The sequence below is a fragment of the Phoenix dactylifera genome, unplaced genomic scaffold (genome assembly GCF_009389715.1).
Source record: "Phoenix dactylifera cultivar Barhee BC4 unplaced genomic scaffold, palm_55x_up_171113_PBpolish2nd_filt_p 000515F, whole genome shotgun sequence".
NCBI classification, from domain to species: Eukaryota; Viridiplantae; Streptophyta; class Magnoliopsida; order Arecales; family Arecaceae; genus Phoenix; species Phoenix dactylifera.
In genome coordinates this window covers 190,937-263,025 of record NW_024067928.1, presented here as the reverse complement: position 1 = coordinate 263,025, position 72,089 = coordinate 190,937, and the positions used below count along the sequence as shown (strand labels likewise).

The window sequence follows — 72,089 nt, the reverse complement described above, 5'->3', positions numbered from 1 at the left end:
CTTTTTTTTTTTTCCTCACCTAGGGTTTTTCTAATTCCTGTGAACCTTTTTTGCACCAGAGACTTCCCTCGTTATGGCCTCTGAGGAGAACTGCAAGGGCCCCACCTCTAATGTGCCAATGGCTGTGGGTTCTTTGGGAGCTCGACGACACTCAATCTATGCCCCATGTGCTTCAAAGACTTCTGTCTCGATGAGCAGCAAACTGTTGCTCCCATTGCTTCCATGAACGCCATGGTTGATAAGGCCGGCGATGGCACCACCCGTTCTCCCACAGCCGGTGCGGTGCCTCTGTCCTCTAGCGGCGGAGATCAAAAACACTATAAGAAACTTGAACATTAGCGACGCTTTTTTTTAGTTATTAGCGACGCTTTAAGCGTTGGTAGTAACCATCCCGACGCTTTCCAAAGCGTCGGCTCTAGCGGCGGAGATCAAAAACACTATAAGAAACTTGAACATTAGCGACGCTTTTTTTAGTTATTAGCGACGCTTTTAAGTGTTGGTAGTAACCATCCGACGCTTTCCAAAGCGTCGGTAAAGCGTCGCCTATGCTACAGTGGAAAAAATAATTTTCCGACGCTTCAAAAGCGTCGCTAATTCCAATTTTCCGACGCTTTTAAAGCGTCGCTCTTTTCCCGATGCTTTAAAGCGTCGCGAATTACCATTTGTGGTCTGCATCTTCTCCTCCATTCAGAAATACAAACAACCTCCTCAATCAGTACCTTCATTCCATCCGTGCGGAGTGGTTGGGTTGGCTATATAAAATAGTTATTTTTTTCAGATCCGCTGATGTGGGACTAAAATGAGGTAGTTTTTTGGCTTCCGACGACACTTTTAAGCGTCGTTATTTAAAAAGCGTCGTTATTTATCGACGCTTAAAAGCGTCGTTATTTATCGACGCTTAAAAGCGTCGTTAAAAGTGTCATCAATTACATATTAACTTCGACGACGCTTTTAAGCGTCGTCATTTACCGACGCTTTTAAAAAACGTCGGCAAATGTTGGACGGAGAAAAATTTTTGCCGACGCTTGGAATAAGCGTCGGCAAATAAGAGTCGGTAATTTCTTTTTTTGTGTAGTGAGGTCGGCAAAGCGGAGGTGCAACCGGTGCGACAAGAGAGTGCGGCTGGCCGGCAGATTCAAGTGCCACGGCAGAGGGACGTATCCTAGAAGTGATGCCCAAGAGATCATGCGAAGTCTATCTTTTATTCATACACAAATATGTCATTTCAAACCCAGGCAGTGATAGAAATAAATAATCTAATGAATTTATTCAATCATCCATAATTACTAATAATAAAAATACATCAAATTATTTAAAGAAATACTAATTAAATATTCTCTAAACTCTAAGCTTCTCTGCTCAGTCCCAAGCCCTGTCTACTCGACTGCATCTATAAAACAAAACAATAGAAGAAGATAATGAGTTTCAGAGCTTAGTAAGTTATCAAAATCATTAGTAAGATCAAGTACATTATGCAAGAAAAAGAAATTTGCATGATTTTCCATAAATAACAATATGCCAAAGAATACATGAAACATATCAAAATCTATCAATATAGATTTCAAAAATTAAATAATACATTTGGCCAAAATAACTTTTCAAATCAACCATAGATGGACCATCCTTTCTTACTCTTCTAGTTTTTACGACTATGGCCACGATCAGTCCATAGCAAACCCCTAAGAGACTAGATCCTGATTACTATATGCTGTCCGCCGATCATGCGCCAGTGATCGCCCACTAAAGGCCCAAAAAGAAACTAGCTCTGAAATCACATGAAGAACATGTTTACATCAGCATGTACTAGCGATCAACCCCGACTGGCTAGGCTAAAGGGAAACTAGCTCCTAACTACAATATGTCATCAGTCGGCATGCACCAGTGGATCACCACTAGAGGCTCGAAAGGAGACTAGACCTAAGCTCATGTGATCATAGTCAGATCAGAGAGTGGCAAAATTAGGATACAATATTATCAACATATTTATTGAATGCAATAAAAATATGATTACATGCCCAGTAATTTATATCATACTTGTTTCCAATATTTTACAAATCAATTTTATGCAGCGTGTATATGATACTTAATTTCAGCCAAATATAATAGCAATAGATTAATTTTCAAATAATGCAAATTTGGATCATGATTATGTTAGATATATGCTCTTAGAAGCCAATATGGCTGACACATTTTTAATTCTGGGACATAATTTTGTACTTGACTACTGAATAAATAAAACGCATCTTTTTCATTCAGATTGTTTATGTATCTATGAATCGTCCAAGGAATTAATAAGATAATGATACATATCTTAAGAGTTAAGAATTTGAGCCATGTATCATTGTGGTTAATTTCTGAATGCTCCTGATCTGATGGATCATCGTGAGGACGGTGATCGATCCCATGAGATCAGTGCACACATTCACTTTTTCTCTTATTGGATGGATTGAGACTCGAGTTCCACATGTGGTAGGAAACGGGCTGAAGTGAATAGTGCAGGTGCTTGTTAGAGAACAAGGGTAACTGAGCGTTGACCAACACAAGAAGTCACTTGGATGTCTATCCACTCGTCAGTGACTTGCTTGATGTTGCAGTGGTGTGACTGGTCCTTTGACCTGCGATGCTTCGGCTACTCACAGTGAGGTTATTGTAGTTTGACTGCACACATATATGGTATCTAGCCATATAGATCCATGCAGTGTAGATTGGCTGCAGTAGGTTCACTGTAGGAGTAGGGTGTGCACCTACAAGGAATCTATCGATCTTGATAGATAAGAAGAGATCCTATGTGATTTATAAGACTGAGTTCGTAAGACCTCGGCCGGGGCAGATTGCACAGTGGAGAAAGAGTTCTCCACTCTCGAATTTAAGTCGAATAAATCTTGACATATGACAGATGAAGGGGTTTGACGAGTTATCCATGACCTCCATCCTGTAGGGATCCACAATAGAGGGACTGTATCACATGATAACTGCACCTAGAGGTTCATCATTCTATTCTGCTGGGTCGCCACTACATGCTGCTAGGTGTCACTGGTGGTTGGTGGGACTCATAGGGATTATCTAGATGATCGATTAACCCTAATGAGTAGAGTTGGAATCATTCCGACCCCATTGAAAGGAGTTTTCAATGATATTGTGATAAAGATCACAATATATCTCACTACCAGTCAGAATAGACCTATGGAGTCACACACACTAGAGGCATTGACCGATCCGATGGTTGAATCGTGATTAGGAATCACAAGTAATCAATTCGATTGATAATAAGCTGAAGAAGGAAGAAAGGAATTAATTAATTGGATTTAAAATAAGAGTCCTACCTGGAGTATGGATTCCTAGAGTCCTAATTGGGATTTAGGACTGGAATTCCTACTTGGACTGGAAATCCTATTTGGAGTAGGACTAGGATTCCTACTTGGAATAGGATTCCTACAAGCCTAATTAGATTAGGAATTTTGAATTAAATTTTGGATTCCTACTTGGAGTAGAATTCTCAGAGTCCTAATCGGATTAGGACTTTGAATTCAAATCAGAGTCCTAATTGGATTAGGACTAGAATTAAATAAGTCCTATTTGGATTAGGATTTCTTAAGTTCTAATTATTATTAATCTAATAAATCAATATGACTCCTAATTGGTTAGGATTGAAGAGTTCAATTGAGTCATGGTTCATTCAAGTTCTAATTGAATTAGGACTAGCATAGATTGAACGCAATTGATTCATGATTTGGTTAAACCCTAATTGGATTAGGACTAAACCAAATAGGGGCTACCTAATCCTCCTTAGAGGAGGATTAGGGCAACATAAGAGGGAGGGGCTCACGCCCCTCCTCCTTGAGTTCTTTGGTGCGGCAAGAAAGAGGGCCGGCACCCCTCCTTGGAATGCAACCTAGGAGCTCCTAAAAGTTAGGCGCTCCACATGTTATTTAAGGGGACAAGGGGCAACACCTAGGGTAATAGGAAACCCTCTCCTCTCCAGCTGTGGCCTCCTCTTTTCCCCTTGTTTCAGCCACCATCAATCAAGGGAAGAAAAGCTTCTTGGCGGCCTCCTCCTTCCTCCACTATTTGGGTTCCAATGCAAGGCAAAGGAAGAAGGCTGCATGGGCTTATTCCTCTTCTTTTCTTCATCCTTCTTCTTCCTCCTCCCAAGCACAATCAAGAATTGATCAAAAAGGAGGACATCAGCTATTAAAGTTGTCTCCTGCAAGGAGCTAGCACCCCGAGGAGACAAAGAAGCTTGTATCGGTTTCTGCTTCGTGTGGATACCCGTAAGGCTGGGCACTTGAACGGCTTCAAGCGAACATTCATCCAAAAACCACGATCATCAGTTTGCGGTGATCATCTACCCGCACAAGGTGAAGATCTGTTCTTCTAATATTTTTTTAAAAAAAAGTTTTTAATCTTTATCTATCTAACGAACGGTTTTTGAACAACGTTCATGCGATGAACGGTTTGATCCTGCGCATGCCTCTTCCGCTGCATCTGAAAAAAATTGAATTTTCTGCGGCATGGGCGGGTTCCTAACAGTGGTATCAGAGCCTAGGCATCGTAGATTAAGATAAGAATTAATTATTAATAGGCTTATTAGATCTAAAATTTAAATGGTTATGCATGCTGAAAATTTTCTACATGCAGATTTTTCTAGGGTGCTGATTTTTGCATGCTGATTTTTTATGCATAAAATGATGATTCTAATTGCATTGTTAATGAGATTACAAAGTTTAGAATCATGATTAATATGATCAAACCCATGTCATGAGATTATCAGTTAGATTTCAGATCTGAAAATTATAATGCTGCATGTGGTGATGATCATAGGATTCAAATCCTTTTGGTATCAAATGTAATGACTGCGTTGTGATCTGTAATATCATGTAATTTTTCAGATGCTTGCATGCATCTTATTTGATGTTTTGAGAGGCCTGCATGCCTCCTAAAAGGGAATGTAATTTATTATTATTTTTATTTTATATCTGGTTGTATTTCTGTGATGTGATGTACATCAACGATCAAGTTGAAGACAATGCATGAGATGAACGGCAATTTGAGCGGTTGTGGCGATTGGATCAAGAGTTGATCAAGGATCGAATCAAAGAGGCTTGGAACCAATTCAAGAGTTGAAGACCAATTGATCGATTTGACGTGCATTTGCTTGTAATATGACCTAATTAGAATCCATGATCATCACCTATTTAAAGTTTAGCTTTATTTGATGCTGCGATTATAACTGCCTGTGATGTGCCGTTTGCATATGATGTGAATGAGAGCGGGGTAGATAGGTTTACATGTGATGTAACAAACCCAAAGTGACCTAAATTAAAACCTCCTCAATCAAGTCGAGAGTGAACCAACATGAGCAAGTCATATTAGATTAATTAATTGATCTAATTGGTGTCTAGGAAAGCATGAAAGGTGGTTACTTAATTAGGACCTTACTCTCTGAGTAAGGTGTTGACCCCCTAATGGATTTTGATGAATACAAAACACTAGAGTATAATTTTCGTTATATTAACAATTACTTGAGCATTTCAGGTGTTTAACTAAGAATATTGTTAAGGATTGTCAAGGCATGTTCCCATATTTTTCGGTGGATTTATTGAAGATTTTTTGAGATGAAGAAAACGGATCAGGGGCAGCCGAGACGTCTCCCGGTTTGTTCCAGAGACGTCTCTGGCACGCAGAGAAGAAGTTGGGATGTCTGGAGACGTCCCCAGCACCTGCCCGAGGCATCTCGCCAGGGTCGGAGTCGACTCCCGGCTTTCCAGAGTCGACTCTCTCAGAGACCGGCAGAAAGGCCGATTTCAAGGGATGCGCCGCGAGTTGTCTCCGAAGGACGCGGAGCCGACTCTCTCAGGGATTCCAGAGAACCTACTTTTTTGTTGAGAAACGTCGGAGCCGTCTCCGACGTCGCGGAGTCGTCCCCATGCATAAAGCGCAAAAATCCCGAGACGTCCCCCGAGGCATGCGAGCCGACTCTCTCAGAAAAACAGAAAAATAAGAAATCGAGCTGTTCTTCGTCGGAGTCGTCCCCAGAAAGCGCCGAGTCGACTCCAACATTGTCAAAAGATTTTTTATATAGCCGAGACGTCTCTCGTTCAAGGCGGGAGACGTCTCCGGAATGCTTGGGACGCGACTGACATATTTTTGCAGGTTTGTTTGAAATTCTAACGGCTATATTTTTGTGTCTAACGGATCTATTGCCTGTAGAAGTATAAAAGGAGCTTTTTAAGTGCATAACATATACTTCTCACCAACAAAACACAAGAGCATTCAAGAGAGAAGAAAGAGAAAGAGTCTCAAGGGAGTTGGTGCTTTCAAGAGGAGAAATCAAGTGCATTCAAGTCTTCTTCATCTGATTTCGTGCTCATCTACTCACTCCCACTCGGCAATCAAAGCTCTCATTCAATCGACGTAATCCACATCGGAAGAACCACCATCATCTACGCTTTCAACGGCAAAGAGGGTTTCTTCCGATTTTGTTGTTCTTCATCGTTTTATTTGCTTTCATAGAAGCTTTTAAATTCTTGTAAAACACTTGAACACTGTGCTTGTTCCAGTCAAGGGACTTGGAACAAGGGTTAGGCGTCCCAAGCCTAGTTTAAATTAGGGGATTGTAGGATTCGTTGTTAGCTCGGGGTAAAACAACGAGTTGGGTAGTTCACTCGAAAAACTACCGGACTGTAATCGCCGATTATAGTGAAAAATTCCCAAAGGTGTTTGGGGAGTGGATGTAGGAGCAGTGGAGGCTCCGAACCACTATAAACCTCTGTGTTTGCGATTGATTGTGCTTACCGCTTTATTTTCATTCTTGCACCTACACTTGTGTGTATAGTTTAATTAGACAAAAATTTTAAAACACCCAATTCACCCCCCTCTTGGGTGACCATCTCTGGGCAACAAGTGGTATCAGAGCAGGTGCTCTGTGTATTCTTGAAGGACCTAACCGTCTTTGCCAAAGATCAAGATGGCAACACCCTTCAACAATGTTCCTGCTGAGGGGCAGGCTACCAATAGACCTCCACTTTTCAATGGGACAAATTATTCCTATTGAAAAACTAGAATGAGAATTTTTGTTCAAGCACAAGATTATGCCTTGTGGAGGGTTATAATCAAAGGACCACACGAACCATCTCACATAGTTAATGGCATTCAGGTTCCCAAAACCTGAAGAGGATTGGGATGAGAATGATAGCAAGATGGTTCAACTCAATGCTAGAGCCATGAATACATTGTTTTGTGCTCTAGATGTAAATGAGTTTAATAGAGTCTCCACCTGTAGTTCCGCCAAGAAAATATGGGATAGGCTTGAAGTTACCCACGAGGGTACTAATCAAGTCAAGGAGTCTAAAGTGAACATTCTAGTTCACAAATATGAATTATTTAAGATGGAACCCAATGAAACTATTTCATGCATGTTCACACGCTTCACTGATATAATTAATGGTCTAAAGAATTTGGGTAAATCTTACACTAATTCAGAACTTGTGAGGAAAATTCTCAGGTCCTTGCCAAAGACTTGGGAAGCGAAGGTCACGGCGATTGTAGAAGCCAAAGACCTCAACACCTTGGCACTTGAAGAACTATTGGGCTCATTGATGACGCATGAGCTCACAATGAAGCAACATGAAGAAGATGTGCCAAAGAAGAAGACAATCGCCCTCAAGGCCATTTCAAGTAATTGTGAAGAAGAAAGCAGTGGAAGTGAAGAGGGAAGTGAAGATGAAGACTTGGCCTTAATAGCAAGGAAGTTCAAAAAATTCATAAGAAGAAGGAAGGCCTTCCCAAGAAAGAAGTTTGGAGGAAGAAATGATTGGGAAAAGGAAAAAGAAAAAGAAAGAGACCCAATCATATGTTATGATTGCAAGAGACCGGGACACATCCGCTCCGAATGCCCTCAACAGAAGAAGCACTATGGAAAGAAGAAGAAGAAGGCGTTGAAAGCGACTTGGGATGATAGTGACACATCCTCCTCCGAGGAAGAAAGGGAAGAGACCGCCAACTTGTGCTTCATGGCATTCGACGACGATGAGGTATGTCAAAGCTCAATTACAGATTTTACTTTAGAAGAATTATATGAAGCTTTCCAAGAACTCATGAATGATTGTAGTATGTTAGGAGTAAAGAATAAAGAACTAAAGGCCTCCAATCAAAAACTGAAGGATGACATTAAAAACCTATTGATTGAAAAGGAAAATTATGAAAATGATAGCGTTATTGACCTAAAGGATAAAATTTCAGAACTTAGCATTGAGTATGAAACTGCAAATACACTCATTAGGGAATTAAATCTAAGAGTCAAATTTCTACTCAATAGTAATACTTCACTTGCACAAAATGTCAAATCCCTTAAAAATGATAAGGAAGTATTAGCTAAAGAAAATTTGAACCTTAAGGATGAGCTACACAAGTATAAACCAATTGTGCAGAAATTTACACATAGCTCGAAAAAATTAAATCTTATTCTATCAAATCAAAGAGCTGTTTTTAATAAAGCCGGATTAGGATACAAAACTAGCAAACAACAAAAATATCTAAAGAACTTTTTTGTAAAAGCAAAAGATGTCAAAACTGAAAAACCTACATGCTTTTGCTGTGGGAAAAGTGGACATAAAGCTTATTCTTGCGTTCAAAGAAAGATTCAAACTAATAAGAACACATTTGTAAAGGGTAAAAGCACAACCAAAATGTGGGTTCCTAAAGGAACCAACTACACTAACCAAGAAGGACCCAAGAAAACTTGGGTACCTAAGAGCTTCACATGATTATTTTGCAGGTATGCCTTACAACCCGGAGCAAAAAGAGAATGTGGTATCTTGATAGTGGTTGCTCAAGGCATATGACCGGTGACAAGAGCCTCTTCGTCACCTTGAAATCAAAAGAAGGAGGAGTAGTCACATTTGGAGACAATGCTAAAGGTCAAATCATTGGCATTGGTAAAATCTCCATATCATCCTCCTCATTTATTGACAATGTATTGTTAGTTAATAGATTAAAATATAATTTATTAAGTATAAGTCAATTTTGTGACAAGGGCTTCAAAGTGTCATTTGAATCTTCTCTATGCATAATTAGTAGTCCAATTGACAATGAGATTATACTTATGGGACATAGGCTTGGAAATGTTTACATGGTAGATCTTGATTGATCTCACCATGAAAGATGGCCAATGTCTTGTAGCCATGGATGCCAAGGTCAATGAGACTAGCTGGTTATGGCATCGTAGGTTAGGACATGCTAGCATGGATTTAATTTCTAAATTGATTACAAAAGATCTAGTTAAAGGACTACCAAAAATAGACTTTGAAAAGAACAAAATTTGTGCTGCATGTCAATTAGGAAAACAAACAAGAAGCTCTTTCAAACCTAAGAATATAGTCTCTACATCAAAACCCTTAGAACTAATTCACATGGATTTATTTGGACCCACTAGAACTGCTAGTCTAGGGGGTAAAAAGTTTGGTCTTGTAATTGTTGATAACTTTTCACGTTTTACATGGGTTTCATTTCTTGCCCACAAAGATGAGTCTTTTTCCGCCTTTATCAAGTTTCATAATAGGATTTCGAATGAACTTAACCTTAAACTGAAGGCAATTAGGAGTGATCATGGTACCGAGTTTGAAAATCAGCATTTTGAAAAGTTCTGTGAAGAAAACAGTATCAATCACAATTTTTCGGCCCCTAGGACACCCCAACAAAATGGGGTGGTAGAAAGGAAGAATCGCACACTAGCAGATATGGCTCGTACCATGTTATGCGAATCGGATCTACCAAAGTATTTTTGGGCTGAAGCAATCAATACTGCTTGCCATATTTTAAATCGTGCTTTAGTTAGATCTATTTTAAAGAAAACACCTTATGAGTTGTTGAAAAATAAGAAGCCCAATATAAGTTATTTTCATGTTTTCGGTTGTCGCTGCTTTATTTTAAACAATGGAAAGGACAATCTAAGTAAATTTAGTGCTAAATCAGATGAGGAAATCTTTTTAGGTTATTCCTCATCTAGTAGAGCATACAGAGTCTTCAACAAGAGAACTCTCGTTGATGAAGAATCCATTCATGTTATTTTTGATGAAGCTAATGGAGATTCTTCTAGAAAAGAAGAAGATGGTGATGCAGGTATACTTGAAGACAGAATGAAGTAGTTCTCCATACAAGACAAACAACATGAGGATGAAATCAAGGAAGATACAATTCAGCAAGATGAAGAAGATCAACCCCAAGCAAGAAATCAAGATCTTCCGAGGGAATGGAGGTATGCACATGGTCATCCAAGGGATCTAATCCTTGGTGATCCTTCACAAGGGGTAAGGACAAGATCCTCTTTAAGAAATACTAGTAATTATCTTGCATTCGTTTCACAGATAGAGCCTAAATCACTAGAGGAAGCCGAAAAAGATGAAAATTGGATAAATGCTATGCAAGAGGAATTAAACCAATTTGAAAGAAATCAAGTTTGGACTCTAATGAAAAGACCCCCTAATGTTTTAATTATAGGCACTAAGTGGGTATATAGAAATAAACTAGATGAAGATTGAGTAGTAATAAGAAACAAAGCTAGGTTGGTAGCCAAAGGCTACAATCAGGAAGAAGGCATAGACTTTGATGAAACCTTCGCTCCTGTTGCTAGGTTAGAGGCTATTAGACTACTTTTGGCATATGCATGCTTCATGGATTTCAAACTCTATCAAATGGATGTAAAAAGTGCATTTTTAAATGGTTATATAATGGAGGAAGTTTATGTAGAACAAATCCCAGGTTTTGAAAACCACTTACATCCAGATTATGTTTTCAAATTGCATAAAGCATTGTATGGACTTAAGCAAGCCCCTAGGGCTTGGTATGAAAGATTAAGTAATTTCCTAATTGAAAATGAGTTTAAAAGAGGAAATGTAGATAAAACACTTTTCATTAAAAGAAAAGGAAATGACTTATTGCTTGTGCAAATTTATGTGGATGATATAATTTTTGGTGCTACTAATGATAGTCTTTGTCAAGAGTTCGCTAAGCTTATGCAGGAAGAATTTGAAATGAGCATGATGGATGAGCTCAACTTCTTCCTTGGACTACAAATAAAACAATCAGAGGAAGGCATCTTCATCAGTCAGTCCAAGTACATCAAGAAAATGTTGGAGAAGTTCAAGATGAAGGATGCAAAGGAAATCAGCACACCCATGGGCTCAAGTTGCAAACTTGACAAAGATGAAAAAGGTAAATGTGTAGACTGCAAATTGTACAGAGGTATGATAGGGTCTTTACTTTACCTTACTGCTAGTAGACCAGACATATTATTCAGTGTTTGCATGTGTGCTAGATACCAAGCATGTCCTAAGGAATCACACTTACAAGCAGTTAAAAGAATATTCAAATACCTAGTAGGGACATCTAATGCAGGTTTATGGTATTCTAAACAATCTGATTTAAATTTAATTACTTATTTCGATGCTGATTTTGCCGGGTGCAAACTTGACAGAAAAAGCACAAATGGCACCTGTCAATTCTTGGGTGCCAATTTAGTTTTTTGGTTTAGCAAGAAACAGAATTCAATTGCCTTGTCCACAGCTGAGGCTGAGTACATTGCAGCCGGAAGCTGTTGTGCCCAAGTTCTTTGGATTAAGCAACAACTTGAAGATTTTGGTATCAAAATGGACAATATTCCAATTAGATGTGATAATACAAGTGCAATCAATTTAACAAAAAATCCTGTCCAACACTCTAAATCAAAACACATAGAGATTAGGCATCACTTTATAAGAGATCATGTGTTGAAAAATGATGTATTGATTGAGTATGTATGCACTGAAAATCAATTGGCCGATATCTTTACAAAGCCCCTTTGTAAAGATAGGTTCAATTTTTTAAGGAATGCCTTATGCTTGTATGATCCTAGCAAGTAGATTGAACTTATAATGCAAGCATGATTTGACTTCAATACTATAGCTTAAATGATTTAACTCCTCAAACATATGCAATGCTTTGTATGCTCTAGAGATACATATGAATGCTACTCAAACTATTAATACACTTCAAGGTCACATATAACAAACCTAGTGCCTAATGGGTGAAAATATGAATCTATCAAATTAGATGACGAATTGTTTGACTTTCCGGAGGATAGTTATCCCCCTTGGACTCTTCATAGAGATATTTTCAGAGCCTATTCCATAGGCATTCGAAATTTGGTCAAACATTCCTCATTTCAATATTGATAATTCAAAAATCATTGTCAAGCTTTTATAGGATGCATTATTAAAGGGAAGGATCACAAGCAAGGTCACTTTATATTCGCCAAAAGAAATTAAACTGATCATTGAGGTTGAATAAAACGAATTGGGAAAAGATTGGAAACGTTCTGAAATTTTTTAGTGCCGGAGACGTCTCTGGCAAATCGCAGAGACGTCCCCCCGGCGAGACGTCTCGCATTAGTCGCAGAGACGTCTCGGGGACAGAATGAATGTTTTCTTAAATAGGCTGAAACAGCTCGAGCCATCCCGAGCTGCTTTCCATCGTCCCCAACGAAACCCTAAACCCTAGCATCCATCTTCTCTCCACCACAAATCGAACCAAAATCACTACCCATTTTCCTAGATTTTCGATCAATGGCACCTAAGAAAGCTAGGCGTAGTGGTGGGAGGCGTCCTAGGGTGGCGAACGACGAGGAACGGAGGGAAGAGCGCTCCGCACCGTCTCCTCCGGTTGCTCCGCCAACCGTGACTCCCTCCTGTGCGAATCGCACAGTAACAAAGGTAGGCACATAGATTTTCAGTTCTTAGCGAGTGAGGGGTTCTCTATTGGAGAGAAACTCCGTGCCTAAGGTTGGGAACACCTATGTTCCCTAAACATCTCTACCTATCCTGGTCTAATGAGAGAAATTTTTAGTAATTTGGCTTTAGGGAGCTCGGGGTACACCGGGTATGTCCGAGGCACATTGGTAGAAGTCAATGAGGATATTTTATCTAGTCTATTGCAAATACTAAGTACGGTGAGGCTCCGACCTCACATCCCCAAAGGAAAATTGCCTTAAACCTAATTCTAGGTAGAGAGAACTGTGGTCCTCTTGACATAGTTAAGTCCCAAGACCTCAATGCTGAAATGAGATTGCTTTTGAGCATAATCAACAGGGTCTTGTTCCCAAAACCGGTCGCTTCGACTTTGTTTTGGAGCGAGATTTGGCCATTATGCACCACATTCTGTTAGGTATTCCCCTAAATCTTCCTAGGCTCATGTTGAACTACATCTCAATTTGTCATAGGTACTCCAGATTCAGCATACCTTATGGGATGGTCTTTACCCTACTTTTCAAACATTTTAAGGTTCCTATCCCTGAAAATGAGCCAGAAAAACCCTTGAGAAACACTGACTTCTATAACGAGAGCACACTACATAGGATGGAATTTCACAAGAAAGACGGGTCTTGGGTTAAGGTTTGTAAAAGAAAATCCCAAACTGTAGAGTCTGAGATCCATCATCAGGAGCCTGTCCACCTCTCTCCTCCACATAGCCCTATACCCTTTACTGATCATATGGAGAGCTTTCCTTTTCCTGATGTACCTTCCAGCTCTGCTGGACCATCCACTTCCATGCCTCCTCCTCCAATCTGTGGATCGACTCTCTTGTCAGATGAGCAGATGCACACCCTAGCATCCATGGTGTGCCAGCAAATAAGGGAAGAAATGAGATCAGTGGTTTCTGCTGAGATAGCTCCCATCCGCACTTCACATGAAGCACTCTTAGAAGAGTTGAAAGAGATCAGAACTCAAATGGAAGCTATAGGGTCAGAATTGGTTTGTGTGGCATCAAACCAAACCAGAAGATCATGTGAGATACAAGCTGAATTGAAGATCATATCGGATAGTCTTCAAGAGCTGACGAGCCCTGAAGGCAATTTGGGCAGTGTGGCTGCCCAGCTTAGAGGGAGGATTGATAGGGCAACCCATGAAATTGAAGCATTAGTGACAGCACTCAATCAGTCTCAGGGAGATAACTTTAGAAGTTTAATGGATGCAATAAATAGGTTTGTGGAGGCTGCTGCTGCGGCTATTGAGCGTGCTCGCCGGTGAGGCACATTTTGTGGACATCTAGGGTTCATCTTTTTGTAAAGCCCTAGGCTTATATGAAACTCTTTCTTTTGTGTTTGCAATCAATCCTTGTAAGGGCATCAAATGTTGTAATACTATATGAATGCCATATCCCTTCTTTTTGAATCTTGGAGTATGTTTCTAATATTGTAATGTGCCATGGAAATATCATAATATACCTTGAATGTTCAAACTTGACAATGTGCAACCATTTCACTATTTTGCCAACTTGACAATGCATATGAAACAGGGGGAGCACAACTTGTAATAATTAAGTTTAAATGGTCTGAAATGAATTTCAAAACAAAGGGGGAGTAAAATTCACCTTCCCAAATCATTGAATGTTTCATGTTAATATGAATGCTGAATTCTAATATGCAAATCTGAAAAAGGAAGTAGAACCATTCAAATAGGCATCGTGTTTTGGGGGAATAGGCCAAATTTGTCCCCTTCATTGTTGATGACAAAAAGGGGGAGTAGTATGAAATTGGAATGCAAAATGCAAAATGAAAAGATAAAATTAAAGAATATTGACTTAAAGACAATTGTCCTTCTGGAAAAGAAAGGGGGAGTCAAAAGTATTTGGCTTTTGATTGTCTTTACCATCAATATTTCATCGATTTACACTTTAACTTGATTCAAATCTAAAAGTGATAGATGATATGCCAAAATTGCTCAAGGAGCTACTAAGATCAATGCTTATGCATAAGGATAAAACTGACAGTTGACTATAGTGATTTATGCATACTGTATCTAGCTCTAACCAAAACACAATACTTGTACATCTGATCAAATACTGTGTATATGTTTAATTTTAAATTTTGCATATACTCAGTGTTTTGTCATCATCAAAAAGGGGGAGATTGTTGACCTCCTAATGAATTTTGATGAATACAAAACACTAGAGTATAATTTCCGTTATATTAACAATTTACTTGAGCATTTCAGGTGTTTAACTAAGAATATTGTTAAGGATTGTCAAGGCATGTTCCCATATTTTTCGATGGATTTATTGAAGATTTTTGAGATGAAGAAAACGGATCAGGGGCAGCCGAGACGTCTCCGGTTTGTTCCAGAGACGTCTCTGGCACGCAGAGAAGAAGCTGGGACGTCTGGAGACGTCCCCAGCACCTGCCGAGGCATCTCGCAGGGTCGGAGTCGACTCCCGGCTTTCCAGAGTCGACTCTCTCAGAGACGGCAGAAAGACCGATTTCAAGGGATGCGCGCGAGTCGTCTCCGAAGGACGCGGAGCCGACTCTCTCAGGGATTCCAGGGAACCTGCTTTTTTGTTGAGAAAACGTCGGAGCCGTCTCCGACGTCGCGGAGTCGTCCCCACGCATAAAGCGCAAAAATCCCGAGACATCCCCCGAGGCATGCGAGCCGACTCTCTCAGAAAAACAGAAAAACAAGAAATCGAGCTGTTCTTCATCGGAGTCGTCCCCAGAAAGCGCCGAGTCGACTCCAACATTGTCAAAAGATTTTTTATACAGCCGAGACGTCTCTCGTTCAAGCGGAGACGTCTCCAGAATGCTTGGGACGCGACTGACACATTTTTGCAGGTTTGTTTGAAATTCTAACGGCTATATTTTTGTGTCTAACGGATCTATTGCCTGTAGAAGTATAAAAAGGAGCTTTTAAGTGCATAACATATACTTCTCACCAACAAAACACAAGAGCATTCAAGAGAGAAGAAAGAGAAAGAGTCTCAAGGGAGTTGGTACTTTCAAGAGGAGAAATCAAGTGCATTCAAGTCTTCTTCATCTGATTTCGTGCTCATCTACTCACTCCCACTTGGCAATCAAAGCTCGCATTCAATCCATTCAATCTGACGTAATCCACATCGGAAGAACCACCATCATCTATGCTTTCAACAGCAAAGAGGGTTCTTCCGGTTTTGTTGTTCTTCATCGTTTTATTTGCTTTCATAGAAGCTTTTAAATTCTTGTAAAACACTTGAACACTGTGCTTGTTCCAGTCAAGGGACTTGGAACAAGGGTTAGGCGTCCCAAGCCTAGTTTAAATTGGGAGATTGTAGGGTTCGTTGTTAGCCCGGGGTAAAACAACGCGTTGGGTCGTTCACTCGAAAAACTACCGGACTGTAATCGCTGATTATAGTGGAAAATTTCCAAAGGTGTCTGGGGAGTGGATGTAGGAGCAGTGGAGGCTCCGAACCACTATAAACCTCTGTGTTTGCGATTGATTGTGCTTACCGCTTTATTTTCATTCTTGCACCTACACTTGTGTGTATAGTTTAATTAGACAAAAATTTTAAAACACCCAATTCACCCCCCTCTTGGGTGACCATCTCTAGGCAACATACCATAATAGTTTGTTTCCAACTTATGCTTCTAGTTTGAAAACTTTCTCTCTATTTTCTGCATAATCTAGTCTTTCCTATGTTGAGTTTCTACAAACTCAAATTTATCTTGAAAAATTTGAGAAAACAAAAAAATAAATCATAATAATTTATCTAAGAACACAAATAATATAGAGCAATTGGAATGTCAATATTATGTAATATTTATTTACATTACCAATGCATGCTTATGCATTTTTTTTTCTTTTCTCTTGTGGAATTTCCTCCCACCATTTGCAAATAATTAGCGCATCTTCATAATTTCTAACAAACTTTCCAAGATGGCTGGTGAAAGTATTTGCATTTATACCCACCACACATCCAAGATCATTAAATTCTAAAGGCAATATTTTATTAGGTCTCAATGCTATTTGGTGTGCCTTGGAACTACCACAGTCTATATAAAGGGCCGGCCAACCAAGGGCCGTCATGAAGCCTCTAAATCGACAACCAGGGTCTGCCACATGGCAAGCCTACAAGCATATGGATGACTCTTCAAATTTCAAAACATTCTGTAGCTAGTGGCACCTCGGTTGTGATCTCGGCAGTTTTCGAAATTGTGCCAGCAAGACAGGCAAGGCATGATATGCGTGTGAAATGCCCACACCTGATTCTCGGAGCATGCGGAGGTCTGCCAAACACAACCAAACTATGTGCCCAAATTTCTGAGCGATATGCACTTGCCTTCGTCTATATAATCCACTCTCCGAAGGACCTTCTAGGTAAGTGTTCTAATGCTCTAACAGATTATTATGCTATCAGCCACTGAGAACCTCCTCTATTCTCTAAGTATGGTCCTAACTTAGGCATCGGTGGGTCGCCTGCCAAACACACTTCAGCAAAAGAACTTTTTCGCCTTTATTGTCTTAGGTTAAAGCTTGGTTGCAGACTTAGATCTTGGATACACTCCAAATGGCGGCCTCATACGACCCAAGTAGCTCATCGCGAGCCCTCCAACATCTCTCCCACTTGATGCCTGAGTCAAGTGGTCCTCAGCGGCAATACTATTAACTTGAGATTATGAGTCTTCCCTTGAGTTCTTTTTTTCCCCACTAGATGAACCTATTAAGAATCAAAGCTATTTATAGGAAAAAGAAGTAAATAAAATATATTCAATACAAGGGTACAACTGAACTAAACTCAACCATTATAACATCTACAGTAATTCATACATCATTCAAAAGCTATATAAGAAGAAATAATGTTGGCATTAGACAGCTATAACGATACAAAGTGCCGAACACAACCTCCATTTTTGAAAAGTTAATGATTTTGAATCTTAGCTAAGTTGAGTAGATAATGAATATGATTGTGAGGGTTGAGACCAATAGGCTATGCAGAAGTAATTTGTTTGTTGCTTGAACTTATGGCTATTGCTAAATAATATCCTACAATAATGATTTTTTGCAGGTCAATGACAATTTATAACCAAAAAAAAAAAATGGAATCGTACATATTATAATAATGAAGGAATCAAATGCTCACCTTAAAAAATAATGACTAATTACAAAACATGTAGCATATAAATAAAAGAAGCTAAGTGTATTATGATAAAAATAAAATATATTAGGGAATCAACCTTTAAATACATGTTCATTGATTAAAAATTACATGTGATCCATCAAGTGAAACAATAACATCATCATCATCATCATTTTATCTTCCTTTTTTTTTCTTACTTTATGTGATACTTCATTTGCATCCACATGTTGTCCTTGAATTTCAATTCTATGTCAACTCAATACATTTCATCCAAGACTCTCCAATATGTGCTAAACACTGAAACCCACGTGTCCTATTTTGTTGATACACGTCATCATTGGGCACTTTCTCTTCGTCATCATTAAGCCCTTCCTCTTCTGCCGGCATATTATAAAAGTCATGAGGCTGCAATATTTGAATAATATACCAATCAGACTCCATTGTATCTTTTACATAAAAAAACTTGTTCCACTTGATACCCAAGTATAAGGGGATCATTAGTACGTAAAGATAGAGCAAAATTTAAACAAGTAAATTCATAAAGATCAGCCTTGATTCCCCTTCCTTGGTTATAGATACCTCTCCAATCATATTTGAACAAGACAACCAGATTTCCACCAAGGTAATATAACTCAATAACATCTGTTAGAATACCATAATAGTCCACATTGCTAACAATTGAATTATTATTTCTTGCACTTGCATAACTATATGTCTGTCCTATTATAGAAAACTCCACTACTTTGTGTCTTCATTTCCCTCTCACAATCCTCGGTATGAAACCTAAAATCATTAATTACACATCCCTTAACATCCCTTATAACATATCACTTACTGGATAGGACTGCGAGCAAGTGATAATAAGTGCTTATTCACTTTTCCACTATTAGAATTGTACAATTGTGTCATCAATTCAATCAGAAAAAAAAAGAAACGAGTCAATGCTCAGTTAATTAACAGAAACAAGAGATATATATACACATACATATACGTATGGATATATATATATACATAAATACAAACACTCATATATAACACCTATTGACTTCCGAACGGATTTAGAAAATCTCTACAATAAACATTTTCCACCTCCTTTGCATGTGCATTAGCCAACCATGGGTAACCAACTATTTATACTCTCTGGTTGAAAGAATGGATTTATTATAATAAGTTTTAAGTCAACCAAGAGGACGAGAAAGAAAACCAATCACTAATATTATTTAAACTACAAATTGAATTAATTCAAGGCTTTTACTTAATCACAATTCATTTGGTACTTGCTCCTAGCCGCCGGCTAAATTATTAAGATATGATGTAAATAGTTACTTATTTCTATTTTTTTAAGTAATTTTAATTATTTTTGAAAAAAAAGTAGAAGATCGAGCACCACCATAGATCCCCAGAGCTTTGGCGCATGAAGTCAAATGTGGGGCTGAAGGGAGAGAAGCCCCGCCATAGGGGCGCGACTTTGGTGGGAGTTTTAATTGGAGAATGGTGGTGGAATTATGGAGAAGAACAGCTAGGATGAAACCGCCCTGGGCACATGGTTCGGTATTCATGCACTCATTCGTTCATTCTGGTGTTCATCTTCTGCCGTCATCCATCCATTCGTTCGTTCCTAATGTCTACTCATTCGTTCTCAACGTCTGTCATCCATTCCTTCATTCATTCTTGGTGTTCATTCATTCTTTCTCGACATTTGTCCATGCATTCTGTTACGGGGGAACTAAGCCGCCATGCTCCACGTGACCGGCACGCGCGCCCATGAAGACTACGGCTGTCCTTTGATCCAGCAATCCGACCCCGAGTCGGACATCTTCGGCTCCACAGCCCGACCTCGAGTCGGCTGCCCTTCGATCCAGCAGTCCGACCCCGAGTCGGACATCTTCGGCTTCGCAGTCCGACCCCGAGTCGGACATCTTCGGCTTCGCAGCCCGACCCCGAGTCGGCTGCCCCTTAATCTAGCAATCCGACCCCAAGTCGGATATCCTCAGCACCGCAGCCCGACCCCGAGTCGGCTGCCCCTGATCCAGCACTCCGACCCCGAGTCGGAGATCTCTTGATAACGACAGGCTGCTTCCCAGAGGCACGCCGAGGCCTCCTGCTCCACTACTCCCTGCAACGGCTGTATCCGATGCTGTTCCACGATCTCCTGTATCAGCCGTACAAAGCGGAACTCCACTACGCCCTGTCATGGCCGTACCCAGCGCTGCTCCACGACGCCCTGTAACGGCCATGTCAGTGGCCACTCCATCGCGCCCCACGATGACAAACCCCCCTGAGAGACCCCCCAGCCAGGTATATATGCGGCTGGGGGGAGAAGGGGGGGTAAGCAATATCTTCCAGAGCACTCTCTTGCTTGCTATTATCATCTCTCCTCCTCCTCCAATCTCCTCTGACTTGATCGTCGGAGGGCCCCCGCTACCCCAGTGGTGGTGCGAGGCTTGCTCGCAGGTTTCCCGGTGGAAGGTGGAGCGTAACCAACACCAACCAAGACAACTCAGACGGAACCCCGTTCACACCGCTGTGTCAATCGTTCTCGGTTTGGACCACCAGCAACAGTTGGCGCTAGAGGGAGGGCCTGATCTCAGAGCGATCGTAATGGCACGGCGAGGTGGTCGTGGAGCTTCCAATGCCTCCGGTCGCGGGGCCTCTCGCGCCTCCGGCCGGGAGGCCGCTGCGTCTCCAACACATTCTCAGCAACACTCCACCATTCCACCCCCCATTCAGATGGTCGAAGCCGCTCAGTTCGACCAGTTAGCCCAGCAGGTTCGCACCCTCGCGGAGGCAGTGCAGAACCTGCAGGGTATGATGTCTCGAGCGCCACAGCGGGCCCAAGAGCCGCTGCCCCCCGAGCGCTCACCTGTCTTCCTCAACCCGCGCTCCTTCCTCTCCCATGGGGAGGAGCGCCGGCGCGAGGAAGGTTCTCGAGCACGGTCCATTCTGCCAGGACCTTCTCATCGAAGCTGCGCGGGGTACGAGAGGCGGACCCGGGCGCGTTCTCAGACCCCCCAGTCCTCGAGGGGCCCGCACTCCAGTCGGTCCCCCTCGCGCCGCTCCTTGTCTCCCACCCACCGGTCGCGCTCCCTGGACCGGCGGGTGGACGATCTCCACAGACAACTCCAGGTCCTGAAGGGCCACTCCAAAGATCTCTTCGCTGACTTGGAGATCTCCTCCCAACCGGCGCTTGCCTCGAGGATCCTGCGGACCCCAAATCCGCCGGGATTCAAAATGCCGGCGATCGAGCCCTATGACGGGGCGGCGGACCCGCGGGATCACGTGGAGAGTTTCAGGACTCTTATGCTCCTCCATGGAGCATTAGATCCTCTCCTCTGCAAGGCCTTCCCGGCGACCCTCCGTGGCCCAGCCAGGGCGTGGTTCGCCGGCCTGGAGGCTGACTCTATCCAGTCCTTTGACCAGTTCACTCGCCTCTTCATCAGCCATTTCGCCGTCAGTAGCCGGCGGCGATTAGTTTCCGACTCCCTCTTTGATGTCCGGCAAAACGAGGGAGAAAGCCTGCGGGATTACCTTACCCGCTTCAACAAGGCTACATTGGAGGTCCGGAACCTGAGCCAGGAGGTGGCTCTCTCAGCCCTGAAGCGTGGCTTCTGGAAGGGCAGACTCACCTTCTCCCTGGACAAACGCCTGCCGCGGAGCTTCCCGGAGCTGTTGTCTCGGGCGAACCAGTATGCAGACGCCGAGGAGGCAGCCGCCCACCGGAACAAGGAGGCCGCCAAGGCCCCTCTAAAGCTCGGGAAGAAAAGGCGAAAAGAGGCACCCCAGAGGAGGAGCCCGACGCCTCAACATCGGCGCAGAAGCCCGTCACCGGCGAGGAACCACGGCGCCCCACGCCCTCGTTCTCCGCACCGACGCTTCAACCGGTACACCCCACTCCTGGCCCCCCGGGCCTAGATCCTTATGGAGGTCAAGGGGCGGGAGAACCTTCCGGTCCCGAGGCAGATGAAGAAAATCCCTGGGAGGAGGCCCTCTCGGGCGTACTGTGAGTACCACCGAGACCACGGCCACGACACCGAAGACTGGTTCCAGCTTTGGGACGAGATCGAGGCTCTCATCCGCCGAGGGCGTCTCGGTCGATATGTAAACGACCGACGTCCCCCCGCAGACCCGCGTCCGGCCGACCCGGCCCCTCAGGAGCCTCGGGAGCAGAATCGACCCGTCGCGGGCGTAATCCACACCATCACTGGGGGCTGCTCTCGGCCCGTGAGGAACGCAGGAGGCTCGGTGGAAGCATCAGGGGTGGCCGTCGCGAAGAGGCAGCGGGTCGGAAATGTAATCACTTTTTGTGATGAGGATGTAAAGGGGGTTCAGACCCCCCATGATGATGCCATGGTGATCTCCCTCACTATGGCGAACTATGATGTAAGGCGTGTTCTTGTGGATAGTGGAAGCTCAGCTGATATTTTGTTTTACGAGGCCTTCCAAAAGATGAGCTTGTCCCGACAAGTGTTGCACAAAACATCCACCCCCCTCATAGGATTCACTGGAGACGCTATCTCGGCCGAAGGTGTCATTGAGCTGCCTGTGACTACGGGCGTTGCACCCGCAGAAGCCACGGTGCGGCTCGGGTTCTTGGTCGTCCGTGTTCCCTCGGCCTACAACGCTATCCTCGGACGACCCGGACTGAACGCCCTTCGCGCGGTAGTCTCTACATACCATTTGCTAATGCGGTTCCCCACGGCGGCCGGGATTGGAGAGGTCCGAGGTGACCAACCGACCGCACGGCAATGTTTCCTAGCAACTCTCAAAGGAAAGAAGCCCGTGGAGGCCCTAAGCGTCGAGTCCCTTGACGCCAGAGACGAGGTGGCTTTGCGGCACGGGGAGCCGGCCGAGGGTGTGATCGAAGTTACCCTTGAAGAGGGTCGCCCGGACCGTACGGTCCGGGTCGGTGCCAACCTCGACTCGGAAGCTCGGCTCAGGTTAGTGGAATTCCTCCGAGCCAATGCTGATGTATTTGCCTGGTCGGCGGCCGATGTACCTGGGATCGACCCGGAGGTCATTTCTCACGCCCTCAACGTCGACCCGACCCACCGACCAGTAAAGCAGAAGAAGAGACACTGTGCCCCGGATCGGATCCGGGTGGTCGACCAGGAGGTAGACAAACTCTTGGATGCAGGCTTCATAAGGGAGGTGAGCTACCCCGAGTGGCTGGCAAACGTCGTACTTGTCCGGAAGGCGAGCGGGAAGTGGAGGATGTGCGTCGACTACACCGACCTGAACAAGGCGTGCCCCAAGGATAGCTTTCCGCTTCCACGGATAGACCAACTGGTCGACGCGACTTCCGGATATCAGCTGCTGTCTTTCATGGACGCCTTCTCCGGCTACAACCAAATAATGATGGCTCCACAGGACGAGGAGAAAACTGCCTTTATAACAGACCGGGGGCTGTACTGTTACAAGGTAATGCCCTTTGGTCTGAAGAATGCTGGCGCCACTTACCAGCGCCTCGTCAATAAAATCTTCAAGGAGCAGATTGGCCGGAACATGGAGGTGTACGTGGACGATATGCTGGTGAAGAGTCGCCATGCAGACCAGCACATTGCGGATCTGGAGGAGACTTTTGCCACCTTGCGGAAGTTTCGCGTGAAGCTGAACCCAGCGAAGTGCGCCTTTGGTGCTTCGGCCGGGAGGTTCCTCGGTTTCATTGTCAACCAGCGGGGGATCGAGGCCAACCCGGACAAAATCAAGGCCATCCAAGATATGTCCCCTCCGACCAAAGTGAAGCAGGTTCAGGAGCTCGCTGGAAGGGTCGCCGCGCTCGGACGATTTGTGGCAAAATCGGCCGAACGCTGCCAACCGTTCTTCAAGGTGTTGAAGCGCCCGAAAGACTTCCTTTGGACGGCCGAATGTCAAGTGGCATTCGACCAACTCAAGGAGTACTTGGCGTCTCCTCCCCTGCTGTCCAAGCCGCAAGAGGGGGAGATGCTCTACCTCTATCTGGCGGTCTCCCCAACCGCAGTCAGCGCAGTACTGGTTCGGGAAGAGGCAAAGCTCCAGAAGCCTGTGTACTACATCAGCCGGGTCCTACGGGATGCCGAGACGCGGTATACGAAGGCGGAAAAGATCGCCTTCGCGCTGCTCACCGCGGCCAGGAGGCTTCGCCCCTATTTCCAGGCTCATCCTGTCACCCTCTTGACCGATCAACCACTGCGGCAGATCCTCAGCAATCCTGAGAATGCGGGACGGCTGGTGAAGTGGGCAGTAGAACTTGGTGAGTTCGACATCCGCTACCAGCCCCGACCCGCCATCAAGGCCCAGGTGCTCGCGGACTTCCTCGCTGAGTGCACTGTGCAGGAGGCGGAACCTAGGCCGCCGGAAACACCCAGCCTCGACCTCCCAATCTGGACGCTTCACATTGATGGGTCGTCGAACCCCGAAGGTGGAGGGGCCGGGCTGGTCCTTACCAGTCCCGATGGAGTGATAGCCGAGTATGCCTTGAGGTTCGGATTTCCAGTGACCAACAACGAGGCGGAATACGAGGCCCTAGTCACAGGACTCAAACTCACCAAGGAGCTCGGCATCCGGCGTCTGAAGGTCTTCACCGACTCCCAGCTGGTGGTCGGGCAGGTCCGAGGGGAGTTCGAGGCTCGGAGCCCGACCATGCAGAGCTATGTCTGGAAGGTGCAAGCACTCATTCCCGACCTCGGCAGTGTTGACATTCAGCAGGTCCCAAGAAGCGAAAATGCCAGGGCCGACAGGCTGTCCCGCTTGGTGGGCGCAGACGCGCACAACTTGTCGAGGGCGATCTACCTGGAGACCCTGGATGCCCCGAGCATCGGCGAGGCCGGAGCGGTGATGGCGATTGATCCGGAGCCATCTTGGATGGACCCGCTCGTCGCCTACCTCGCCGAAGGGATCCTCCCAGAGGACGAAGATCAAGCTCGGCGACTCGTCATGAAGTCCGCCCACTACGTACTCTATGAAGGGAGGCTGTATCGGACCTCGTTCACCGCCCCCCTCTTAAGGTGCCTCCGCCCCTCGGAAGCGGCCTACGCCCTCAGCGAAGTCCACGAAGGCATCTGCGGATCGCACCTGGGGGCTAGGTCCTTGGCGCATAAGATCATGAGGCAAGGCTATTATTGGCCTACCTTGTTGGAGGACTCAAAGGATCATGTGCGGAAATGCAACGCCTGCCAGCGCCACGCCAACGTCCAGAGAGTCCCTTCTGTCCCCTTGGCACCAATCACGGCACCCTGGCCCTTCGCCCAGTGGGGAATGGATATCCTTGGACCATTCTCCGTTGCTTCAGCTCAGCGGAAATTTTTGATCGTTGCAATCGACTACTTCACCAAGTGGGTGGAGGCGGAGCCACTGGCCACTATCACGGAGGCACAAGTCCGGAAGTTCGTGAAGAAGAACATCATTGTCCGATTTGGGGTACCTCGGGTCCTCGTCTCGGATAATGGCCGACAGTTCGACAACAAGCATTTCCGTGACTTCTGCGAGGAGTTCGGGATCGAGCATCGGTTCACATCTGTGTCGCATCCCCAAACCAACGGCGAGGCCGAGGTCACAAATCGGACAATCCTCCAAGGTATCAAAGCGCGAATCGGTCGGACGAGGCAAGCTTGGGTCGAGGAACTCGAGAATGTCCTCTGGGCGTATCGGACCACGCATCGGACCCCTACCGGGGAGACACCTTTCAGCCTAACCTATGGCACGGAAGCCGTTGTCCCCGTAGAGCTCGGACTTCCCTCACCTCGGGTGGCCGCACACCGACCCGAGGCCAACACGGAGCAACTCCGAGGGAACCTGGATCTCTTGGAAGAAGCAAGGAAAATGGCGCAGGTTCGGATGGCGGTGTATCAGCGGAGGGTGGCCCGATATTACAACTCCAAAGTCCGACCGAAGCTTTTCAGAATCGGAGATCTGGTGCTAAGGCGAGCTAAAGCATCTCAACCCACGGAAGGTGGGAAGCTAGCGCCAAATTGGGAAGGCCCATATAGGGTTCGCTGGGTAAACCGACCTGGCTCCTACCAGTTGGAAGCCCTAGATGGCCGAGAAATTCCAAGGAGCTGGAATTCCGCTAACCTGCGGATGTATTACCAGTAGAACGACAAAGCCAGAAAGACAGTTCGAGAATGTATAACACTTTTCATTTCAATAATTTCTGGTTACAATGGCGTACTCGTGTGATTACAAGAAATTCCCAGAGGGGAGTTAGGGAGTAAAGAAAGTAAAGAAGAGGTGGAAACTCCGTGGAACTGAAGATCCGGGATCTCAAACCCTCCATCCGAAACAGCTGCAACCCCGCCGGAAGAATTTCCTGAGGCCTAACCCTCGGATGCCTGGCTTAGCGCCGGAAGAATTTCCTGAGGCCTAACCCTCGGATGCCTGGCTTAGTGCCGGAAGAATTTCCTGAGGCCTAACCCTCGGATGCCTGGCTTAGTGCCGGAAGAATTTCCTGAGGCCTAACCCTCGGATGCCTGGCTTAGTGCCGGAAGAATTTCCTGAGGCCTAACCCTCGGATGCCTGGCTTAGCGCCGGAAGAATTTCCTGAGGCCTAACCCTCGGATGCCTGGCTTAGTGCCGGAAGAATTTCCTGAGGCCTAACCCTCGGATGCCTGGCTTAGTGTCGGAAGAATTTCCTGAGGCCTAACCCTCGGATGCCTGGCTTAGCGCCGGAAGAATTTCCTAAGGCCTAACCCTCGGACGCCTGGCTTAGTGCCGGAAGAATTTCCTGAGGCCTAACCCTCGGATGCCTGGCTTAGGGCCGGAAGAACTTCGAGAGTCAGGAGTCGGCAAGACGCTGCCAAGAGTTAAAAAGAAAAAAAAAGAGGAGGACGAAAGCGAGATGAAGAAACATTCGACTTGTATTAATTTTCATTGTTTCAGGGCCAAGGCCCATACAATTTGGCAAAACGCCGACATACAAAAAAAAGAGGACAACGAAAGGTACAAGAGGTCAGCTTGGAGGAACCCCCGGGTCGGGAGCGTCGGGCTCGTCCGCAGGGAGTAGGGAGGCGGTAGGAGAATCAGCAGGCGATGGCGCCGGAGAGGAGTCGAGAAGGGAAATCCCACTCAGGTCAACTTCGGGGTACTTAGCCGACACCCTTGCCAGGCCCTCCTCGAAGCCTAAGATGAAGGATTCGGACCCCGCGTCCGACGCGTCACGGACGAACTCGTCAGACTGACGATAGGCCCGTACCGCCTCCGACATATCACGGGTGAACTCGGCGGACTGACGATAAGCCTGTACCGCCTGGCGCCCGATCTCCGCACTCTTCTCGGCCAGCGCCGCCTCTGCTCGCTCCGTAATTTGAGCCTTAGCCTCCAAGACCTTCGCCACAATCCGGTCTTCAGCCTCGGAGGAGACCCTCTGCAGATTAGCCTGAGCCTCCTTATGCTTCGCCTCGGCAGCAGTGCGAGCGGCCTCAGCTTCCTCCAGGCGCGAACGGAGCTCTTGGTCGTTCGCGCGGGACCTCTCCAAGGCTGACTCCAATTCGCCCAGTTTGGCTTCAAGAGACCGGGTTCGGTTGCGGGCGCTGTCGGCAGACCGCTGAGCCTTCTCCCACCTCTCTCGATAGTCCGCGACCTTCCGGGACTGCTTTTCAGCTCGTTCCTCCGCCTTCTTAACCCTGCTTTCGAGGCCCGAGGCGACTTTGAGTTGCTCCCGAGCTTCCAACAGTTGCTTCTCGAGGGCGGCGAAGCCGAGTGCCCGCTCTTCGGCCTCCCGGAGCCTCGCCTCGAGGTCCCCGGTCGTCCTGCCCGCCACAGCCTGGCCTCCCTCTTCCACTGCTTTCAGTCGGTCCTCGGCCTTCGCCAGAAGCCCCGCCTGTTCCTTGTAGCACTCCTCTAGACGGATCATGTACTGGGCGAGCTAAGAGATAGGAAAAGTGAGGGCGTCAGGCGGAGAACAACAGAGCTAATAAATGGTGAAAAGCGGCCAGAAGAACACTCACCGACATGAGACAGACGCAGCTGGCAGCCCCGACGTCAGAGACCCCCAACTCCCGGACCCGCCGACGGTCCTTCTCCAGCAGCACTGTTTCGATGAGGTTTCGGGCGCCATCGGTAGTGAAGGCCGACCCCGATTTCTCCCCGGAGCCGGATGGTGGTTCTGCAGCCTTACCCTTATCCATCGCCTGGGGAAGAGTCCTGCTGATTGTGCTCGGGGCGGGGGTCACTCCAGGAATTGATAGGGCCCCGCTCGGCCGGGGCCTCGGCGCGTCCCTCCTCGAATCATCAGGAGCCGGCTGAGTCGAAGGCCGGGCCGGGGACCGATCACGTCCGACCCGTCCGTCTCGAGCGGGCTCGGATGATACCTCCGGAATAGCGGCAGTCTCACCACCGGAGGGCTGATACAGCGTCAGCTGCCGGTCCGTGCCCACGGCGTCTCCCTGATCGGTGGGCCCGGACTCGTCGGTCGGCGTCGGAGGCACCTCCTTGCGGGACTTCTTCGCCGGCGGGGCCCCGCTCGGAGGAGCTCGTTTCCTCCTCCGGACCGCTTCCAGTAGGGACGACCTACCAACAGCCGGTCCCTTGTCCGACCGCATGACGTCGTCAATCTCTGCAAAAAGAACGAGATGGTCGAGGGCTGAGAAACCGAAGGAAAGAACGAGACGAAAGAGAAGAAAAGAGTCAAAAAAGAAATGGTGGCGGGCTCACGGTCGGTGGGGACCGAGCTCAGACCGACATTCACCAAGGTATCCTCGAAAATAAGGCAGGCCACCGGGGGGAGCTGGCCCTCGGCAACCAACCCCTTCAAGGCGGCCAAGCCATCGGATTCCTCCCTCGACAGTCTCGATAGGCCGATCGGGGACTTCATCGGCGTCTCCCAGGTCGCCCTGATTTCCCAAGAGGGATCTACATCGATGAAGAAGAAACGCTCCTTCCAGCCGTGAATGGAGGAAGGAGCCTCTTTGACGAGGCCGCACCCTCGCCGCGCCGCAAAGCACCACCACCCTTTGTCCTGGGGGTGGCCACTCAGGCTGTAGAACTCCCAAAAAACATTCAGAGTGGCGGGAATCTCGTGCATGCGGCAGAGAACCTGGAAGACCGTCAGGGCACGCCACGAGTTCGGCACCAGTTGCGTCGGCGCAACTCTTAAACCCCGGAGTACCTGCACGACTAAGTCCGAAGGGGGAAAGCGGAACCCGGCCTGGAGAATGCCCTCATTGATGGCGATCTTCCCTGGAGGAGGATGGGACATCCTCTCCTCAGGCCCCGGGAGCGTAACGTTGCAGGCCTCGGGAAGGTGGTACCGAGCCACGAGTTTGTCTAAGTCTTCGGCGACCAGCTCCGACTTAATGTGGTCTGCTCTCACTTCGCCCATTCCTAATGGCCAATAAACCTACGGTCAGGACGGGGACAAGAAGGGGGGAAAGACCAGGACGACTGGGGTACACTAGTACAAAAGGAGAAAGTATGGAGAGCCCTAAGTAGAAGAATGGGGTAACTCACCGAAAGAGAAGGAAGAACGGCTCCGAGAGCGTCAAAGGAGAAGCAAGCGAACAGTCCGACGGCAACAACGGCAGCGCAAAGGAGAAACTCGAAAATGTCTGTAAAGAGGAAGACGGACGGGGGAGGGCCCCCGGTAAAATAGGCGGAAAGGCGGGTGATGCCTCCATGACGCCAGAGGACGCCTGGCCGCCGAAGGGTCGCTCGCGCCCCAAAGGCGAATCGACACCATTAAGGAAGGATGTCCGCCGAAATCCTCAGACTGCCAGGTCAGCAACAACCGCCATACGCCATAAAGAAGGCGGAGAGCTCGAAGCGCGCGCGCCTCTCCGAGGGATGGCGGCAATCTCGAAGCATCACTCCCTTCACCCGTTCCCCTTCTGGTTCCAGGCTCGGAAGTGGGGGGCTACTGTTACGGGGGAACTAAGCCGCCATGCTCCACGTGACCGGCACGCGCGCCCATGAAGACTACGGCTGTCCTTTGATCCAGCAATCCGACCCCGAGTCGGACATCTTCGGCTCCACAGCCCGACCTCGAGTCGGCTGCCCTTCGATCCAGCAGTCCGGCCCCGAGTCGGACATCTTCGGCTTCGCAGCCCGACCCCGAGTCGGCTGCCCCTTAATCTAGCAATCCGACCCCAAGTCGGATATCCTCAGCACCGCAGCCCGACCCCGAGTCGGCTGCCCCCTGATCCAGCACTCCGACCCCGAGTCGGAGATCTCTTGATAACGACAGGCTGCTTCCCAGAGGCACGCCGAGGCCTCCTGCTCCACTACTCCCTGCAACGGCTGTATCCGATGCTGTTCCACGATCTCCTGTATCAGCCGTACAAAGCGGAACTCCACTACGCCCTGTCATGGCCGTACCCAGCGCTGCTCCACGACGCCCTGTAACGGCCATGTCAGTGGCCACTCCATCGCGCCCCACGATGACAAACCCCCCTGAGAGACCCCCCAGCCAGGTATATATGCGGCTGGGGGGAGAATGGGGGGGTAAGCAATATCTTCCAGAGCACTCTCTTGCTTGCTATTATCATCTCTCCTCCTCCTCCAATCTCCTCTGACTTGATCGTCGGAGGGCCCCCGCTACCCCAGTGGTGGTGCGAGGCTTGCTCGCAGGTTTCCCGGTGGAAGGTGGAGCGTAACCAACACCAACCAAGACAACTCAGACGGAACCCCGTTCACACCGCTGTGTCAATCGTTCTCGGTTTGGACCACCAGCAACACATTCATTTCCGAGAGCGTTGGCATCCATCCACTCCCGACATCCATCAATCCCCTCAAACACGCTCGTATGTGAGTAGCTCCCATTGTATTCTCCCTCTGCTTTCTAAGTGCTTGCTTGGTTCCATGCTTCCATCTTCTACCATGATCTTTCGCTATCTTGAACTTGGCGGTTTTATTGTTAATAGATAGAAGAAATATTGGTCATCTAGACCTTGGAAGGATCTAATCTCCTTGACCTTGGTTCAGGGGCGGCCCAATACATTTGGGGGCTTAAGGCGAACTCATTACGAGAGGCCTTTTTTTAATTATTTAAATAATAAAAAATTTTAATAAATATAAAATACTTTTAAATTTTATTTAAAAAATAATTTTATGTCATTTTATAACTCTATTTCGGATGCATGTTCTGTTGCTAATTCCTGAGTTGAATTTGATGTGGTTTTTTCCTTGTTTGTGATAACAAATCTATCTAGAGCTCTTTTTTGAGATTGAATGAGTTTATCGATTTTTCTTCTTTTTTTTTTGAGTTTTTCATACCTACATTCATATTTTCTATTGATATTTTAATCTAAAAATAATTTATCAAACAAAGCAATTAAAAAAATACCACAAACAAATTAAAATATAAAAAAGTTGAAAATAATAAAATTTGATTGTGTCAAGGAAAACAAACTCAAGTCCCGACAAATAGTGCCGAGAAGAGATTGAACAGTGCCGAACTCGACGGCGATAAGAGGTTGAATAGTGCCGAACTCGACGGCGAAAAGAGGCCGAACCGCCGAAGTCACAACCGACCTACAATTGGACCAAAAAAAAAATTAATTGTAGTGTCTCTAACTTGACTAAATCAAAAATAACTGGACCAAAAAATTAATGAACAAGCTAGCTCAAAAGCACATATCCAGCACGACAGCACATATCCTAAAATCTAAAATTAATTCCCTCGCTAACTACAACTCCAGCTGTCCAGCACATATCCTACTTCTCTCTAAAATCTAAAAGTTGGTCGTATATTCCCTTGGCTTTTCCCATATCCTACTTCTAAGCTTCTATGCAAAAGAATAACTGATACTGTGATACAGAACCATGATTCTAGATTCTCACCACTGTCGACGAGGCCGGAGCCGTGAAGCGGCGGAGCCGACGAGGCCGGAGCTGCGGAGCGGCGGAGCCCGGAGGTCGAAGGAGCCGAGGACGACGAAGAGAGCTGGAGAGGAGATCCGGACTCCGGAGTAGGGGTGGCCCAAAAGCTGGAGAGGAGATCAGGGTGGCCCAAAAGCTGGAGAGGAGATCCGACCGGCGGCTCGCCACTCGCCGGATTCTTGCCTTCTTGGAGCCGGAGGAGGAGGATGGTGGACTTTAGAAGTTTAGAGGCTAGAGCGGAGCCGAGGAGCCGGAGGCCGGAGGCTGGAGGTCGGAGGAGCCAAGGACGGCGAAGAGAGCTGGAGAGGAGATCTGGCCGGCTGCTCGCCACTCGCCGGGTTCTTGCCTTCTTGGAGCCGAAGGAGGAGGACGGTGGACTTTAGAAGTTTAGATGCTAGTGTGGAGCCGAGGAGCCGGAGGCCGGAGGAGCCAAGGACGGCGAGGAGAAGATCTTACCGACGGTCGAGCGTGCCGATAGAAAAGGAAACTAGGAAAGGGCCGAAGAACAGGAACTGAAGTTAAGAAGCACTGGGAAGGTTCAGCAAAAAAGAAAAGCACCGGCAGAGAAGGGGGAGGAAAGGCCCATTGCTTGTCAACTCTCATAGGCTCGTAGCTGTCGCCCGGGGCTGTAGCCTATCTGTCGTCGGGGAGACGGGACGCACTGTAGCGGCGTAGCCATCGCCCGTCGCCCTGCTAGCTTTTGGATGTGAAAGCTATGCAGGCAAAAAAAAAAAACTGTGCAGCAGGCAGTGCCGCCAGTGCGGGGCCTTCCATGGGCCGGGGGCCTTAGGCGACCGCCTCAGTCGCCTAAGGCTCGAGCCGGCCCTGCCTTGGTTTAACCGAGGTCAATGACCTCGGTATGGACCCACATGCCATTCTTCTCGAACCTATATGAGAATAGCACCAAATATCACTGCATAAACCACAATAATGGCGTTAACAATGATTGCACTAATATAGGCACGATCAATGCAATTATGGCCGCACAACGATCATGAAAAGTCGTTACCTTACCATCAGAGCATGATTAACCGCTATGATGTGGTTATAACGCTTCACAGTAAATCAGATAACAGACACCATTTTCATCCTATATCTATACATATAGAGGTGACCGGAAGGCTGGAGGGTAAGCAATTCTTAGATTCCTCTCAATACATTCTACTCTCTCTTCCACTATTGTTTTAGATCTCTAACTTAAGTATCAGAGAATTCTTGTCGGAAATTTTTGGGCAAGTAGACTTCTTTGCAGGTTTCTCAATCGATCTTAGATCATCTCGGTCTCATCCGTTCTCAGTGCACATCGATCAGTTTCAATCAACCTCAGTTCAGAATCTAACGGCAACATTAATAAATATATATATATATATATATATTATAAGAAATTTGAAAAAAAAAAAAAATGATGCCGAACGCAGTCTAAGTTCCAAGTCCGTGCTAGGGGCAAAAAGAGAGGTGACACCCGCAAGGGAGTAGTTGTCGCCGATGGCTACGATGCCATGGACTTAGCAGCCTTAGCTAGCTTTTCCCTCCCCGAGGTAACAATGCCCCAAAAAATATCAACCATCTAGCGAGCATGTGCATCAAGCAGATACAATTATTTTCTGACAGCAATGGCAGTACTACACATGTGTTGAAACACAGAGAAGGGTGGATTTGGTATTTGCGACACCAATCCTAGTACAGGGCTTGAACGGAAACGGACCTAAAGCGTCACTCCTCTCTACGATGGATGCAGTACATGCCACGAAGGGATCCATATCATATGTTACAATTAACCATCCTGGGAAAATTTTAGTCACTGCTAATCTAATGGATCAAACCAACAACGAAGTAACACACAAAAAATATGTATGTGTTACATTTTTTTTATCAATTTTTATGTATTTTGTTTCATGATTGAACTTATCTGTCAGCTAAATAATTTTTTTAATATCATCATAGGCTAGGCTCGTCTATTTGCGGAGAAGCAGGTAACAAACCAAAAAAATAATTATGTAATAATTATTACTTTGCTTTCAAAAAATTTTTATTTAAACAACATTTGGATGAAAATTAAAACAGCTATGCAATTAGCGCGGTTGCTATGGTTTTGATGGGTATAAATTGTAAAGGAATTATGGTGTCATTGAAACCTTCGTGACCGACCGACCGACCATGCACATGGAGAGTTGAACAATGGTCATTTAAGAGGCCCATGATCGCTTCACGAGGGGTGTATGGGTATAAGCCATTAAATTTATGCAGCTGTCAAAGGAAGCTCGAGTACGTGCATGCGGGGAAGTCTGACCAACTCCCACGTGGCACATGGGTAGTTGACCTCCACGTGCTGCGGTGGAGTAAGCTAAAAAGAGAGAGAGAAAGAGAGAGAGAGAGAGAGAGAGGGGAGGGTTAATCCATTCCGGTGTTACGTAAGAACCACGTAAGAGGGATGAGGTTTAAATCTTATGTACAGGAATTCTGATGCGTGTTACGTGGGTATGCAATAAAACTAGATGCCCGTGGTCCCATCCGCTATTGAAGAGAGACCGTTCGCCATTGGTTTTATGGAGATTGTTGTCCTTCGAGCTGTTGTATCCGTCTTCGATTACTCCACTCGCTTCGCAGCACTTTGGGATATGCTTGGCATCGCCGAGTCTCGATTATTTCTTGAAAGGAGGTCCAACAAATTATGAGTCCATCTGGGTAATATAATCTCTCATATTTTGCAAGTTTGCACTATAGTAGATTATGGGCTAGGCCTCAGATCTCTGTTCATTTTTTTGGACTTCGAGCTGGACCTATGTATAATTTGATATTTTTCATGCTTAAGCCCAGCTCATAATCAGCTTTAGTTTGTATGTGTTAGAGTATTACTGGATCATATAGCGTGCATCTTAACCAGAAGTGCAGCCGGTGCTATGGAACTAGGATTTTAAATAGTTTGATTAGCACATGTTGGGCTCATTTACTCAATCTATCAGCACTTTATCGCTCTGAAGATTGGTGCCCTTTATAGCTACGGTTACATTAGGGGACCGAGCTTAATAAATCTTGAATTTGATCGAGCTTGGCCTATAATCAATTTTGAGCATGATGTTTGCGATCAAGCTTGGCTCATTTGTTACATAACTAAGCTTAATTTGATATAGCCAAAGACAAATTTAATTTCAGGAGCTTGGGAGAGCTTTAAATCAAGCTGAATCATGAACAAGGTTCAGAAGGTCATCTGTCTAATAAAAAAAAATCCATTTAATTTATCTTTGCCATTTGATCAGTTATAAACACGTTCTTTGCATTTTCTTATTCTTTTTATTTTAGGAAAGGGAAGGAGCACCAATCAATGGAAAATGCCATATTCAAATACATAGAGAAACATCTTTTAAGTTCCAAACTTAAGACCTTCATTTGGATGAAATGAGAAACCAATGTAGGGCTTCCAAGTTCACATCTTGTTGGCGCTCTTCCACATCTGGACATGCCACGAAACTTGTTTGAAAAGTCAATGGCATGGACGGAGAGTGTTGGCAAGCCTAGTGGCAAGAATATAGGTATGTGCAAGCATGTCACCAATGTTGGATGAATCGAAGAGTTGATGATAGTAATTAAAGGAAGGATGGCCCATCTTGGAGGGCCCCATACTTTTGCACCTGCATCAGATTCCAATGCACCTCCAGCGGCAATGTCTAAACCAACTTTTTCCCTGGCTGTCGACGGTGCTCATGCGTCTATCTTCATCCCATCCTGCCCCACAAAGCACGGAGGTGGAGGTCTTTCAGCCAAACTAGTCAATAAGAACCTCCGATTCAATGCTTAGTCGAGGCGATTCCGAGTACGGAAGGGCCCACGCTAAGGTGGAGTTGGCTGCGGTGGAAAAGGAGAGAGAGGAGGCCAAGGCATAGGCCCACTTCTTAGGTACTAGAGCCAAGGCTGCCGAGGTTGAGCTTAGCCGGATAGCAGCAAGGTTCTAAGGGATGCAACCGACCGTCGACGAGGAAAGGGCCTATGTTAGGAGGGAGGCCAAAGAGAAGATTGCTCGCTTGAAGAATTTGGTCATTACAACTGAGTTTTGATCCTCTCATGCCGAGGAGAGGTTCACCAGAGCAGAAAGGAAAGCCACCTAATCCAAGGGGAGGGCTAACTTCACTGAGAGAGAGGTTGCACGGGCTAGGAGGAGGTTTTCCTTGCTGAGGAATAGGACTAGTGAGCCATTGCAAAGTACAAGGTTTGTAGATAGTTCCGCAACGAGATGCTGCAGGCCGCAAGAGACTCCTTTAGGAAGGGTTTCACCATCTGCCGAGGGAGGGTTGGCAAACAACTCTCCAAGATTCACTCACTTTCTCATGAGAGTATTCCGACGAGGGAGCCTTCTTCCAAATGATTGAGAGTAAGGCCAAAGAGGAGAAGAAAGAAGAAGAAGAATGGAAAGAAGAGGAATATGATTATCCTCTAGCTCGGATGTTTACGACTATAATTATGTACCTTTCCTTTCGCCTCCATCCTTTTTTGTAATATTCCTTTTTATCGAATGAATAAAGATCCTCTTTTTGTTTTTCATCTATTTGCTTGATTCTCTCCAAGTGTCTGGCTTGAATGATAGAGTCTTGCCTAACAGTTTACCCAATTTGAGGTGAGGCTGCTCGATATTTTGACCATCGTGTCACCCACTTCCAACTCGAGGTGTGGCTGCTTGGGCTGGCCGAGGAAGGCATTGTGGCGGGCATAATTATGGCCTTTCTCCCAGTCATTATGTGTCTGGGTTCTATCCATTTCCTCATGAAGATGCAAGCTTCGTCATACTGACTAGTGTTCGGAGCCCCAAGATACTCTCCTCGAGTGAGAATTTAAGGAGCTTTATTTTAACGATGACTTTGGATTGAATGTGGGTTGTCCATGACTTCAAAACGGGACACGTGGCTAGCGATCAAGCTATAGTGCTATGATCTTTGCTATGCTTGCTCTCTACAAATAAAGTAGGAATCTATCTTTCAGGATAAGGAGTCAAACTCGACGACCCTTCATTGCTTCTACTTTCCTTCGCTTGAGCCCAAGGGATCGTTTGATCGGTTGGTCCATTTTGACCCTCTTTAATAAAACTTTCAACAAGATGTGGAGTGATTGGTGGAAGTCGAAGACAAACTCATCCTTCTCTAAGTGGGCTACCTATCGCAAGAGCAAAGTCTGGATGGTGGAGGCAGAGGCAGACTTGAGGATGGAAGTGACCTAGGTGGAAGATGCAGGCCACAAATTATTGGACTAGCGGTGGGATTGCAAGCTTATCTCTATGCATTATGGAGGATGGAAGCGAGGTTGCTCCTATGATATAGCGCAAATCTTTAGCTGTTGCTGAATGTGATGAAGTCGGATCTTCACCATAGGACAATCGGTTGAGGATTTTTGTGCTGCTCTGCAAGGAGGCTGCGGTGAAAAGTGGACGTTGGAGTCCTTCTAGATGTTTTAGTCAACAAGGGCTCGATTAGCTTGCCAAGTCTTCAGCACGAAGGTCAAAACCTCCACTCGAACCGTCCAACCTATGGAGAATAGTTAGCTCGCCAAGTTCTTGGTGCGAGCACTAGAACCTCCACTTGGGTCATCCCAACCTGAGGATGTCGGTTAGCTCGCCAAGTCTTCGACACGAGAGCCAGAACCTCTGCTTAAATTATCTCGATCTGGAGAGATCGGTTAACTCACAAAGTCTTTGATGTGAGGGCGAGAACCTCTACTTTGGTCGTCCCAGCCTGAAGAGGTCGGTTAGTCACCATTAGCTCGAGGGTCGATTGCTCCGCTTGGGTCGTCCTGACCTAAGGAGGTCAGTTAGGTCACCGAACCTTCGACGCAAGGGCCATGCCGACCTAAAGATGTCAGTTAGGTCACCAAACCTTCAACGCAAGGGCCGTTGCTTGGGACGTCTCGTGGCAATCTCCTCAAGGCATGCCAGGCTATGAAGGATCGTCGGTTCGGACATTGGATAGCTCATCCGACCTACCATATTCGAGGACATCTGGGTTGGCGATGGCCAAAGGATGTGCTCAACCACGAGTCTAATGCTTGGCCTGAAATATAGAATTTCATGCAAAAAGAAGATAATTTTATTGATGAACCAGACTTACAGAGTTTATTGAACCCTACTGAAGATACACTTGAAGATTGGTGGAGTTCCATGTTTGAGATATGGACATTCCATTCAGGTGCTTGAGACGGTAGGTTCTAGGGTGAACTACTCTAGATACTCTGTAGGAGCCTTCCTAATTTGGAGAGAACTTGCCTCGTTCAGCTGGTTGCAAGACTTTAGCCCTCCTGAGTACCAAGTCTCCAGGCCAAAAGAATTTAGTTTTTACCCGAGAAATATAATATCGGGCTACTCTCTAATGTTAGGCAACCATGTGAATTCAAGCACGTTCCTTGGTTATGCATCATATCTTTGCAATCCGTTGCCCTCATCTTTCAGGGCCACTTCACATAGCATCGGTTATGGATCTCCATTAGGATTTGTCCTAGGGAGGTGTTTGGAGGAGTATACCTCTCAAACGTCTAGTGAGGACTCCTCGGCCGACAAGGGCCCTCTTCATTCCACCTCGACTTCTATTGTGATTTGCTGAATCTTTCTGAACCCGCTTATTATTCTTCTTTTGGCCGAGTTTGCCTCCGACTGACTCTTAGCCAAGTTATCATAGTCTCTTCAATGTTGATGTACTTGTTGGTCTTGGCGAGGCGCAACCCCTCGGAAACCTCTTCTGTAGAGAGAAGATGAACTAGGACGTCTTTCACTCCACTCTTCATGGTAGACATGGTGACCAAATGGTTCAGATCGCAGACTTCCAACATAGATGCATTAAAGTGACCGACGTACTTCTGTAAGAACTCGTCCTCCCTTTGTTTGATGGCGAAGAGGGTTTCAAAACCCTTTCTTTGCCTCCTACTAGCCATGAAGTGAGTAGCGAACATTCTACTGAACTGCTTGAATGAGTGAATGGAGCTTGGCTACAGCCTAATGTGCTATAACATAGCCATCTTCCATAGTGTAGCAGGGAAGGCTATGCATAGTACTGCATCAGCGGCCTCCTAGAGCATCCTAAGAGCTTTAAAATTCTCCAAGTGGCCTGGTGGGTCCATAGTACCATCATAAGTCTCTAGCTGCAACATCTTGAAGTGAAGAGGGATGAGTTCCTCCATTATTCCTGTCGAGAATAGGGGCTTAGTGGTAAACTTTGCGTCCCTCCCTTTCTCAACCTGGTGCTATCTTAGTTCCTCCAGGCACTAGTCCATCTTCTTGAACTTGTGATCGAGGTCAGGCTCTCCCTTGGAGGCCCTCTTGGATCGGCAAGGAGAAGAGTGACTAGACGCTGCTTCCTCCCAAGAGGAGGAATCAGATGATTGGTGTCAAGTTTCCTGCGCAAGACTCTACGACCAGGAATGGTGGCTGTGCGGGGCCTTGCCGGGACTTCAAGGATGGGCATGTTGACTCTTCAAAGCATGACCCCCACTTCGAGGAGGGGAGTGATAGCCCGAGTACATCGGGGTTTCATGACAGCTTAGCTAACGAGCTTGTTGTTGCTGATGTTGATAGGCGGCTGACTGGTGCAGATTTTGGACACCAGCAATCAGTGTCCGAACCTGCTGCATGAGTAGTTAGGACTGCTCAAGAGTTACCGCTGGTGCTGCCTACAGTTTCGACAAGGGCGGAGCTTTTCATAGGCTCTGCAAAGAGCCATCAGACTCCTCTAGTGTATCTGGCTGAGTGTTAGAGGGTGCTGGTTGTGCCCTTCGAAACTTCATAGCGACAAGCTACTCGCTTTCTGAAGAAGAGACCTCTTGTAATGGGATCACCTAGCCTTTCTTCTAGCACGTATCTGTTGCCACTGAAGACTGGCTTGATCCAGACTCCAAGCGAGGAAGATGCTGGAAGGCTCGACAATAATCTGCTCGGATCGTACGAAGTCGCGATATGATCGAGGTCATTTTAGAATCGATGGTGGTGTCCAGGGTCCTGGTTTGCAACTAAGCTTCGACCTGAAACAGCAAAAACGAAGTTCTACTTATTGGAATGTGTCTTGCGGAGGACTCTCTGTGGAGTGATTAAGTAAACCCCTATTTGATTTTGATGAGCTCAAAGCATTTGAGTATATTTTATGTTGTACTAATGAATTCAATCTAGTGTTTTAGGCAAATAAGTGTGAATTTCTAGTTAAGTGCCTTAAGCTTTGGTTCAAAGTAATTTGGATAAGTATTGGACTCATTTTGAACCAAAGTCTGCATCCCAAGTCGACTCCGGAAGATTACGAGTCGACTCCGAGTGGTTTAAAGGTTCTGACACAAGCTCGAGTCGACTCCGACTAAGAACAGACAGAAAGACAGAAAGAAGAGTTTCAGACCCTGTCAGCGAGTCGACTCCAAAAAGTTTCGAGGCGACTCCGATGCTTGCCGAGAAGACTCCCAACGGTTCCAAATCGACTCCAAAGGCTAACAGACAGAAACACGGAACGATGGATTTTAGACCCTGTTACCGAGTCGACTCCAGAAGGTTACGAGTTGACTCCGACATTTGGCGAGTCGACTCTTAGTTATGTCCGAGTCGACTCCCAGAGGAAAGCAGTCTGAAAGGGAGAGAACCAATCTCGGAAATCCTGTGAATTAGTAGACTCCAAGAGTTCCAGAGTCGACCCCCAAGTCAGCCAAGTCGACTCTAACAAAACACGAGTCGACTCCGAGGCAGATCAGTTCCATAGACAGAGAATCGATTTTTCGGACTCTGAAAATGAGTCGTCTCCTGAAGATCTCGAGTCGCCTCTCAAGACAGCCGAGTCGACTCCAATAAAACCCGAGTCGACTCGAGGAAGAAAAACAGAAAGATGGGTTTCTGAAACCCTGAGAACGAGCCGACTCCTAAGTGCCCGAGTCATCTCCAAATGTTGGCGAGTCGACTCGAGGTTTGGTCCGAGTCGACTCCAGGACGGGACAAGCACTTTAATTCAAATCCTAAACAACGGACAAGTCGTCTCCAGTAAAGCATGAGTCGACTCCAGCAATAGCCGAGTCGACTCCAGATCGCACGAGTCGACTCCAATCCCAATGGATACATTGTCAGGATGTGCAGACGAGACAGAACGGCTCCAAATCACTTTCTAACGGCTAGTTTTCGAATGGAACCACTTAAATAGCCAGAGTGAACAGTAGTAGACAACTAGAGAGCTATTCTATCTGAGCATTAAAACATTTCAACTACCAAGAGCTTCTTAAGAGTAAATACAAGCAAAAGAAGGAAGAGGAGCATTCAACTCAACCCGACAAGTACTTCCTTCGCATTCAAGGCTCTACTACTATCCTCCAATCTTCAGTGCTTTCAAGAGGAGACTCAAAAATCGAGAAGCCCCTACTTTTCCATCTAAAATCTGTTTGAGGGCTTCTAACTTTACTTTGCTTATATTGTTCTCACATCTGCTTTTTAGAAGCTTTCTTTGTGAACTCCCAAACTTTGTTTTTCTTACTTGATTCAATCAGGGGATTGAATCAAGAGTTGTAAGGTTTGTTGGTGAGCCAAATATAAAACCAACGGTGTAAGGTTGTGGTTGGTGAACTGGAAAAAACCAACTGGGTTTGATTGTGAACCCGAAAAAACAATCGGATGGTTCTAGTCGGTGAGCCTGTGAAAACCGACCGAGTTCGTTATAATCTCGTGAAAACAATAAGTTGGGTTTTGAGCTTATAAAACAACCAGCTGTAATCCTAGAAATTATAGTAAACACCCAAGTGCGGCTTGGGGAGTGGACGTAGGAGCAAGAGTTGGCTCCAAACCACTATAAACTTGTCTGTGTTTGTATTGGTTGTTGTCTCTTTCTCTCTCTTCACTCACTGCATCTAGTAAACTAACTAATTTGCTTGCAATAGATTTAGTTAATTACTCATTATACTTTTAATTGGTCATATTTAATTAAAACCCAATTCACCCCCCCTCTTGGGTTGTCTCCTTGGATAACAAGTGGTATCAGAGCAGGTGCTCTCAAATCGATTGGTGTTCCAATCCTTAAAAAGAGTATAAGATTAAGATGACAACCCCTTTTGGATCTTTTCTTAATGAGGGGCAATCCACCAATAGGCCTCCATTGTTCAATGGAGCTAACTATACCTATTGGAAGGCTAGAATGAGGATATTTATCCAAGCCCAAGATTATGATATTTGGAGCATTATAATTAATGGACCACATATTCCTTCTATCTATGTTGATAACATTGCTATACCCAAGCTTGAAAAAGATTGGGATGATAATGATAGAAGGAAGGCACAACTAAATGCCAAAGTAATGAACGTTTTTTATTGTGCCTTGGACCCTAATGAATTCAATAGAATCTCTACTTGTAATTCTGCAAAGAAGATATGGGATAGACTTGAAGTGACCCACGAGGGCACAAATCAAGTCAAAGAATCTAAAATTAACATGCTAGTACACAAATATGAACTATTTAAAATGGAGTCTAATGAAACCATTTCTTGCATGTTCACAAGATTTACTGATATTGTCAACGGCTTAAAAAGTCTTGGCAAAAGTTATACTAACAATGATCTTGTCAGAAAAATTCTTCGCTCTTTACCAAGGTCATGGAAAGCCAAGGTCACGGCAATCCAAGAAGCAAAAGACTTGAACAAGCTGCCACTCGAGGAGCTTCTTGGATTACTAATGACACATGAGCTCACAATGAAACAACACAGCGAAGAAGAATCCTCACATAAGAAAAAGGTAATTGCCCTCAAGTCTACTTCTTCTAACAAGGATCTTTCTTGCAGTAGCAGCAGTGAAGAAGAAGACAATGAGGAAAATGAAGAAGAAGCTCTTCTTGTGCGAAAATTCAGAAGATTCATCGATAGAAAGAAGCCCTTCCATAAGAAGAGAGTTCCCTCGCGTTCCTTCTACAAGGATAAAGTAAGGAAAAGGAAAGTGAGGGAACCGGATGCTATGAATGCAAGAAGTCCAGTCATTTCAGAGCCGATTGCCCCTTGCTGAATAAGGGCAACAAGTACAAGAAGAAGAAAAATCTTGTTTAGAAGCTTTCTCTGTGAAATCCCAAACTCTATTTTTCTTACTTGATTCAATCAGAGGATTGAATCAAGGGTTGTAAGGTTTGTTGGTGAGCCAAATATAAAACCAACGGTGTAAGGTTGTAGTTGGTGAACCGGAAAAAACCAACTGGGTTTGATTATGAACTCGGAAAAACAATCGGGTGGTTCTAGTCGGTGAGCCTGTGAAAACCGTCCGAGTTCGTTGTAATCTCGTGAAAACAACAAGTTGGGTTGTGAGCTTGTAAAACAACCGGCTGTAATCTTAGAAATTATAGTGAACACCCAAATGCGGCTTGGGGAGTGGACGTAGGAACAAGAGTTGGCTCCGAACCACTATAAACTTGTTTGTGTTTGTATTGGTTGTTGTCTCTTTCTCTCTCTTCACTCACTGCATCTAGTAAACTAACTAATTTATTTGCAATAGATTTAGTTAATTACTCATTATACTTTTAATTGGTCATATTTAATAAAACCCAATTTACCCCCCCTCTTGGGTTGTCTCCTTGGGCAACACTCTCTAATGTTTAAGTCAGGCCAATACTCAAGAAATAGGGAGGTATTCTATAGGTGACAGCGTAATGGCCTGTCAAGGCACCGGTTCACTTACCTAGAAGGTCCCTTAGAGAGTAGATTATATAGGCAAAGGCTAGTGCATGTCACCTAGAAATTCGGGCACGTGGGTAATTCGGGCACGTGGGTCGGCTGTGATTGGTAGCCCTCCGCATGCTTTGAGAATTAGGCACAGGCATTTCGTACACATATCACACCCTAGACGTTTTGTTGGTGCGATTTCAAAAACTGCCCAAGATCATTGCCAAAATGATGCTAGCTGTGGGGGTTTTGAAACTTAACGAGCCACCCACGCGCTTCTAGGCATGCCATGTGGCAAGTTCTATTGATTGATTTAAAAGCTTCGTGGCATGTTTTGGTTGGCTGGCCTTTTGTATGGGCTATGGTCAGTTCCGAGGCACATTTGGTATTATCAACACCTTGGTGACTGAGTGACGATGTTGTGGAGAACAGAATAACGGTCATTTTATAGTCGCATGATTGTTTTATGGGTGGCAATCGAGTCGGGTCAAATGCAGGCGGGTCAGAAAATTCCAAACATGAATCTGACCCTTTTATTAAACCAGTTAGAATTTAAAATATGAAGTTATCATGTTTAATAAATAAGTAACCCGACTCCACTTGCTTAACTTGCTCAATAAATATGTAATATGCTTAACCTGTTAACCGGTAAAATCTGTTGATCTGTATAATCTATAAAATCAGTTGAGCTATGTACTTATTTAATAAATAGGTAATTGCTTAACCCGCTTAATCCAATCTGGTTTGGTTATTAAATAGATTAAATAAGTTAAACAAATCAAGAGGCTGGAGTCTGAATCCATCTGATTATTAAACTATTTGAATGAATCGATCCGTTTACGGTCCGAATACGTTTAGTCTAAATTTATATTTACGTGCCGTAGGTGGAACGTGGGTTCAATTGATGGGCCGCATTATATTTTGCTACCATTAAAACCCTACATGAGGTCGTATGGGAAAAAGGTATTAAATTGACGTGGCCTCGTACAGTAAGTCAAAGGAAGTTCTTGGGCGTGTCGCAACTCGGCCAACTCCCACGCGGCACACGGACAATTCACCCCCCTAGTTTTTGAGCAGGCTGAGGCAAATGAAATTAGAAACTATGTGCTGCGATGTTGGAAATGACGAGGAGGGAGAGAGAGAGATAGAGAGGCTGAGAGATCCGTTCCGGTGTTACGTAAGAACCACGAAAAGAGGACGAGATTACGTAAACGACGGAAGATGCCCGTGGCCCCTTCCTTCGCGAGAGGGACTGTTCACCGTCTCATATAGTGCCGGGCCCAAGTTGTTCGCCTGTTCTAAATTAAATAATTTAAATTAAAAATATATTCATGAGCAATAAAAAAATAAAATATTATAAAATTACAAAAAAATCAGTCATAGATAACTATAAAGTAGATCCCATATACTTTATCATATAAATTGCTAACTAGTAATACTATTTTACTTTTCATAAATATGCAAAATTCAAAACAAATGTGACGATTGTAATAGTTTCCAGCAATCATGTAAAGTAGGATGTTATCTGAATAAGTTGGATCAGAAAATCATCTGATAGCAGACAGCTTGTAATTAAGTTGTCTGTTTGTTTATTTTTTATTTTTTGAGGAAGTGTATTAGTTTCTCACCAGCTCCTGAGTTGTTGTATCCGTTTTGTATTAGTCCACCCGCTTCACATCACGTTTGGACGTGCTTGGCATCGCCAGGTCTAAAATTATTGCTGGGAGGGAAGGGAGGTCAAACGAATGATGGCCCTATCTGATTCCCTGACTATATATACATCCAAAACCTCCACGCAAGGGGCAAGTCAAGAAGAGATTTTTGATTCCCTTATTATCACCGTGTTCCTTATCTTTCCACACATAAAACACTCTTTCTTTGACTTAAACATGGGAGGACTCCGACAAAACAAACTCCCACCAACTCTCCCACCATTGCTGACTTGCAGATTGATGGAGGCGATCTACAACAGCAATCTGAAGATCGAGCCTAACGTTATATAGCTAAAGACAAATTTAATTTGATCAGCTTCAATAACCACCCAAAAGTACAGCAACATTCTCACCTGGACCTCTCTTATCACCCACCTTGGCTAAGCCCACCAAGCCCCCGAGCCCGGTGCATGGGTAGTTCTATCGACCTATGTGCTTCTAATGCAAGCCATGGGGGATTAGAGGAGGTCAAGGAGATCGGATAGTAATGGGTCCAATGTGGTGAGGAAGGAGACTTGGTGCAGCATGATTGACTTCATGAACAAGACATTGTGTTTACAGCGCATGACCGATCAGAGGGACAGGAGATTTTCAGGATACTATGAAGGTTGTCGGAGCTGGTGAGGAAGAAGGGATATGTGGCCAATTACTGCTTTGCTGTCAATGATGCCCGAGTCTACAAGGAACAGAGTTTGTAGTATCCCAGCAAGAGGCTGCCACTAGAACTGGGCTACTAAGTTTGCCTGTGGATGGACCAATTCAGATAAAGAACATGAGTGGACTTGTGGGGATTGTCATACAATTATGAAATTTGCTTCTGTGATCTTCGATCGATAGATTGTTGAGGGATAATAACTTGTTCCATGTTTGCCACCAGTTTATGTTCTTCTAGGGATTACTGGTGGAGACGAAGCAAATTTGGATGTGTGCTCAGCTTCAGATACCAAGAGGGCACTGATTGAAAACAAGGAGATCCAAGCTGTGATTCAGCAACAAATTTTACGCGCGGCTAGCTTCCCTGTCAATGGATGTAATGGATTAAGTACCATTGCATTCTGAACATCATAATCAGAAGTTATTTTGTACAATAATTTTTTCCCTCAAAGTTACTGCTCTTACAATTCTTCTAGGCTATTATTTCAAGCAGCCAACAATAATCTAGTGGAATATCATTACATGAGGCTAGCATTCTAAAAGTTATCCACCCAATATTGCTATGTAATTTCCTTTTTTTTTTTTTTTGAGGATAAGGGAGGCTGAAGGTAATCTTTCATTACATGAGGCTGTATGTAAAACTGACTACATATTAACAGCCAATTCCCACTTGGGCAGAAGGTAATCTTTCATTACAAAGAACAGTGTTTTTTCATCAATCACAGAGTACTTATGAAACAAAGTTCATGTAGAGAACAGGCATTGCCTTCTGAAGCTCAAACTGGCAGACCCTTCATCTTACAGGGAGCACGTACACAAATGAGATGACTTGGTATCATTAGCAGTACAGTTCAGCCATGGGAATAGCGTGCCTGGAAGCTGTCTTCTTTCTCATCCAGCTTTTTCTTTAAGCTGTGCAAAATAGAATGTCATAATCTAGACTTAAAAGTTCTAGAGTGAACATGAGAATTGCATGTTAAACTTCAAAATCCTATAACTTGTGGTGTGCTGGATCTTAACCAAGTGATCACACCCCTCCAAATGAAAAATGGAGGTTTTGAATCTAGGAAGTGTTCCTGTAAATCTTCAATCCTAGGTAATTCCAACAGATAGGTCTCTCTCACTCTCCTATTTAAGAGAGAGAGAGAGAGAGAGAGAGAGAGAGCCTCCAACCAATAATGGATATGCACATGCATGTGGAAGAGGAAAAGGGAAGAAATAAGCATCTTGCATCTGAAACCAACCAAGCTAAGTGATAAGCCAGCGGACAAGGATGATTCAACCTTTCCCTAGACTCTAGTGTAGGGAGAATTCATACGGAAGGGAAAAAAGAATGGTAATATGTTATATAGTTGATATTGAAGTCAGTTATTTCTCAACTAAATCTATAGCATGTGCAGGTGGTATGCTAAAAAGTCTTGCTCGCAAGAAATACAAAAGTCTTTACTCCTAAATTTGCACAAGAGCTCCAACTGTGCTCCAGTTTCTTAGAAAAATGAGGCAAGACTGATAATGGAGAGAAAATGAGAAAATCTTTGAGACTGAATGGTGAAGAAGGCATTGATCTTTCCTCCAAAATGCTTTACCAAGGTCCTTTCCAACTTTGCTCACAAAACTGAAGATAGCCTGGGAAAAAGCTTCTTACAAAACTTACAATGATATCCAATGTCCTAGTAATAATTCTGAACAACACTGCTCCACTGGCACATTCCACAAAGACATTATACTTACCGAGCACTCAGCTCTTCTCTTGCATCAAGAGCGCCAACTTCTTCATTTGACAGGAGATCAACAATGGGCTCATACAAGTACCACTCCTTCCTTTTCCTGATTCACAGAACAGTATTTCATCAGGAATCTGAACTAAGTAATTCCATTAAAATGGATATGTCAAACGCTTATATAATGGTCAGTAATACAGTGTGTATATGTAAAATTATGGGCCCTATTTGGACTACAAAACCTCCTGTCAACATGTGGGGTGTAGGATGGTAATTGACATGTAATGATTGGCGCAGGCAACATTGATTGCCTTATCAAGTCTTAAGCTTACAAAATCATTATATATTAAAGTCACAAGCTCCATATTGGATTCCCTGAGCCCCATGATATGAAAACTCGGAATAATATGCTAGTTGTTGTCTTTGTACAATAATTATTCTCATGAGTCAGTTTGCTTTAATTAAAAAAATTCTACGAATTACTTATGACAAAATAGAAATGTGAAATTTTTGAGTAGTCTACTTCTCCTTAAATGATGAATCTCTTTAAGTTTCCACTAAATGATTCAGTTATACTAACAGATCATGAATCATTCATGAAACTAGATATAGCTCTGACCCACTAGTTACAAAGCTTTGGATATTAATCTTACCTAATGACACTTCCTTTGCTGCCAAATAACTTTAGTAAGTCCAATGCGCTATTTCCCGTCTTACTGCAGAAAACATAATCATTTCTTTAGGGAAAATCATAGCAGCCAGGTGTTACCTTTTCTTTCCCCCCTTTCCAACTCAAAGCAGCCCAACACACCAGAACATAGATATATGATTGCATATACTTAAGGTATAAAGAAAAATCGACTCAGAGACACTAGAATCATACCTATTTGTAACATTTTCTATTCCACGGCGACCCTTTTTGCCTACTCTGGTTTCTCGTGCAGAAGAAACACTTTGAGCTGCAACCTATTGTACGAGAATGCAGAACTATATGAGACAAATCAATTATATATGATGGGCATTAATGGCTAGTCATAAATGACCTCGGAATATAATATTGAAATGTTTCATCTATATATGTATGGACAGGACATGCAAATCATTTGTATGGAATGGCAAGAGGAAATAAATCCATGTTTTATAATGATATTGTTATGGAAGAGTCACTGGATGTTGAGGGTGCCTACTGGCTCCGTTGATAAGCCAATGGGATTTGAATATCAATGACTTGGGTTCAAACCGCACTCTCACCCAGATATTGGCCAAGCTTCCCCTTTTCCTAGTTCTAAAGAAAAGTAAAGAAAAGAGCACAAAAGCAGAAGAAAATAATAGAAATGAAAAGAAAGAAAGAGAAATAAGTCATATGTTGGGATAAGAAATGGTCAATTGCTAACTTATGTGATATGTGGCACACTTGCATAGATAAAATAGCTAGAAATGATCTAAACATTTTACCAAACCGAACACATATTTCTTGTGTGAAAGGACATAGAGAAGTTTTTTTATATTCATGTTTTACTTCGAGAAAAGCAAGATATAGTAAAATACCACCAAAATATACACTTTTTTAGGTAAATTGTAGAGTTTATGAGAAAAAAGGTTAGAAAAAAGCCATTGTCCAAAGCACAAATACAAGCCAAGATGGTAGATTTTTATACATCCAGGTCAACGTCCCTAATACTACCTTCAGCTAGTAATCTGCATCCCATGGGCACTCCATGCTCCCTCGCAAAGCCAAGAACTTGATTGCAACAGTTCAAAGAACTTCCAATATTTATTAATAAAAAAAAGGAAGAGTTCTTGTTTGAATTTAATTGGAGATAGCCACCTCAAGTTTCTTGTACAAAAAAAGTGGTTGAGCCAAATGTGATTTTGTCATCCCACCCCAACATTTCAGAATGGTAATGCATAAACTAATGAACAGAATCAAAATTGATCTCAGGGGAATCTGAAGCAGGAACTTCCACATAGAATTAAAAGATAAATAATAATGCTAGCTGAGAGCACATAAATGAGTGGCTTCACACTGAAATTAAAGAAAATATTATGTGGTTTTCTTAGAAGACACCAAGAACCCAAAGAAAATAAACTATTTTGATCAAATTGATGTAGAGACTTCACAAGGGGCGTTACCCATTTTGCCAAAAACAAATCATGTGGTTTGAGAGATTTTCCCATAAACATATTCACCAGAACTCCAAACAAAAGCAGACAGATATTGAGGAAACTACACCAGCATCATATTAATAATTATCTATTTCAAATGAGAAACACAAGACAACATTAAAGAACAGCAAAGAGAAAAAAACGTGGAAATAAAAATCACTCAGAGGACCTAAAAGGAATAAATCAAAACTATAGCAAAATGTTTTATTTATTCAGCAAAGGAGAGTATTGAGATGTATATTTCTAATTAAGAACACAACTATACTTCAGAGAAAATCAGATTAGCCTCAGCCAATTCTAGACAACAAGCCTTATTTAATTTATTTGGCATTGCCTAGAACAAGGAAAAATAAATGTAGTATGAAATAGAAAAGAAAAGACCAGTTAACATAAAGTTAGAAATCTGATAAATTGTAAAGTTAGAAATTAAATATTAATGCAGAGGGATTTCCTAACTGATATCTTATAAAATTCTAGATCTGAATTTTACGATTCAATATGAGTTTTAAGGTTCAAGTGTTGCAAATGGCTAAAAACATCATAAAGGAATGAAATATGCTCCAGCATGACAACCGAAAAAAAATGGCATAAGGACATGGCTGTACACACAAACACATGCACATGCAACAGGGGGTGGTGGGGGGGGGAGGATGCACACATGCACTAAGTAATAGAATATGAAGCTGAGAGAATCAGACAGAACAAATCTAAACATGTATGCTATGCGTACCCTAGGCTAGTGAAATGCATCATTTAAGACATGCATGCACATGCACACACATGCAGATGCATATACTCACATGCACATGTGTGCACGCATGCATGAAATAATAAGATATTTAATCTAGGAAAGGGTATAGGACCCAAACAAATCTAAAAAACTATAACATGCGTACCTTGATATAGTGAAATGCATATTTAAGGTATAAATAAAGCTTTTGATAAAGTGATGGAGCAAAATAGGCATGTTGGCCATTAATAAACACCCGGAGCCTCCATGAGTCAGATAAAAGAAAAAAATGATGTTCAGCTCCAGTTCCATCCCCACCTTTCATGGGTCAGCCGTCCAGCTCAATGATTGCCTAAACTAGATTGAATTGGTCCAATTCCTTGTTGGACCAGCTATTGGACTGCTCTATTCCAAATCAAGAATCCAACCCAAATCACTGCAATCCAACTTCGTAACTAGGCTGAGTTTTTAGGTGGATCACCGATCGAACTCTATCAAGCTTCCATAATTACCCTCACGGAAGTGCTTTACATCTACTTGGTGTATATTTATGTTCAGATGATTACTATTGAACTTCTTTTTGTGGTTCCATTATGTTTATATGATGTTATGTTTCTGTTTTCAAGTTTTCTGTATTTTTTACATTTAATTTATTTAGTTATTTTTGTATTGGCTCACAAGTCAACTCACCCAAGTCACAAATCCACTCATAATGCCCCAGGAGTTGAGTTTCTGTGTTTCCAAACATTAACTTAGTATTGCCATATGTTGATCCCATTCAAGGATGGGACTAGGGCAATGTATCTCCATAAAAAAAGGTTTCCACCCGTTTCTGGTCATTCTTAAGTATGCCTAGCAACGACCAAACAACCTTGCCCCAACCCTGATTCTGGTTGAGAAGAAAATAAAATATAGTCAAGTACAGAAGAAGGGAGAAGAAGAGAATTGACATAAGGAGGTGAGAATGTTCAGAGAAAAGAGATTACAAGGAAGGTATAAGATTGACGAAGCCCATATTGTAACTCTTCCATCTTCCCTCTCACATTTATTGGCTTTAGAATTTTTCATTTCCCCCCCTCATTAGCCATTTTAGGTTCGGCTTGACACAGGAGTCAGAAGTCAGGAGAAAGAATTAGGAGCATAAAGTGATATACTTCAGGTAGGGATTCAGTTGGTTAAGTCTGGGTTAGGCTCGAAGTCACTTAACCCAAACTCGACCTGAATTTGGTCAGGTCAACATCATGCAACCCATAACTGATTTGCAAGGGTTCAGGTGGGGCTTGGGACATTTTAGATCAGCCTAATTGATATACAAAATTCGATATATATATATATATATATATATATAATGTATAAAGAAAACAAATAATAGAATAATAAAACAAAATCGTAGCTCCCACAACTTTTTATCTATCCCACCTCCAATTCACATCACTTGCCTCTTTTCCACTCATATATAATTCCTAGCATACAACATACCCACCTATTCAATGAGTTATATGATGGGATCTTCAATTTGAATCATTGACAATAGAATCCCAAGAGATACAAGGTCTGCCCACCCTTAATCCATGGATCAACTTCAATGCAGATTTCTAGACTTGCAATGAGATGGACAGAGTCATAGGCAAGGGATGAGATTGCAACCGTGAGCCACCAGCCCTCTCTCTCTCTCCCCCCAACTACCAGTGGAAAGTAAAGAGAAGAGGGGATGCAACAGATTATGCAATGGTATTAGACTACGTAATTTTTTCTGGATGATGCAATGGTTAGACTACATTTTGTCTAGTGCTTTCCTTTTTCCTCTTATGCCATTGAATGCTGGAGAATAGCCTAATCCCCGATCCCTTGTTTATTTGTACATTGGCATGCTTCTGGACAGATCCAGGTGCCCAAACCTGAAGCCCACTAATATCTTTTGCTATGCTGGGTTCGAGTTGACCAAATTTTCATTGAACCACCAAAAGGCTGAAATGAAACTAGTTTTTCATAGGCAGGTTCAGACAGGCTAGCGGGTCAAGGTTGAGTTTGCCAGCCCTATGATCAACAATAATCTGACCACCAAGTTTAAAAGAGCAAAGAAAGTCCCATTGGGAGGCCTGCAGGTAATTGGCTGTGATAGCTGGACCTTTTTCCCCCTTCTTTTCCTTTACATTATCCTTTCTCACATACCTTTTAACCTAGTTTACATCCCCTTCTTTCTCTGCACCCAAAATTGGTCCTGCTTTGCTGTCCATGAGAGTTAAAGAAGGTTTATGGCTCTCATGTTGCTCCTCTTAAGAAGGGCTGAACCATAAACATAACATGTCACCATGTGCTAACCAGGATAAATGATGCGACTTCAAATTAAACGAATGAATATTTGAACCTGGCAAGGACCATGGCTAAGATACAATCATAGTTGTCCTGTCCCAGAAGTGTCTAAAGAACTTGCTAAACAACTCTCTCAAAGAGACTCCAACAACACAAAAATAAGTCACATAAGGGTCAAAGTTGGACCTTTCAATGCTTGTCTCAGCCCTTTCCCACTCCAATCACGTGATCCTTGGCACCATAGCATCAAATTAGTAATCACAACTTATATTATGAAGGTTCAGATTGTTGCTTTAGATAACTTATATGCATATCTACGAAGAAATAGGCAGCGGGAAGTCATAATTAGCACATGCAAGCAAAGAGGACATCCGCATATCATGAAATAACAAAATTTCATAATGCAATAACAAATCTTTAAATGTAATGAACTACTTACTTCAAAATAATCAGGAAATCAAAAAGTCTAACCTCATAAAGCTGCTCCCTGATAGCAACTGCAATTGCTGGCTGCAGATATAGACGTAAATCACCAAATTATAGTTAAAAAAAAATAAACTGTAACCTCTTTAGTTGTTAATTGGTAAACAGGGACATTAAAAATGCTAAATTCCCTGCACAGTTATATCCCTCCACAGCATGTCTGTGTGACCTTGTGCACATGTGCATGTGGCTAGCAGGAGAACATGGAAGTGCATGCATGCTTGAGTGTGCATGCATGCAGGTGGACGTGTGCGCATATGTGGGTGCAGTTATAATGCACATGGTGTGAAGGAGTTTGTGCCCACTGCCAAATCCAAGGATGGAAGATGCAAAATGAAAATCTAAAGGGTTTGAAATGTCTTATAAACAAATAATACATATACTTTAAAAATTATTTGCCTATGTGATATCTGGGCTATCGCCCATGCCCAAATCACATAGGGCCCGCCCTAGCTGCCTTGTGGTTAACCGAGATAGAAAACAGTGGGGAGTAGTTCCCCCATTCTCCTCCTCCCTTTCATACCCAAACCCCCCACCGTCGCGAACCCCTTCCCCACACCTCTTCCCTTCCTCCACACCCTCTTCCCACCTCACCACCATTCTAGACCCCCTTCGAACACTCCCCGTTGGTCCGCCACCGCCTCCTCTCCATCTCTCTCACGCCCTCTTTCTCTCACCCTCACACGACCTCCCTCTTCCTCTTTTCTTCCTCTCCTCTTCTCTTTCTCTCTCTCCCAGATTCTCTCTTTTGCCCAAACTAGGAAGGAAAAAAAAAAAAAAGGAAATGGTCTCTGTCCCTCTCCCTCTCCCTCTCTTTCTCTCTCTATCTCTCTATGAGCCGTTCTCCCTCTAAGTTGAACTCTAGAGGGTCCCACTGTCTCGTACCCCCTCTCCCATCCTATAACAGAAACTAGGATTTTAGAATTCTTGAAAATTTTAGAAAGAACTTCTAAAATTTTGTGGATTTTTAGAAATTAATTGTAAAATATTATCGTACCACTAATTCGATACATATATGTGATTCTGGATTATTAAGTCCAGAGGAACCCCAAAGAGGTGCTTAGATTGCCGGATGGTTGGCACCTACAAGGTAGGTAACATTTACACTTTATATTAATTAATTATAATTCAATAAAAATTACCTTGTTATTCAAAATGGTACAAATTATTATGATAAATTAAAATTTAATTGTGTATGAAATCTCTATAAATATTGATAATTAATTTGTGATTTCAGTTTTGTTAATTAAATTGGATGGTGACACCTGTTATGATTGGATCAGGCATATAAAATCATGAACACTGCATATTTGATGGTATACACTTCAAAGCAGTATCATACAAAAAAAGAAATATTTAAATTATATATATATTTATATGTATCACCTGACTCTCGACCCTACTATGTATGAGTCTGGACTTGATTGTATAATGATCTCCGCCATTGGGGTGATCATAGTGATACCCTGCCACGGGATATAGTGTAGCAACCCTGCCACGCAGGTGATCGTGGTGATCCCTACCATGGGGGACATCGAGGTAACCCCCACCCCAGGGGTAATCATGGTGATACCTGAGCCGCAGGGGTATAAATGCGCTGCAATCAGGGCTGTAGAGCTAAAAAGATTAAACACCCAGGTTCAAGTATATAAATATGAGTATGATTATGATATTGGACACATTGGACTCCGATATGATGTGTTGATTCTTTATGTCGATATTATTGAAAAGATGATATGTAATTTTCGTATATGGAAATCAATGATAATAAATGCTATAAACATTACTTGTAAAGGTGTATTATATCTTATGTGCTTTAATTGAATTGCATTATTAATATGGCTTGAACTAGTTTTATAAACTGTACTTATCGCATACTGAGTTGTGAAGCTCATAATCTTCACCTATGTTGTTTTACAGATCCAGAGTCCAGAGGCTAAATTGGTGTCGGCATTTTGGAAAAAATATTAGAGGCAATGCTATTCTTATAGATAGTAGAATTGGTTTGATCAATATATGTATATTATAATAATTTCTGGATGATGTATAAATAACTTAAACACTAGAAGTTTTGGATTGTAAAATTTAGAAGAAGAAATTCTATGGGATGACTTGTGTGGCATGTATAATATATGCAATATCTTGGGTTAATAGTTAGTTATTCTGATATTCAATATCTCCTGTATATGAATTGTACAATTTTCAAGCTATATTGAATTCATTGACAGGTGGAATGCCTTGCACGCTTATAGGGCCAGCCCTATGAGTATGCAACGACTATCATGCCCTCAAATTGTGATTCTGAGGTCGGAGGCATGACGGTTGAAGTGGTGCCAGAGCATAGGTTTAATTTATACGGATTTACCTAAGTCCTAGGACATTACGCATGCGGAGTGTAGGTGGGGTAGTTATCTAATACTTGGATGAAATTCCTATCTATTGTGGTTAATAGCTTTAAATCTTAGTTTAATTGTAACCTCCAATTGAATTTTGTTATTGTTTCAATGTAGAATAGAAGTTGGATCCCGTCGTGTTAAGATTGCCAACACTATTGATGACTCCCAAACTGGTCAATCTTCAAACCAAAAGAATGATAATAATGGTCAGCAAGAGGGTGTCAGGACTTTTGCTAAGAATGTCCAGACTGAGCAGCAACAACAGGCTGCGGTGCTTTAGATTACGGAGACTATAGTACGGATGACGCAGCAACAGCAGCTGCAATTTCAAGAACTAGAACAACAAAAGTGGTTCCAACAGCAGCAATTGCAATTCCAAATGCAGCAACAATTTCTACAACAACAACAACAATTGCTGCAGCAAAAGGAATCACAGTCATCTAGTGTTGGGTCTCAGTCTATGCAATGCGGTAGTATAGCAGAATTTAAGAAAGTGGCTCTCCTAGCTTTCAAAGAAACTACCAAACTACTGGAGGCCAAGAATTGGCTAGAGAAGATGGAAAAGGAAGGAAAGGCTCTCTCTCTCTCTCTCTCTCTCCCCCTCGCTCTCGCTCTCTTTCTCTATCTCTCTCTTCCCACCCATGTGTGTGTTAGAGGGTAAAGGGATTTCCCTCACTCACTCTCTCTCTTATGGTCCCATTGGGTCGTATCCCCTCTCCCATCCTGTGATAGGAAATTGGAGATCCCATGTGCACTAAATTTACTTGCCATAACTATAATCACTTGTGATCTTTCATTCAATATTTGCAATGTGTGTTAGTGGATCATAGAATCCTTAAGCATTTATGAGAGCTCATGATCTAGGCCATTTTCCATAGCTTTTGCTCCTTTTTGCTTGTAGCCTATATAAGCATTCTTATCTGTGTCTAGTTGATCTACTCCACTTAATCCCCACTAAATAGCCTATAACAACACTTAATTGAGGGTTATTTGAAAGTACGACTTGTCAAAGTTCGGTGTTCCATGACACAGAATGAATGTTCTTTAATTAACTTACTAAACCCCACTTCCTCTGCTGACAACACTCAGCACAGTCAGTTGGCACCAAGGTATGCGGAACCGACCGAACCGACGTACCAGTGGAGACCGAAACCGGTTCGGTACCGGTTGGAACCGATATCAAACTGGTTCAGAAAAAAAAATGCGCGGACGCGCGCGCGCGTTATACTACAAAATGGCATTAAATGCCACTCTGTGGCATTAAAAGCCCACGCAGGCTACCCCGCATGGGCTCACTGACCCGCGCGGTGAGCCCACGCAGGCTGCCCTGCACGCAGTTCTCCGTGCATGGACGCGCGATTCGCACCATGTGGAATGTGCGCGGGCGCGAGTCGGGGACGCGTTTTCCCCACTCGCACCCGTGCCCCCGCGCGTGGGCGTTATTCCCCTAGCCTCTCTCCTTTTTTTCCTTCTCTTCTTTTTCTCGAGCCTCTCTTTTCTTCCCCTCTCTCCTCCTCTCTTCTCCTCTCTTTCTCCTTCTCCCACTAGCAGGGGAGGTCTTCTTCCCCGTGAGGTACTCGAAAGGAAAAAAGAGGCCCAGTAGTCGTCTTTCCCGCAAGAGAGGTCTTCTTCCCCCCTTCAACAGGTAGTCTTCTCCTCTTTCTCTTTTTTCCTCTTCTTCCTCTTCTTCTTCCTCTTCTTTCTTCCTCTTTCTTCATCTTCTTTCCTCTTCTTCCTCTTCTTCTTCCCCGCAAGTACCGGTGCAGTTTGCACCGGTACCGGGCTTGTACCGGTGCGAACCACACCGGTTCGCACCGGTATGGGCAAAAAACCGTTCGATTCCGACCCCCTTTGGGGTCGGAACTGAATTCCATGGCTATACCATACCGGTGGAGGCCGGTACCGGTACGGTACAGGCTAAATCGGTCGGTTCTGACCGGTTCAGCAGACCTTGATTGGCACCCTTCTTCACGCAGGAGAGATTCCAGATTCAAATCCAAACGGTGTCAACCTTCCTGTATTTCTTGGAAAAAATTATAAAAAGCTCCCGTCTCAAGCTCTCCATGGAACACATGCATAGACCGCTCCTCACAAAAGTAAGACAGTGAACATGTCTTGCTTCTTTAGCATGTTCTTGTTATCTATTTCTACTTTCCACTATTACTAGGTTGAGAATACTACATTTGTTTCATTATATTGGTACATATCACATGCTAAAATGACCATTATCCTTTTCTGAAACCTTGGAGAGGTCTTCCAAGCATGAAACGAGATAAAAAGAATTTACACCAATTTATCATGTTTTAGTAAATTTGCATTAATATAACAGTTCTAAATGAAAAGGAACAGACTACTATTCTTTTTTTCTCAAAGAGCTTTTATGAAATATTAGACTTGCTTACTCCAACTTCAGGGTCTCCAATGTTCAAGTCTTCGCACAAGGTTCTCGCAAATTCTTCAGGATCATTTTCAAAGTTGCTTACATCCTGAAATCCAGAAGAGCAAGAAAGATGTTATCATGCTGTGGGGAATAACTGGAAGAAACAATCATTAAAATACATAAATCCATTCAAGTTTATTATGCAAATTTTCAAATCAAACCTACCCACAAAAACTGATCCCTTATTACAATGTTATTTACTCGAAGATCAATCTGCAAAATGGTCAGAACTAATATCATTCCAACATTGATGTCAAATTATCCTTTCATTGAAAAAAAAATGAACTCAAAAAATTGTAAGCATATGATCATTAACCAATGAGTTAGTGAACCTTAAGGGGCACAATCTTCTCCTTGATATGCATGTCTTGTCCTTCATATGACCGAAATTCTGCCAGTTGTGTCTACAGGACATGGAAATGGGAAAGAAAGTATGAGCATACCAAAGAAAACGAGGGAGGATATCACTACAGTGTAAGTCAACAGCATTGAGAAATGAACTAACGGAATTGATAAAGTCACCTAATCAAATTTACAAAAGAAGCACCCGCTTTCTAAAGATGAGAAATTGCAATTGCCTTCACAAGATCCCAAGTGTTACAATTTGTTAACAAGTGAAGAACAATGCAACTCATGCTATTAATGCAAACTCGAGATTATTTAGAAACAGCAAAATTTTCTCAATTACACAATAAACAAAAAGAATAAACCAGTCGGCCAGTGTGCTTATACTTATTTCAATCTAACAGCCATGAGCTTATGTTCAAATTCAAATGCCCAAGTACAAGAAAGGACATCAGTTTTTTCAGTGTCAACAAAATTAAGACTAAAATGAAGCAAAAGATTAGAAATTAATGAAATCTGCCAAAAACTTCCACTTACTTGAATAGATTGGGCAATCTGCGTCATGAATGTCGGTGGTAGTTTGAGATCCTTCACAGTTCTTTTTGCAAAACTGACCACTTCTGAGTCAGGATCTTTCAAAGAAAAGCATAGACAACAATGTATCACTAACAGCTCATCCTAAGTTTCCCCGTGGGCAATACACAAATGATGATAAATACTGGGAAAAACTGCAGAGAAAGATACGAAAAAGTTGTTCATGCTACATGCAGAAAAATTAACAAGAATAGGCTGGAATCTCACATTTTGTCAACAACTAAATGTTAAGCAGATCACTACTGATTACATTCTTTAAAGTGGTCATAAGCCAGCATCAGCAAGTCCCCAGCATTATAGGACTGCAAAGAACCGCTCAACTAATCTGCATGACTTTCACCATGGTATGATGCACTAGTTTCCCCAAAAAATGCAAGATAACCATTATCTTAAGATCAATACAAGAGTAACAAACACCTTCCTGCAAAACTAAACGAATAAAACCTCCAGTATGATTGGAACAGTTGGACCTGCAGGTAAACTCAGTATAACCTCAAAAACTAGCAAATAACAGGCTAGAAGCATAGAGCAAGAATGCTTTTTGGAAGTTTTCAAATAATAATATAGCTTTTTTAGATCCAACAAAGAAAGGTACAGTATATTCTTGATATAAGGATCAGTGGGGCACCTATAGCTGTGATATATGAAGAATTTTGAAGCCCTGGATTGCTAAAATATATTCTATTTTCAACTTTTTTTGGTCATCATCTCCAGCTTTTAGTGCTTATATTACTTGACTGGTGGAGATAAAAATGATATGATATCAGTTTTAAGTGCTTATAAGTCAAAGGTCCTCTACAATGCCGACCGATAGAAATAAAGAGAGAAAGGAAAAGAGGATAGTATGTCCCTTCTAAGTTGGATGTCTGCATGTCCCTCTTCACATACCTCTGAGTCTCACTCTCCCTAAGAGTTTTACAAGCTGGCCATACAAAAAGGATGTTTTTTGATTTTTTTTATTCAAGCTATGGCTTGTTTATCTATTAAGCTGGATACACTGTAAGAACGATATGACATAAACATTGAAGCAGATAGGGATGCTTCAGTTCTCTATGAGCTTCCATCTTCTATTTTCCATCTCCTACTCAAATCTCCCTCTTTCTCTCTAGTTATCTTGCTCTCCCCCCCCCCCAAAACACCACATACATACACAAAAAACTAATTAAAAAAAAACTCAATTTGTTTTTTCTCTTTCTCCACTCCCCTTATCCACTTTTTACAATTTATTAACTCTTTATGGAGAGAAAATTTAGACCAGGCCAGGTCTGAAAATTATTTCTGCTAACAATTTATTTTGCAGCCTGAATGTTAAAAGGCTGCATCAGCGTATTATCAAAGATTGAAAAACAAGAAGATACAAGTACATTTACTTGCTCAATATTTGGATGCCATAAACATTCTTAAACACTCAAATCTAGGAGTAAGAGGTAAAAGAAGCTCTTGGAGTAACATCAGCTTATCACCATGACAAGCAGCACTAACAAAGTATATATGTGTGCGCTAATCATTCTTTCTGACTTACTATCTCTAGATTTTTTTTGTTTTCACAAAGTAAACCATACACTGAAAAAAAATAATAAATTCCTGTTGAGTAATGTCTATCTGAAGATCACAGATGCCATTAATGTGAAAAAGATAGCAAACTTGAACAGACTAATGAAGTTGGCAGGACATAATTTTGTTTTGCATCATGTGAACTTAGAAGGCCAAGTAACATAATTTAAATTGCAAGAAAAGAACTAGCCTTATGTGTTAGACTACTAAGATCTGATTACCAATTATATGTTAAGCGACCAAATGGTTTTCAAAATATTAAAATGGACATTTTAACTGATCCCTAGTGATGAGTTAAAAATACATTTCAACTCTAAGTCAATCAGATCCTTAATCACCAAAGGCGGTAGGGAAAGGACAAGAGGGAGGGAGAGAAGGTGTAACATATTTTAGAATGGCAAGGTAGCATAAGTTGCAAGATTAAGGTTCTGGTTTGGACGAACATGATATGAGACCACTATATAACACTAGGGGTGAAAAATAGACTAGGTAACATCCATCTAGATCTAATCTGTATATGAATCTATCTAGATATAGATACAAATTTCAGCACACAACTAATATCCGTTTCCATATATGTATCTATCAAATAAAGGCAGATACAAATATGGATAGTCAACTATTCGATTCATGTTCAAATATCTGGTTCTATTTGTGATCCTATCTAGTCTTATATAGCTCTAATGAACTTTAAAAGAAAATAAGTGACAGTATTAATGATGAAGGACCACTGCAGGGGAAAGAGGGAAAGAGGAAGAAGAAGAGAAGGAGGAGGAAGAAGAGATTATAGAGACGCAGGAAGAGAGAAGAGGAGGAGGAAGAAGAGAAGAAGAAAGAGGAGGCTACAGTTTTTTATTCAATCATTCAATTCCTAATACATGAGAGGGCTGGCCTTTAAATAGGTCTTACATCATGAATTGATTAAGTCAAACAATTAACAACAAACCAAACTTGGACCCTTCAATTAATTGACTAAGTCAATTAATTGATTACATACCAAATTAAACCTTACTAACATTAGACCATTAAACCAATTGATCGCACCCAAAATTGGACCTTTATAATTAGGTCTTACATTGATAAATTAATCCAGTCACTTGACTCAATAACCAAATCGACTCCAAAATAACAAAAATGCAACCAAATCAACTCAAGCAAAAGCAACTAATAAGGCAATAAAAGAAACATGACGCAGACTCGAATGGACCCAATCCGAGGCCTGACTCAACCCAGTGGCTCAAAACCATCTCCTAGCCATAATGATATCAATCCCTGGCGCAAACGCGAACGAGTACCTCTGATGTCCCCATCAATTAACATGTCTTTAACTTACTTTACATTCCATACATTAATATCTTTGATTTGTTCATTCACAAAGTTCTTATCTGATTTATATCCACATTTATAGCCTACTATTAATATCCAATTTTTATTCGTATTCGTTTAAAATAAATATGGATATGAATTTTAGTATCCAATAAATATCCCTATCAGTAACTGTATTCATCAACTGAAAATGGATTTAGATATGGATATACTAATATCCGATCGTATATAATCAGTTTCCAGCACTATATAACACTGTGAAGTGGATAAAGGGAAAGCTCGGAAACCATGCCTAGCAGCTGCCTTTCCATGCGATCCTAGCAGCTTTTGCCAACTTAGATTCACAACAACAAAAGGAAAGCAAGCCCTTCAATAACTCAAAAAGGAAGAAAATTATATTCTTAATATTCTCCTGAAATGTACATCTCTTTCACTCCCCCCTAATGCACCTCTACCACTTTTCCACTTTCTACTACTTCCCTGCTAGCCAGACCATTAGACAACCTCCACAAGCCCTTTCCTTCTATACCTTTAGTTTTTGACCTACCTATAAGAGCTGAAGCCTCACTTTTATGAACATTCAGATGCTTATATCATGCTGCAATCATGTTCAAGAAGTCACAATTGGAAATTGAGATCTCAGAAAAAGAGAAAATGGGTGAGAAGGGAATAACAAGTAGCTCCTTTATTTCTCTCATTTCCCATTGGCTTGTCTCCTCTTCTTACTCTTTGTCCGCTAATCTTTTTACTCTTTTGCAAGATATTAACAAAAGATCCAAGCTTATCTCTATGCAGGTGAATCTGGAAAGGGATTTGAGGAGCTAAGCATTTACTTTTATCAATGATGGTTGAATGCGAGAGTTATGTGAAACCTAATGCAAGAGCTTGCCATCTTATTTTGCAGTTTTAGCCATACATAGGTAACAAATCTGCCCGACATCATTCAGGAGGGGCAGAGGGGCCACGGAAGACCGTGCAAGGTGTTACAGTATTAAAAGTGAAGCAGGAGAAGAAAGGGAAGGTGGGGCAGGGGTTTGGAGGGTGCACATGGAATATTGTTTTATTTGCTAGTAAAATTGCCTAAGGCAGAATAACCAAGTTGGGTCCATAAATTCATTACAGATGGTGACAAAATGAGACAATTGCATAAGAAATAGTTACATTCACAACTTTGTCACTATTTTTTTTAAAAGTGAAATTCCACTTGGTTCTTTTTAATTTTTACTACTCAGAGTGATACAAGAATCTCAAACAATATGAACAATTTTTTTAAAGCTAAGTTATACAAGAGAAGGGAGCACATTCAGACCTCAAATAACAACGCAAAGTCTTTAGAAAAGTTGATTTCAACTAGGTGTATCAAGTACCAAAGACATATGGTAATTAAAACACCAAATTATATGATGACAAAAGCAATATCAGTATAGTCTTTATCTGGGTATACTAAATTAAAAAGTTAGGTTCCAAATGGAAGATATTTTTCCCCAAAAAAAAATAATGATATAGACAAATATGAAAAATTCTAGTATGTGAGATAACTTCTCAATTATGTCTTCATATGATGAGATAATTGCCAAAATTCAAGTAAAATGACATGATCATTCAAAATTTCAATGGTCACTGGGTCCTTTAATTACTAAAACAGGGATATAATAGAAGTATAGCAATTATGCAACCCAAACCTTATAGAAGAAAAATTTTGGCGTGATAAATTACCAAGGGTGAGACAGCTGTCTCAAACAATTGACTATGATTATTCTAAAAAATGCTGTTTCTAAATAGGTTCTTAAATTTACTAACGAACAGAACACTACTGATTCAATGGACATAAAAGAAGTAAAATCTTCAAGAAAAAATCAAAGTGATATTTTTCTTTTCTTTTCTACAGCAGATGGCAAAGAAGGCAACTAGTCCAGCACCAACATACAATAATAATTACTTTTTGAGAGCTATAGTACTTCAGCCATTATGATGTCAAGAAGGCAATGAAGGCAAAATTCTAGCAATAAGAGAAGCTTAAATTCCAATTGGTTCTTTACAAGAACAAGGAAGAGACTGTACATAACGTTTAACTTCTTGAGCATGCATGAAAAGGCAACATAAACTAAACTAAAAAAATAACCTCAGAATTATATTTCAGGAGGAAACCCAAATGGATTTGTCCCATAAAGAGATCAACATCAGGTAGCTAAACCCACAGATAAACCAACTTAACAGGTTGACAGCCATTTACTTATCAGCATTTGACTTTATAAACAAATGAAGATAAAAATATCAAACTTGCATTGATAAATGCACAATACCATTAGGATTCCATGTGAAGGCATCTTTGTACCGCTGCCCATCAATTTCAATGTCCAAACGAATAGGTATAAGATTTTCTGGCAGTTGGCCTGCCATTAAGTAGTACAAGAAACATAGAATCATCCACTTCTTTCCAATTTTAAGAAAGAAAGAATAAATAGATTGTATGTACAAAGGTTGTCTGAATACGTTAAAAGGAGAGATGAAAATAAGCAATTAATACTCATATCAGAGATCAAAAAAGTAAGAAAAAGAAAGCAAGAGGATGATCATAAAGATAAAACCAAAGGAAGCAAACATGATTATGAAATCCACATAAACACATGCATGCATACATGCATACAGACATATATATGTAAGAGTTAACTTTTCCTGCGATCAGGAGGCCATTTGTAACACTCTTATTAGATACATACATTAGTGTTCTACTAACAAATGAAGAAAATAAACCAACAGACAGGGTGTCTGCAAAATTGAAGCAAAAGAATAATGATGACTAGATGTATGATTGGGTTGATGGTCCACATAAAAGTTTTTATCTGAACATCCATTCTGCCATCAGGTTGACCCTCTAAACTATTTCATCAACCCATCTAATGCATCCTGCAAACCTCAGTTCGAGCTGGAAATTTTGTACAACACATGTTTTTGGATGAGTGCTTGATTTCTTGGGTGAGAAGGGTGAGTAGATAATGCTTTAAACAGACAGTAATGTATGTTCAGGCATTCCGGATCCCAAGTTTTTGTCTTGAGAAATCCAAACTAACGACAGTATTGACGAGATGTAGTACACTAAACAGATGAAATTAAAATTCCACATGCATAAGGGTAAAATTTTCTGCTGCAGCAATGCTGTATAATGTACAGACATCATCAGGACTGCCCTGCTATAAGTTTTGAGATTGTGAAAGTCACACCGATTTAGCTGAAAGAATGAGAGACAATACAAGCAGGAGGGTGTAAGATGAAAGAACCATCGGAGTTCAACTATAAACTGTATAAGAAATTCAAGCTACCAGTGAGAGCATTCAGGAAATTCTCCAAACTAAGGGGAAAAAAAGAACGCACATCAAATATCAAATCCAAGTGCATGAAGTTTAACGTTTCCGCTGCCCAGAGAGAGGAAAAGAAACCAACCAGCACAATCAATCGATGTATTTGCCCAAAGCGAAATGAGAGAAATGGGTATTGACAAATGAAATTCCAAATTAAGGTTGCAACAACATTTTTTTTATTTAAAGTCAGATTTCAAACTCAAATGCATTCTCTTGCCATCCAAAAATGTCAGAAACATCGAAAAAATATGTCTTGACATGCGAAATTGGGAATGAAACAACCAAAAGTTAATAAAAATCAGCAGCCAAAAAAGGGGCGAAAGAAGACACTCCTGATACGAACTAAGTTTAAAACGTTAAACGAAAAACCAAATTCAAAATTTAATGAATTAGTATGCCGTCTAATAATCGGAGAAAGATCAAATAATTCGTCTTGACATGAACAATGGGGATCGGAACAACCAAAAACTAGTAAAAAAATCGGCAAAAAATAGACCAAAAAGAAAAAACCGAGCAAGATTAAATATAATGGTAAAGAAGAGACGGATTGCGAGAAGAACTCACATTCGAAACTTGATGGGCGCTTTCGAGGCGCCTGGCGGGAGGGATTTCATGCTCAAATTTCAGTTTTCTTGCCGGTTTTCTTTCGAACCTCTGCAGAACCCTAATCTCTCTCCTATCTCTCTCTTCCCTCCGTGGTTGTAAATATTTCTTTGTTCCCAATCCTGGAGCGTCTGATTTCGGATATGGACGGTGGAGATCTCATCAAGAACCGTAGCGGCTATGGGATGGACCGTTTCCTAATTGATTCAGAAATTTTACTAATTTTCTCTATTTTCTTTTTTTTTTTTTTAAGAATTTGAGCGAAAAAAGAAATAGACTCACCTATGCTATAATTACTCAGATTCAAATACTTGGAGACTTGAAATTTCTAACAAAAGGAAAGGATGCGAGTATTGAGGGAAGTCCAATACATTTTCCTTGGATTTTATATGAACATTATGAGAAAAAAAAATCTTACTAGATTGAGTGACCTATTTTTGATCTCTGTGCTTTGTACTGTTGTTTCAACATAAATTAGTAAAATATCCATACAGAGGTTAATACTGAAAATACCAATTTTATTCAAAAATTTTATTTTTATTTTTTTGAAAGAAATAAATCCTTGAATAATTAAAAAATAAAAACATCTCACAGTATATTTTATTCATTCCAGTTAATTTTTCCTGGATTTTTTTAAAACAAAATAGAAAATAAAAGCATTATAGGTCCTATGCGGCTATTTGTTATATTTTCTCCTAATCAATATTACATTATAATGATACAATAATTTTAATAAAAACTATTTACCACTTTCATGCCCAATTAGCAATAAAATAGTAACATTTACTCTAGAGAGGTTGAACTACAATAGTACAAGCTTCTCACCAAGTGAAGTAAACAAGATTTAAACTACTATGCATGAAAGCTTGTAGCTTGACTTAGCTTTTATCATCCATATCTTGTTAGTATATTTTCTAAAAGATATATACTAAAAACTCATAAATATAAACTTTAAATATATAGTTTAAGATCAACAAATACTATAAAAGAAAGAAAGTTAGATTCTTGGCCTGGGTTTGAGATATATAGTCACCGCCCCAAGAACAAAATCATATTTTTATATATAAGTGACGCAACTATTTATATTATTTTTTTGGATAACAATCCTAAGAATAAAAAAAACAATCCTGTGTGTGCATGTACAGGGGAAGTGAAGAACAAACCTTTTGATTGTTATCGAATATAGAAATAATATAAAAAATATTGAAAAGAGTATTTAAGGGGAAAAATACTTTTCAAATGCAAATGTTGGAATAGGAACAAAGTTTGGGAGCCTCTACATAACAATTTGGATACTCTCTCATAATTGAGTTTTATTCAAAATTTTTAAAGTGCTCATGCTTCATGTATGGTCCATTTATATGTGGAGAGAGGATATAATAACATCCTCTTAGGAGATACTCGACTAAACAATGGATATACTAAAGGAAAGCTTCTCATGAGACATAACTATATCAGAGGAGTTTCTCTCATAAAATATAATAGATAAATTTTTAAAACTTTCATAATTGAAGATTCAATAGTCAAAACACAAAAATAAAGCACCCAGCTAAAACCATTATCAGTTTCTTAAAATAAAGTGGATAAATTCTTACATCACAACCTTCCCTATAAGTTTCAAAATTTATAAAATCATAACAGTAAATAACATGGGCAAATAATATACAATGTAATAGTTGGAGATGTCTTCCAAAACTTGGACCTGCATTAATCTTGATAAACTCTATGAGCCATTGTAACCTACGTTTCAAACTAATCTCTTTTGACCAGATTCAATTTAGTCACACATATAGTGTTAAACATTTAGAATTCAGGTGGCTTTGTACTATTAAAGGTCACATGCAAGTATCTTCTATCAGAGTTACTAGGACTTAGCCCAAATCCTATAATCACAGCCTCATGGACTATTCTCATATAGGTGAGTCCTCAGGGATGCGTATGATATAATACTAATGTAATGTCTATCTCAAACTAATAAGTGTTAAACCTCATTCTTAAATATGATATTAATAGAACACTTCATTATAAGGTTATGGAAAGACTAATGCTCTAAAAACAATGCTCAAAAGAGTCATGTAGTCATCTTGTTTTTACCCATTAAACTTCTAATGGGATCTCCAATCACGGAAGTTAGGTTTTTGTTATAAATAGCCCCCTAATAGGCTTCAAAGTTATCTCCCTTGATGATCCTAGGAATATGCTCCTGGAAAGACCTTTGATCAATTGGTCAATAATATTTTTTTAGATCTTACATATGCAAATGATGTTAGATAAGAATTATAAATTTTTTTCCACTTATTATATCTAGATTGTATATTTTCTCCATTTTCTTATCTATATATTTTAATTAATCAGATCAATAATTGCTTTAAAATGACACTAGAAATAAGTTTTTTATTTTTTTTTAATTAAAGAAAAGAAAATTACAAAGACACTCCTTTCAAGTTTAGGTGAGAAACATATTGACCCCAAAAATTTTAATATTTAATAAGCTACCACAACATATTTTTTATGTCATTGTGACCCAATCATCCATCTCCATGAGGAATCATTATCACATGATTGTTATGTGATAACAAACTTTTTATTCCTAAAATGCTCTTCCCAGTAATTTAGAAGCAGGTTGTAGTTTTGGTGCAAAGGTAACGAGATCACATGGCACTCATGTGACTCTCTGCTCCCTTCTTACTAATTTTTTTTTTTTTCCAATTAGAGTTTTGTGGTACGATTTGGTTGAGTTAGATAGAGATAGAAAGAGGACTATAGAGTGGAGGGGAGAGAGAGAGAATCCCGAAAATTTTCCATCTAGAATCTTGATGGTTTCGAGCAAAACCTCTAGCCAAAGCTTCGTCCAAAGCTCCCAGCCAGTGGCAAGAGTCTGACGACGGAACAGTGCTCTGGGGAAACTTCCAACGGATAGTTTCCGCCGGAGAACTCCCCGTCGGTGTCAACGCCGGCCTAGGCGAAGTGGTTTCCAGCGTCGCGGGAGGCCGGCCGTCCATCCGGGTGGCGGGACTTGCGACGGGATCTGCTAACAGCTCGACGGAACAGCGATTTCTTACTGTCTTCTTCCTTGCAGGGCGCCCATGGATCGGAGGAGAAGCAGTCGACCGGGACGGCAACGGAGGGAGCGGCGAGAGGCAGTGGTAAGGAGCTCTGGAGCCTGGACGAGGCCGGGGCCGTGGGTGACTCAATGGCCCACGGCCGCGGAGATCGAGCGGCTGAGCCGCTGTTTCCCGGAGGTGCTGCATCCTCCGGAGGAGCCGATCGCGGCGGCGCGGCTCGAATGGGAAGGGCGGGCAGCGGTGGTCCGGAGCTTCGGACGCCGTGTCCCAGCCGAGTGGGTGGGCGAAGGAGGTCGCCGCCCGGACAAAGCTGACAGAGGTGGTGGCCGTCCCGCTTGCGGACGGCTACCTCGCCCTGAGGTTCCGGTCGACGGACGACCGGGACCGGGCGCTGAGCCAGGGGCCGTGGGTGGTGGCTGGGCAATTGCTCGCCATGACCCCCTGGGTGCCGGACTTCGAACCCGGTGAAGAGGCCGTGCAGACGGCAACGGTGTGGCTCCGTTTGCCTCGCCTGCCGCCGGAATATTGGTCACGCCGACCATTTTCTGCATAGCTGCTCGGGCGGGACGGCCGGTTGCCCTGGACAGTTTCACCGAACAGAGGCAGGCGATGGGCTTCGCTCGGGTCAGGGTGGTGGTTGACACCACCAAACCTCTGGCGGCCGGGAGTGTTGATCCAGGGGAAGACGAAGGTGCGATGGCAGCCCTTCGTCTTCGAAAATGCCCCGGTGTGCTCCCGGTGTGGGCGTTTGGGCCACCAGGCAGCGGCTTGCCGCTCGCCGGCGACTGCTAGCGCTGAGGGGAGCACCGGTTCGGCAACGGCTTCGACTTCGGCGGCTGCGGTGGACCCGGGGGGCGGGTCTGCCCAGCCAGCTCCGGGCGTCGGGGTGAGCGCACAGGGACCGATCTACGGTCCCTGGATGGTGGCGACTCGGCAACGAGCCTCGCGGGAGGATCGGCCGTCGCGGCCGGGGAAGACGACCGAGGCGCACCAGGGGCCCGAGTTGCCCTCGACCCGGCCGCTGTCCCCGGCGCCTCGACCGGCTACGCCGGCGTCCCCGGTGGACTCCGAGGGCTGGCAGAAGCCGGCGAAGGTGGCTCGCCGCCGGTCCCCACTCGCCGTTGGGGGGATGGCCACCGGGACATCTCCCCTCGGCCCCTTCCTGGTGGACTCGGCTGACGACCTGTTGGCCGAGTCGGGGGACCCGGGACCGAGCCGACGACTCGGCAAGGCTCCGATCGGGGCCGATCCCCGAGCCCAGCCGAGCTGCCACAGGCCGGGCCAAAACCCAGAAGCGGCCCAGGCCGCAGGCGGGCCTTGGCCCATCGGGGGGTACCGGGCGAGAGGCCCAACTGGCCCTCGTTCCTGTGGGCCGAGGGAACCCAACCGGGCCCACCCAGCGCGGTCGGGCCCACGGGGCCGGGCGCCGGGGTCGCAGGCCGGTGGGGGCGGGCCGGGGCGCGATCCGCGACGCGGGCGCGGCCCATGTCACCGGCGCGGCCCGAGCTGTTGGCGCGCTCTGCGCCAGCAGCGCGTCGGAGCTAGGGGACGCGCCGGGCGCGCTGAAAGCGCCCGGTGACGCGATCGTGCGGGCCCAGGATTTGCTGGGCCCGCGCGATGATGCGCGCGGCCAAGAGGCCGCGCGGTCAGCCGAGGTATCGCGGGAGCTGGGCCCTCAGGCCCAGCCCGCGGTTGCTCCCTTGGGCCACATTTCTTCGGGCCCACAGGCCCACTCACATATGGGCCTGGGGGGTCGGTCTGGACTAGTATGGCAGGGCCCGAGCGAGGAGCTAGCCGGGCCTTTCCGGTTTACGCGTCCTCATCAGGAAGTAGCTTCGGAGCCGGGTCCCCCCGCACACGGCGATCATGCTCCTCTCACTTTGGGTGTGACGAGTGGGGTTCTGCCTGGGGACGTGCGGGTGGGCACTGACCATGATGGCGTCTTTCGGTTTGGCCCTTGGCCTCCGGCCGAAGATGAGCAGCGGGAGGACGCGCCCAGTGGGAGCGAGGCTAGGGACTACATCGTGCCGCCTTCGCAGGGGGGTCAGGCCGCACCGATGGTGACGGGAGAGGACACTGACCACACGACTGCTGTGCAGCGCATTAGGGCGGCAGTCATGCAGGTCGCACCTGCTGAGCTGCGGGAGGGCCCAGGTAGCACACTTGAGGCTGGCCCCGCAGCCCCGGGGGAGGATGGGTCAGAGGCCGACTACGTGGACTGTGATCCATGAGGATCCTAGCCTGGAATTGTAGGGGGGCGGCCAAGCCGTCCTTCATGTCATCCTTCAAACGGTTAGTGCAAGTTCATTGTCCGGAGATCTGCTTCATTAGCGAGACCCGGCTATCTGGTGAGGGGCTTGTACGTTTGAGACGGCGTTTGGGGAGGGACTGGGAGTCATACGCAGTCGATTCCCGAGGGCTGTCGGGAGGTATCTTGCTATTGTGGAGGCGAGGGGTGGCGACCTTTGATGTTTTCCACAACTGCCCCTAGCAGGTAGTTATGGTCACTTCGGCGCCGGATGCTGCCCCATGGGTTATGTGTGGGGTGTACGCGAGCACGGATTATAGGGTCAGGAGAGTCCTCTGGCAGGAGATCGCCAGCCTTACTGCCCAGGGTGTCCCGACAGTTGTAGTTGGTGACTTTAATTGCATCTTGAGCTCGGGCGACAAGAGGGGCGGGGCAGCCTTTATGGATAGAGCGGACAGGAGGGAGTTTCGCGATTTTGTGTCGCATACTGGCCTGGTGGACTTAGGTTTCTCTGGACCTCACTTTACCTGGTGCAATAATCAGCTCGGCAGTGCTAGGGTTTGGGAGCGTCTAGATAGGGCCTTTGCGTCTCCGGACTGGATCCTTCGTTTCCCCACTTGCAGGGTTAGTCACCTACCTCGGATTGCCTCAGATCATTGCCCCCTGCTGATCTCCACATCATCGGGCCCCAGTCATCATAGCCCCTTCCGTTTTGAGAAGGTTTGGCTATCATACCCCCAGTCCTGGGACATTGTCCGTGAGGCTTGGCGCATCCCGGTACGTGGAGATGCCATGCACCGGGTATCGCGCAAACTAGAATTGGCTAAGAGGCGCCTTCGGCGGTGGAACCGTGAGACTGTGGGTGACATCTTTCGGAGAGTAGAGGGGGTAGAGACCGCGATCTCTGAGTTGCAGCGGAAGGAAGACCTAGAGGGTGAGCTCTCGGTGGATGAGATGGGTGATCTCCGGGGGCTTCTAGCGACCCACCACTCACTGCTACGGCAGCACGAGATCTTCTGGCGATAGAAATCTCGGGTTCAGTGGGTACATGAG

At 43.7% G+C, this 72,089-nt stretch overlaps 1 protein-coding gene across 1 annotated transcript; it reads right to left on the bottom strand.

The window, feature by feature from the left end:
- Positions 1-47,420: 47,420 nt before the first annotated feature.
- LOC103695973 (chromatin structure-remodeling complex protein BSH) lies at positions 47,421-65,816 on the bottom strand. Its single transcript, XM_026800727.2, is given in 11 exon segments — positions 47,421-47,520; positions 48,068-48,130; positions 48,298-48,380; positions 53,095-53,133; positions 57,905-57,988; positions 58,108-58,155; positions 58,275-58,346; positions 58,825-58,919; positions 64,065-64,143; positions 64,145-64,154; positions 65,685-65,816. Coding segments are annotated over 11 exon segments (723 nt in total). The 5' UTR covers positions 65,735-65,816.
- Positions 65,817-72,089: the final 6,273 nt, after the last annotated feature.